This window comes from Phyllobates terribilis, unplaced genomic scaffold (genome assembly GCF_046119375.1).
Source record: "Phyllobates terribilis strain yellow unplaced genomic scaffold, ASM4611937v1 Scaffold_12__6_contigs__length_324123572, whole genome shotgun sequence".
Taxonomy (NCBI): Eukaryota; Metazoa; Chordata; class Amphibia; order Anura; family Dendrobatidae; genus Phyllobates; species Phyllobates terribilis.
This window is the reverse complement of record NW_027362772.1, coordinates 106232570-106304658: the sequence shown is the minus strand read 5'-3', so window position 1 is coordinate 106304658 and position 72089 is coordinate 106232570.

Genomic DNA, 72089 nt, shown 5'->3' with positions numbered 1-72089 from the left:
CACACACACTTGCACACACTCGCACACACACTCGCACATACTCACACACACTCACACACTCAAACACACTCACACACACTCGCACACACTCGCACACGCTCGCACACATTTGAACACACTCGCACTCACTTGCACGCACTCGCACGCACACACCCGTGCACACTCACACACACACTCGCACACACTTTCACACACACTCGCACACACTCACTCATACACAATCGCACACACACTCGCACACACTTGCACACACTCGTACACACTTTGACACACACTCGCACACACTCACTCATACACAATCGCACACACACACTCGCACACACTCGCACACACTCGCACACACACCCGCACGCACTCGCACACACTTGCACACACACGCACACACACTCGTACACACTCGCACTCACTTGCACACAGTCGTATGCACACACTGGCACACACTCGCACACACACTCGTACACACTTGCACACACTCACACACACAGTCGCACACACTCGCACGCACACACTCGCACGCACACACACTCGCACACACTCGCACACACTTGCACACAATCGCACACACTCATACACACTCGCACACACTCACACATACAGCCCTACACACAATCGCACACATTCACACAAACTCGCACACACTCGCACACACTCGTACACACTCACTCACACACAATCGAGCAAACTCGCACACACACACTCGCACACACACTCACACACACACTCGCACACACTTATACACAATCGCACACACACACTCGTACACACACTCGCACACACTCGCACACACTCGCACACACTCGCACACACTCACACACACTCCCACACACACACTCGCACACACTCGCACACACTCGCACACATTCACACGCACACACACTCGCACATACACTCACACACACTCGCACACACTCAAACGCACACACTCACACACACACTCACACACACACACACCCACTCACTCGTACACACTCGCGCACATTTGCACACACTCGCACACACTCACACACTCTCGCACACACACTCGAACACACTCGCACACACTCGTACACACTTTGACACACACTCGCACACACTCACTCATACACAATCGCACACACACTCGCACACACTCGCACACACACCCGCACGCACTCGCACACACTTGCACACACACGCACACACACTCGTACACACTCGCACTCACTTGCACACACTCGTATGCACACACTGGCACACACTCGCACACACACTCGTACACACTTGCACACACTCACACACACAGTCGCACACACTCGCACGCACACACTCGCACGCACACACACTCGCACACACTCGCACACACTTGCACACACTCGCACACACACTCATACACACTCGCACACACTCGCACATACAGCCCTACACACAATCGCACACATTCACACAAACTCGCACACACTCGCACAAACTCGTACACACTCACTCACACACAATCGAGCAAACTCGCACACACACACTCGCACACACACTCACACACACACTCGCACACACTTATACACAATCGCACACACACACTCGTACACACACTCGCACACACTCGCACACACTCGCACACACTCGCACACACTCACACACACTCGCACACACACACTCGCACACACTCGCACACACTCGCACACATTCACACGCACACACACTCGCACATACACTCACACACACTCGCACACACTCAAACGCACACACTCACACACACTCACACACACACACACCCACTCACTCGTGCACACTCGCGCACATTTGCACACACTCGCACACACTCACACACTCTTGCACACACACTCGCACACACTCGCACACACTCGTACACACTTTGACACACACTCGCACACACTCACCCATACACAATCGCACACACACACTCGCACACACTCGCACACACACCCGCACGCACTCGCACACACTTGCACACACACGCACACACACTCGTAGACACTCGCACTCACTTGCACACACTCGTATGCACACACTGGCACACACTGGCACACACACTCGTACACACTTGCACACACTCACACACACAGTCGCACACACTCGCACGCACACACTCGCACGCACACACACTCGCACACACTCGCACACACTTGCACACACTCGCACACACTCATACACACTCGCACACACTCGCACATACAGCCCTACACACAATCGCACACATTCACACACACACTCGCACACACTCACTCACACACACTCACACACACTCACACACAATCGAGCAAACTCGCACACACACACTCGCACACACACACACGCACACACTCGCACACACACTCACACACACTCACACCCACTCACTCGTGCACACTCGCGCACATTTGCACACACTCGCACACACTCGCACACTCTCGCACACACACTCGCACACACTCGCACACACACTCGCACACACTCACACACACTCGAACATACTCGCACACACTCGCAAACACTCGCACATACAGTCCTACAAGCTCACTCACACTCGCACACAATCACACACACTCGCACACACACGCACACACACTCGCACACACTCATACGCACTCGCACACACACTCGCACACACTTGCACACACTCAAACACACTGGCACACACACTGGCACACACACTCGCACACACTCGCACACACACTCGCACACACTCACACACACTCGCACACGCTCGCACACACTCACACGCACACACTCGCACACACACTCGCACACACTCACACCCACTCACTCGTGCACACTCGCGCACACTCAGGCACATTTGCACACACTCGCACAATCTCGCACACACACTCGCACACACTTGCACACACACTCACACACACTCACACACACTCGCACACACTCGTAAACACTCGCACATACAGTCCTACAAGCTCACTCACACTCGCACACAATCACACACACTCGCACACACACTCGCACACACTCGTACGCACTCGCACATACACTCATACACACTCGCACACACTTATACACAATCGCACACACACACTCGTACACACACTCGTGCACACTCACGCACATTTGCACACACTCGCACACTCTCGCACACGCTCGCACACACTCAAACGCACACACTCGCACACACACTCGCACACACACACACCCACTCACTCGTGCACACTCACGCACATTTGCACACTCGCACACTCTCGCACACACACTCGCTGACACTCGCACACACACTCGCACACACTCACACACACTTGCACACACTCGCACACACTCACAAACACTCGCACATACAGTCCTAAAAGCTCACTCACACTCGCACACAATCACACACACTCGCACACACATGCACACACACTCGCACACACTCATACGCACTCGCACACACACTCGCACACACTTGCACACACTCAAACACACTTGCACACACTTGCGCACACACTCGCACACACTCGCACACACACTCGCACACACTCACACACACCCGCACACGCTCGCACACACTGACATGCACACACTCGCACACACACTCGCACACACTCACACCCACTCACTCGTGCACACTCGCGCACATTTGCACACACTCGCACACACTCGCACACTCTCGCACACACACTCGCACACACTCGCACACACACTCGCACACACTCACACACACACACACACTCGAACATACTCGCACACACTCGCATACACTCGCACATACAGTCCTACAAGCTCACACTCACACACAATCACACACACTCGCACACACACGCACACACACTCGCACACACTCATACGCACTCGCACACACACTCGCACACACTTGCACACACTCAAACACACTCGCACACACACTCGCACACACTCGCACACACTCGCACACACACTCGCACATGCTCGCACACACTCACACGCACACACTTTCACACACTCACACACACTCACACCCACTCACTCGTGCACACTCGCGCACATTTGCACACACTCGCACACACTCGCACACTATCGCACACACACTCGCACACACTCGCACACACACGCACACACACTCGCACACACTCGTACGCACTCACACACATACTCGCACACACTTGCACACACTCAAACACACTCGCACACACACTCGCACACACACTCGCACATACACTCATATACACTCGCACACACACGCACACACTCGCACACAGAGTCGTACACACTCACACACACACTCGCACACACTCACACACACACTCACTTACTCACACGCACACACTCGCGCACACTCACACACACTCACACACTCACGCACACTAGCACACACTCGCAAGCACACACTCACACAGACTCACACACACTCACTCACACTCGTGCACACTCACACACACTCGCACACACTCGCACACGCTCGCACACATTTGCACACACTCACACTCACTCGCACGCACTCGCACACACTTGCACACACACGCACACACACTCATACACACTCGTACACACTCGCACACACACTCGCACAAACACGCACGCACACACTCGCACACACTCACACCCACTCACTCGTGCACACTCACGCACATTTGCACACACTCGCACACACTCGCACACTCTCGCACACACACTCGCACACACTCAAACATACTCGCACACACTCGCAAACACTCGCACATACAGTCCTACAAGCTCACTCACACTCGCACACAATCACACACACTCGCACACACACGCACACACACTCGCACACACTCATACGCACTCGCACACACACTCGCACACACTTGCACACACTCAAACATACTCGCACACACACTCGCACACACACTCATGCACCCTCGCACACACTCGCACATACAGCCCTACACACAATCGCACACATTCACACACACTCGCACACACACTCACACACACACTCGCACACACTTATATACAATCGCACACACACACTCGTACACACACTCGCACACACTCACACACACTCGCACACACACTTGCACACACACTTGCACCCACTCGCACACATTCACACACATACACACTTGCACACACACTCACACACGCTCGCGCACACACTCGCACACACACTCGCACACACTCACACCCACTCACTCGTGCACACTCGCGCACATTTGCACACACTCGCACACACTCGCACACTCTCGCACACACACTCGCACACACTCACACACACACTCGCACACACTCACACACACTCGAACATACTCGCACACACTCGCAAACACTCGCACATACAGTCCTACAAGCTCACTCACACTCGCACACAATCACACACACTCGCATACACACGCACACACACTCGCACACACTCATACGCACTCGCACACACACTCGCACACACTTGCACACACTCAAACACACTCGCACACACTCGCACACACTCGCACACACTCGCACACATTCACACGCACACACACTCGCACATACACTCACACACACTTGCACACACTCAAACGCACACACTCGCACACACACTCACACACACACACACACACTCACTCGTGCACACTCGCGCACATTTGCACACACTCGCACACACTCACACACTCTCGCACACACACTCGCACACACTCGCACACACACTCGCACACACTCACACACACTCACACACTCGAACACACTCGCACACACTCACAAACAATCGCACATACAGTCCTACAAGCTCACTCACACTCACACACAATCACACACACTCGCACACACGCACACACACTCGCACACACTCGTACTCACTCACACACATACTCGCACACACTTGCACACACTCAAACACACTCGCACACACACTCGCACACACACTCGCACACACACTCGCACACACTTATACACAATCGCACACACACACTCGTACACACACTCGCACACACTCGCAAACACTCACACACACTCGCGCACACACACTCGCACACACTCACACACACTTGCACACACTCGCACACACTGACACGCACACACTCGCACTCACTTGCACACACTCGTACGCACACACTGGCACACACTAGCACACACACTCGCACACACTTGCACACACTCGCACACACACTCATACACACTCGCACATACAGCCCTACACACAATTGCACGCATTCACACACACTCGTACCCACTCACTCACACACACTCACACACAATCGAGCAAACTCGCACACACACACTCACACACATACTCACACACACACTCGCACACACTTATACACAATCGCACACACACACTCGTACACACACTCGCACACACTCGCACACACTCGCACACACTCACACACACTCGCACACACACTCGCACACACTCACACACACTTGCACACACTCGCACACACTCACAAACACTCGCACATACAGTCCTACAAGCTCACTCACACTCGCACACAATCACACACACTCGCACACACATACACACACACTCGCACACACTCATACGCACTCGCACACACACTCGCACACACTTGCACACACTCAAACACACTTGCACACACACTTGCGCACACACTCGCACACACTCGCACACACACTCGCACACACTCACACACACCCGCACACGCTCGCACACACTCACACGCACACACTCGCACACACTCACACCCACTCACTCGTGCACACTCACTCACACTCGGGCACATTTGCACACACTCGCACACTCTCGCACACACACTCGCACACACTCGCACACACACTCGCACATACTCACACACACTCACACACTCAAACACACTCACACACACTCGCACACACTCGCACACACACTCGCACATACTCACACACACTCACACACTCGAACACACTCACACACACTCGCACACACTCGCACACGCTCGCACACATTTGCACACACTCGCACTCACTTGCACGCACTCGCACGCACACACCCGTGCACACTCACACACACACTCGCACACACTTTCACACACACTCGCACACACTCACTCATACACAATTGCACACACACTCGCACACACTCGTACACACTTTGACACACACTCGCACACACTCACTCATACACAATCGCACACACTCGCACACACTCGCACACACACCCGCACGCACTCGCACACACTTGCACACACACGCACACACACTCGTACACACTCGCAGTCACTTGCACACACTCGTATGCACACACTGGCACACACTCGCACACACACTCGTACACACTTGCACACACTCACACACACAGTCGCACACACTCGCACGCATGCACACACTCGCACACACACACACTCGCACACACTCGCACACACTTGCACACACTCGCACACACACTCATACACACTCGCACACACTCGCACATACAGCCCTACACACAATCGCACACATTCACACAAACTTGCACACACTCGCACACACTCGTACACACTCACTCACACACAATCGAGCAAACTCGCACACACACTCGCACACACACTCACACACACACTCGCACACACTTATACACAATCGCACACACACACTCGTACACACACTCGCACACACTCGCACACACTCGCACACACACACACACTCGCACACACACACTCGCACTCACTTGCACACACTCGTACGCACACACTGGCACACACTAGCACACACACTCGCACACACTTGCACACACTCGCACACACACTCATACACACTCGCACATACAGCCCTACACACAATTGCACGCATTCACACACACTCGTACCCAGTCACTCACACACACTCACACACAATCGAGCAAACTCGCACACACACACTCACACACATACTCACACACACACTCGCACTCACTTATACACAATCGCACACACACACTCGTACACACACTCGCACACACTCGCACACACTCGCACACACTCACACACACTCGCGCACACACACTCGCACACACTCACACACACTTGCACACACTCGCACACACTCACAAACACTCGCACATAAAGTCCTACAAGCTCACTCACACTCGCACACAATCACACACACTCGCACACACATGCACACACACTCACACACACTCATACGCACTCGCACACACACTCGCACACACTTGCACACACTCAAACACACTTGCACACACACTTGCACACACATTCGCACACACTCGCACACACACTCGCACACACTCACACACACTCGCACACGCTCACACACACTCACACGCACACACTCGCACACACACTCGCACACACTCACACCCACTCACTCGTGCACACTCGCGCACACTCAGGCACATTTGCACACACTCGCACAATCTCGCACACACACTCGCACACACTCGCACACACACTCACACACTCAAACACACTCGCACACACTCGCAAACACTCGCACATACAGTCCTACAAGCTCACTCACACTCGTACACAATCACACACACTCGCACACACACTCGCACACACTCCTACGCACTCGCACACACACTCGCACATACACTCATACACACTCGCACACACGCACACACAGTCGTACACACTCACACACACTCGCACACCATAACACACACTCGCACACACACGCACACACACTCGCACACACACTCGCACACACACTCGCACACACTCACACACACCCGCACACGCTCGCACACACTCACACGCACACACTCGCACACACTCACACCCACTCACTCGTGCACACTCACTCACACTCGGGCACATTTGCACACACTCGCACACTCTCGCACACACACTCGCACACACTCGCACACAATCGAGCACATACTCACACACACTCACACACTCAAACACACTCACACACACTTGCACACACTCGCACACACACTCGCACATACTCACACACACTCACACACTCAAACACACTCACACACACTCGCACACACTCGCACACGCTCGCACACATTTGCACACACTCGCACTCACTTGCACACACTCGCACGCACACACCCGTGCACACTCACACACACACTCGCACACACTTTCACACACACTCGCACACACTCACTCATACACAATCGCACACACACTCGCACACACTCGCACACACTCGTACACACTTTGACACACACTCGCACACACTCACTCATACACAATCGCACACACACACTCGCACACACTCGCACACACTCGCACACACACCCGCACGCACTCGCACACACTTGCACACACACGCACACACACTCGTACACACTCGCACTCACTTGCACACAGTCGTATGCACACACTGGCACACACTCGCACACACACTCGTACACACTTGCACACACTCACACACACAGTCGCACACACTCGCACGCACACACTCGCACGCACACACACTCGCACACACTCGCACACACTTGCACACACTCGCACACACTCATACACACTCGCACACACTCACACATACAGCCCTACACACAATCGCACACATTCACACAAACTCGCACACACTCGCACACACTCGTACACACTCACTCACACACAATCGAGCAAACTCGCACACACACACTCGCACACACACTCACACACACACTCGCACACACTTATACACAATCGCACACACACACTCGTACACACACTCGCACACACTCGCACACACTCGCACACACTCGCACACACTCACACACACTCGCACACACACACTCGCACACACTCGCACACACTCGCACACATTCACACGCACACACACTCGCACATACACTCACACACACTCGCACACACTCAAACGCACACACTCACACACACACTCACACACACACACACCCACTCACTCGTACACACTCGCGCACATTTGCACACACTCGCACACACACTCGCACATACTCACACACACTCACACACTCAAACACACTCACACACACTCGCACACACTCGCACACGCTCGCACACATTTGCACACACTCGCACTCACTTGCACACACTCGCACGCACACACCCGTGCACACTCACACACACACTCGCACACACTTTCACACACACTCGCACACACTCACTCATACACAATCGCACACACACTCGCACACACTCGCACACACTCGTACACACTTTGACACACACTCGCACACACTCACTCATACACAATCGCACACACACACTCGCACACACTCGCACACACTCGCACACACACCCGCACGCACTCGCACACACTTGCACACACACGCACACACACTCGTACACACTCGCACTCACTTGCACACAGTCGTATGCACACACTGGCACACACTCGCACACACACTCGTACACACTTGCACACACTCACACACACAGTCGCACACACTCGCACGCACACACTCGCACGCACACACACTCGCACACACTCGCACACACTTGCACACACTCGCACACACTCATACACACTCGCACACACTCACACATACAGCCCTACACACAATCGCACACATTCACACAAACTCGCACACACTCGCACACACTCGTACACACTCACTCACACACAATCGAGCAAACTCGCACACACACACTCGCACACACACTCACACACACACTCGCACACACTTATACACAATCGCACACACACACTCGTACACACACTCGCACACACTCGCACACACTCGCACACACTCGCACACACTCACACACACTCGCACACACACACTCGCACACACTCGCACACACTCGCACACATTCACACGCACACACACTCGCACATACACTCACACACACTCGCACACACTCAAACGCACACACTCACACACACACTCACACACACACACACCCACTCACTCGTACACACTCGCGCACATTTGCACACACTCGCACACACTCACACACTCTCGCACACACACTCGAACACACTCGCACACAATCGTACACACTTTGACACACACTCGCACACACTCACTCATACACAATCGCACACACACTCGCACACACTCGCACACACACCCGCACGCACTCGCACACACTTGCACACACACGCACACACACTCGTACACACTCGCACTCACTTGCACACACTCGTATGCACACACTGGCACACACTCGCACACACACTCGTACACACTTGCACACACTCACACACACAGTCGCACACACTCGCACGCACACACTCGCACGCACACACACTCGCACACACTCGCACACACTTGCACACACTCGCACACACTCATACACACTCGCACACACTCGCACATACAGCCCTACACACAATCGCACACATTCACACACACACTCGCACACACTCACTCACACACACTCACACACAATTGAGCAAACTCGCACACACACACTCGCACACACACTCACACACACACTCGCACACACTTATACACAATCGCACACACACACTCGTACACACACTCGCACACACTCGCACACACTCGCACACACTCGCACACGCTCACACACACTCGCACACACACACTCGCACACACTCGCACACACTCGCACACATTCACACGCACACACACTCGCACATACACTCACACACACTCGCACACACTCAAACGCACACACTCGCACACACACTCACACACACACACACCCACTCACTCGTGCACACTCGCGCACATTTGCACACACTCGCACACACTCACACACTCTCGCACACACACTCGCACACACTCGCACACACACTCGCACACACTCACACACACTCACACACTCGAACACACTCGCACACACTCACAAACAATCGCACATACAGTCCTACAAGCTCACTCACACTCGCACACAATCACACACACTCACACACACACGCACACACACTCGCACACACTCGTACGCACTCACACACATACTCGCACACACTTGCACACACTCAAACACACTCACACACACAATCGCACACACTTATACACAATCGCACACACACACTCGTACACACACTCGCACACACTCGCACACACTTGCACACACTCACACACACTCGCACACACACACTCGCACACACTCACACACATTCACACGCACACACACTCGCACATACACTCACACACACTCGCACACGCTCGCACACACTCAAACGCACACACTCGCACACACACTCGCACACACACACACCCACTCACTCGTGCACACTCGCGCACATTTGCACACACTCGCACACGCTCGCACATGCTCGCACACACTCAAACGCACACACTCGCACACACACTCGCACACACACACACCCACTCACTCGTGCACACTCGCGCACATTTGCACACACTCGCACACTCTCGCACACACACTCGCACACACTCGCACACACACTCGCACACACTCACACACACTCACACACTCGAACACACTCGCACACACTCACAAACAATCGCACATACAGTCCTACAAGCTCACTCACACTTGCACACAATCACACACACTCGCACACACACGCACACACACTCGCACACACTCGTACGCACTCACACACATACTCGCACACACTTGCACACACTCAAACACACTCGCACACACACTCGCACACACACTCGCACACACTCGCACACACACTCGCACACACTCACACACACTCGCACACGCTCGCACACACTCACACGCACACACTCGCACACACACTCGCACACACTCACACCCACTCACTCGTGCACACTCGCGCACACTCAGGCACATTTGCACACACTCGCACAATCTCGCACACACACTCGCACACACTCGCACACACACACACTCACACACACTCACACACTCAAACACACTCGCACACACTCGCAAACACTCGCACATACAGTCCTACAAGCTCACTCACACTCGCACACAATCACACACACTCGCACACACACTCGCACACACTCGTACGCACTCGCACACACACTCGCACATACACTCATACACACTCGCACACACGCACACACAGTCGTACACACTCACACACACTCGCACACACACGCACACACACTCGCACACACACGCACACACACTCGCACACACTCATACGCACTCGCACACACACTCGCACACACTTGCACACAATCAAACACACTCGCACACACACTCGCACACACACTCGCACACACTCGCACACACACTCGCACACACTCACACACACTCGCACACGCTCGCACACACTCACACGCACACACTCGCACACACACTCGCACACACTCACACCCACTCACTCGTGCACACTCGCGCACACTCAGGCACATTTGCACACACTCGAACAATCTCGCACACACACTCGCACACACTCGCACACACACTCACACACACTCACACACTCAAACACACTCGCACACATTCGCAAACACTCGCACATACAGTCCTACAAGCTCACTCACACTCGCACACAATCACACACACTCGCACACACACTCGCACACACTCGTACGCACTCGCACACACACTCGCACATACACTCATACACACTCGCACACACAGTCGTACACACTCACACACACACACTCGCACACACTCACACACACACTCACTTACTCACACGCACACACTTGCGCACACTCGCACACACTCACACACTCGCGCACACTAGCACACACTCGCAAGCACACACTCACACAGACTCACACACACTCACTTACACACACACACTCGTGCACACTCACACACTCGCACACACTCGCACACGCTCGCACACATTTGCACACACTCGCACTCACTTGCACACACTCGCACGCACACACCCGTGCACACTCACACACACACTCGCACACACTTTCACACACACTCGCACACACTCACTCATACACAATCGCACACACACTCGCACACACTCGCACACACTCGTACACACTTTGACACACACTCGCACACACTCACTCATACACAATCGCACACACACACTCGCACACACTCGCACACACACCCGCACGCACTCGCACACACTTGCACACACACGCACACACACTCGTACACACTCGCACTCACTTGCACACACTCGTATGCACACACTGGCACACACTCGCACACACACTCGTACACACTTGCACACACGCACACACACAGTCGCACACACTCGCACGCACACACTCGCACGCACACACACTCGCACACACTCGCACACACTTGCACACACTCGCACACACACTCATACACACTCGCACATACAGCCCTACACACAATCGCACACATTCACACACACTCGCACACATTCACACACACACTCGCACACACTCGTACACACTCACTCACACACACTCACACACACTCACACACAATCGAGCAAACTAGCACACACACACTCGCACACACACTCACACACACACTCGCACACACTCGCACACACTCACACACACTCGCACACACACACTCGCACACACTCGCACACATTCACACGCACACACACTCGCACATACACTCACACACTCAAACGCACACACTCGCACACACACTCACACACACACACACCCACTCACTCGTGCACACTCGCGCACATTTGCACACACTCGCACACACTCGCACACACTCGCACACACACTCGCACACACTCACACACACTCACACACTCGAACACACTCGCACATACTCACAAACAATCGCACATACAGTCCTACAAGCTCACTCACACTCGCACACAATCACACACACTCGCACACACACGCACACACACTCGCACACACTCGTACGCACTCACACACATACTCGCACACACTTGCACACACTCAAACACACTCACACACACAATCGCACACACTTATACACAATCGCACACACACTCGTACACACGCTCGCAAACACTCGCACACACTCGCACACACTCACACACACTCGTACACACTCGCACACACTCGCACACATTCACACGCACACACACTCGCACATACACTCACACACACTCGCACACGCTCGCACACACTCAAACACACACACTCGCACACACACTCGCACACACACTCGCACACACTCGCACACACTCGCACACACTCGCACACGCTCACACACACTCGCACACACACACTCGCACACACTCGCACACACTCGCACACATTCACACGCACACACACTCGCACATACACTCACACACACTCGCACACACTCAAACGCACACACTCGCACACACACTCACACACACACACACCCACTCACTCGTGCACACTCGCGCACATTTGCACACACTCGCACACACTCGCACACACTTGCACACACTCACACACACTCGCACACACACACTCGCACACACTCACACACATTCACACGCACACACACTCGCACATACACTCACACACACTCGCACACGCTCGCACACACTCAAATGCACACACTCGCACACACACTCGCACACACACACACCCACTCACTCGTGCACACTCGCGCACATTTGCACACACTCGCACACGCTCGCACATGCTCGCACACACTCAAACGCACACACTCGCACACACACTCGCACACACACACACCCACTCACTCGTGCACACTCGCGCACATTTGCACACACTCGCACACTCTCGCACACACACTCGCACACACTCGCACACACACTCGCACACACTCACACACACTCACACACTCGAACACACTCGCACACACTCACAAACAATCGCACATACAGTCCTACAAGCTCACTCACACTTGCACACAATCACACACACTCGCACACACACGCACACACACTCGCACACACTCGTACGCACTCACTCACACACATACTCGCACACACTTGCACACACTCAAACACACTCGCACACACACTCGCACACACACTCGCACACACTCGCAGACACACTCGCACACACTCACACACACTCGCACATGCTCGCACACACTCACACGCACACACTCGCACACACACTCGCACACACTCACACCCACTCACTCGTGCACACTCGCGCACACTCAGGCACATTTGCACACACTCGCACAATCTCGCACACACACTCGCACACACTCGCACACACACACACTCACACACACTCACACACTCAAACACACTCGCACACACTCGCAAACACTCGCACATACAGTCCTACAAGCTCACTCACACTCGCACACAATCACACACACTCGCACACACACTCGCACACACTCGTATGCACTCGCACACACACTCGCACATACACTCATACACACTCGCACACACGCACACACAGTCGTACACACTCACACACACTCGCACACAATCACACACACTCGCACACACACGCACACACACTCGCACACACTCATACGCACTCGCACACACACTCGCACACACTTGCACACAATCAAACACACTCGCACACACACTCGCACACACACTCGCACACACTCGCACACACACTCGCACACACTCGTACGCACTCGCACACACACTCGCACATACACTCATACACACTCGCACACACGCACACACAGTCGTACACACTCACACACACACACTCGCACAAACTCACACACACACTCACTTACTCACACGCACACACTCGCGCACACTCGCACACTCACACACACTCGCACACGCTCGCACACATTTGCACACACTCGCACTCACTTGCACGCACTCGCACGCACACACCCGTGCACACTCACACACACACTCGCACACACTTTCACACACACTCGCACACACTCACTCATACACAATCGCACACACACACTCGCACACACTCGCACACACACCCGCACGCACTCGCACACACTTGCACACACACGCACACACACTCGTACACACTCGCACTCACTTGCACACACTCGTATGCACACACTGGCACACACTCGCACACACACTCGTACACACTTGCACACACGCACACACACAGTCGCACACACTCGCACGCACACACTCGCACGCACACACACTCGCACACACTCGCACACACTTGCACACACTCGCACACACACTCATACACACTCGCACATACAGCCCTACACACAATCGCACACATTCACACACACTCGCACACATTCACACACACACTCGCACACACTCGTACACACTCACTCACACACACTCACACACACTCACACACAATCGAGCAAACTCTCACACACACACTCGCACACACACTCACACACACACTCGCACACACTTATACACAATCGAACACACACACTCGTACACACACTCGCACACACTCGCACACACTCGCACACACTCGCACACACTCACACACACTCGCACACACACACTCGCACACACTCGCACACATTCACACGCACACACACTCGCACATACACTCACACACTCAAACGCACACACTCGCACGCACACTCACACACACACACACCCACTCACTCGTGCACACTCGCGCACATTTGCACACACTCGCACACACTCGCACACTCTCGCACACACACTCGCACACACTCGCACACACTCGCACACACTCACATACACTCACACACTCGAACACACTCGCACACACTCACAAACAATCGCACATACAGTCCTACAAGCTCACTCACACTCGCACACAATCACACACACTCGCACACACACGCACACACACTCGCACACACTCGTACGCACTCACACACATACTCACACACACTTGCACACACTCAAACACACTCACACACACAATCGCACACACTTATACACAATCGCACACACACTCGTACACACGCTCGCAAACACTCGCACACACTCGCACACACTCACACACACTCGCAAACACACACTCGCACACACTCGCACACACTCGCACACATTCACACGCACACACACTCGCACATACACTCACACACACTCGCACACGCTCGCACACACTCAAACGCACACACTCGCACACACACTCGCACACACACACAGACACTCACTCGTGCACACTCGCGCACATTTGCACACACTCGCACACACTCGCACACGCTCGCACACACTCAAACGCACACACTCGCACACACACTCGCACACACACACACCCACTCACTCGTGCACACTCGTGCACATTTGCACACACTCGCACACTCTCGCACACACACTCGCACACACTCGCATACACACTCGCACACACTCACACACACTCACACACTCGAACACACTCGCACACACTCACAAACAATCGCACATACAGTCCTACAAGCTCACTCACACTCGCACACAATCACACACACTCGCACACACACGCACACACACTAGCACACACTCGTACGCACTCACACACATACTCGCACACACTTGCACACATTCAAACACACTCGCACACACACTCGCACACACACTCGCACACACACTCGCACACACTTATACAAAATTGCACACACACACTCATACACACACTCGCACACACTCGCACACACTCACACACTCGCGCACACACACTCGCACACACTCACACACACTCGCACACACTCACATGCACACACACTCGCACACACTCACACACACTTGCACACACTCGCACACACTCGCACGCACACACTCGCACACACTCACACGCACACACTCGCACACACACTCGTACACACTTGCACACACTCACACAAACAGTCGCACACAATCGCACGCACACAATCGCACACACACTCGCACACACTCGCACACACTTGCACACACTCGCACACACACTCATACACACTCGCACACACTCGCACATACAGCCCTACACACAATCGCACACATTCACACACACTCGCACACACTCACACACACACTCGCACACACTCACACACACACTCGCACACACTCGCACACACTCGTACACACTCACTCACACACACTCACACACAATCGAGCAAACTCGCACACAAACACTCGCACACACACTAACACACACACTCGCACACACTTATACACAATCGCACACACACACTCGTACACACACTCGCACACACTCGCACACACTCACACACACTCGCACACACACACTCGCAAACATTCACACGCACAGACACTCGCACACACACTCACACACACTCGCACATGCTCGCACACACTCACACGCACACACTCGCACACACACTCACACACACTCACACCCACTCACTCGTGCACACTCGCACACATTTGCACACACTCGCACACACTCGCACACTCTCTCACACACACTCGCACACACTCACACACACTCACCCACGCTCGCACACACACACACGCACACACTCGCACACACACTCACACACACTCACACCCACTCACTCGTGCACACTCGCGCACATTTGCACACACTCGCACACACTCGCACACTCTCGCACACACACTCGCACACACTCGCACACACACTCACACACACTCGAACATACTCGCACACACTCGCAAACACTCGCACATACAGTCCTACAAGCTCACTCACACTCGCACACAATCACACACACTCGCACACACACGCACACACACTCGCACACACTCAAACGCACACACTCGCACACACACTCACACACACACACACCCACTCACTCGTGCACACTCGCGCACATTTGCACACACTCGCACACACTCACACACACTTGCACACACTCACACACACTCGCACACACACACTCGCACACACTCACACACATTCACACGCACACACACTCGCACATACACTCACACACACTCGCACACGCTCGCACACACTCAAATGCACACACTCGCACACACACTCGCACACACACACACCCACTCACTCGTGCACACTCGCGCACATTTGCACACACTCGCACACGCTCGCACATGCTCGCACACACTCAAACGCACACACTCGCACACACACACACCCACTCACTCGTGCACACTCGCGCACATTTGCACACACTCGCACACTCTCGCACACACACTCGCACACACTCGCACACACACTCGCACACACTCACACACACTCACACACTCGAACACACTCGCACACACTCACAAACAATCGCACATACAGTCCTACAAGCTCACTCACACTTGCACACAATCACACACACTCGCACACACACGCACACACACTCGCACACACTCGTACGCACTCACACACATACTCGCACACACTTGCACACACTCAAACACACTCGCACACACACTCGCACACACACTCGCACACACTCGCACACACACTCGCACACACTCACACACACTCGCACACGCTCGCACACACTCACACGCACACACTCGCACACACACTCGCACACACTCACACCCACTCACTCGTGCACACTCGCGCACACTCAGGCACATTTGCACACACTCGCACAATCTCGCACACACACTCGCACACACTCGCACACACACACACTCACACACACTCACACACTCAAACACACTCGCACACACTCGCAAACACTCGCACATACAGTCCTACAAGCTCACTCACACTCGCACACAATCACACACACTCGCACACACACTCGCACACACTCGTACGCACTCGCACACACACTCGCACATACACTCATACACACTCGCACACACGCACACACAGTCGTACACACTCACACACACTCGCACACAATCACACACACTCGCACACACACGCACACACACTCGCACACACTCATACGCACTCGCACACACACTCGCACACACTTGCACACAATCAAACACACTCGCACACACACTCGCACACACACTCGCACACACTCGCACACACACTCGCACACACTCGTACGCACTCGCACACACACTCGCACATACACTCATACACACTCGCACACACGCACACACAGTCGTACACACTCACACACACACACTCGCACAAACTCACACACACACTCACTTACTCACACGCACACACTCGCGCACACTCGCACACACTCACACACTCGCGCACACTAGCACACACTCGCAAGCACACACTCACACAGACTCACACACACTCACTTACACACACACACTCGTGCACACTCACACACACTCGCACACACTCGCACACGCTCGCACACATTTGCACACACTCGCACTCACTTGCACGCACTCGCACGCACACACCCGTGCACACTCACACACACACTCGCACACACTTTCACACACACTCGCACACACTCACTCATACACAATCGCACACACACTCGCACACACTCGCACACACACCCGCACGCACTCGCACACACTTGCACACACGCACACACACTCGTACACACTCGCACTCACTTGCACACACTCGTATGCACACACTGGCACACACTCGCACACACACTCGTACACACTTGCACACACGCACACACACAGTCGCACACACTCGCACGCACACACTCGCACGCACACACACTCGCACACACTTGCACACACTCGCACACACACTCATACACACTCGCACATACAGCCCTACACACAATCGCACACATTCACACACACTCGCACACATTCACACACACACTCGCACACACTCGTACACACTCACTCACACACACTCACACACACTCACACACAATCGAGCAAACTCGCACACACACACTCGCACACACACTCACACACACACTCGCACACACTTATACACAATCGAACACACACACTCGTACACACACTCGCACACACTCGCACACACTCGCACACACTCGCACACACTCACACACACTCGCACACACACACTCGCACACACTCGCACACATTCACACGCACACACACTCGCACATACACTCACACACTCAAACGCACACACTCGCACACACACTCACACACACACACACCCACTCACTCGTGCACACTCGCGCACATTTGCACACACTCGCACACACTCGCACACTCTCGCACACACACTCGCACACACTCGCACACACACTCGCACACACTCACACACACTCACACACTCGAACACACTCGCACACACTCACAAACAATCGCACATACAGTCCTACAAGCTCACTCACACTCGCACACAATCACACACACTCGCACACACACGCACACACACTCGCACACACTCGTACGCACTCACACACATACTCACACACACTTGCACACACTCAAACACACTCACACACACAATCGCACACACTTATACACAATCGCACACACACTCGTACACACGCTCGCAAACACTCGCACACACTCGCACACACTCACACACACTCGCAAACACACACTCGCACACACTCGCACACACTCGCACACATTCACACGCACACACACTCGCACATACACTCACACACACTCGCACACGCTCGCACACACTCAAACGCACACACTCGCACACACACTCGCACACACACACACACACTCACTCGTGCACACTCGCGCACATTTGCACACACTCGCACACACTCGCACACGCTCGCACACACTCAAACGCACACACTCGCACACACACTCGCACACACACACACCCACTCACTCGTGCACACTCGTGCACATTTGCACACACTCGCACACTCTCGCACACACACTCGCACACACTCGCATACACACTCGCACACACTCACACACACTCACACACTCGAACACACTCGCACACACTCACAAACAATCGCACATACAGTCCTACAAGCTCACTCACACTCGCACACAATCACACACACTCGCACACACACGCACACACACTAGCACACACTCGTACGCACTCACACACATACTCGCACACACTTGCACACATTCAAACACACTCGCACACACACTCGCACACACACTGGCACACACACTCGCACACACTTATACAAAATTGCACACACACACTCATACACACACTCGCACACACTCGCACACACTCGCACACACTCGCACACACTCACACACACTCGCACACACACACTCGCACACACTCGCACACATTCACACGCACACACACTCGCACATACACTCACACACTCAAACGCACACACTCGCACACACACTCACACACAGACACACCCACTCACTCTTGCACACTCGCGCACATTTGCACACACTCGCACACACTCGCACACTCTCGCACACACACTCGCACACACTCGCACACACACTCGCACACACTCACACACACTCACACACTCGAACACACTCGCACACACTCACAAACAATCGCACATACAGTCCTACAAGCTCACTCACACTCGCACACAATCACACACACTCGCACACACACGCACACACACTCGCACACACTCGTACGCACTCACACACATACTCACACACACTTGCACACACTCAAACACACTCACACACACAATCGCACACACTTATACACAATCGCACACACACTCGTACACACGCTCGCAAACACTCGCACACACTCGCACACACTCACACACACTCGCAAACACACACTCGCACACACTCGCACACACTCGCACACATTCACACGCACACACACTCGCACATACACTCACACACACTCGCACACGCTCGCACACACTCAAACGCACACACTCGCACACACACTCGCACACACACACACACACTCACTCGTGCACACTCGCGCACATTTGCACACACTCGCACACACTCGCACACGCTCGCACACACTCAAACGCACACACTCGCACACACACTCGCACACACACACACCCACTCACTCGTGCACACTCGTGCACATTTGCACACACTCGCACACTCTCGCACACACACTCGCACACACTCGCATACACACTCGCACACACTCACACACACTCACACACTCGAACACACTCGCACACACTCACAAACAATCGCACATACAGTCCTACAAGCTCACTCACACTCGCACACAATCACACACACTCGCACACACACGCACACACACTAGCACACACTCGTACGCACTCACACACATACTCGCACACACTTGCACACATTCAAACACACTCGCACACACACTCGCACACACACTCGCACACACACTCGCACACACTTATACAAAATTGCACACACACACTCATACACACACTCGCACACACTCGCACACACTCACACACTCGCGCACACACACTCGCACACACTCACACACACTCGCACACACTCACATGCACACACACTCGCACACACTCACACACACTTGCACACACTCGCACACACTCGCACGCACACACTCGCACACACTCACACGCACACACTCGCACACACACTCGTACACACTTGCACACACTCACACAAACAGTCGCACACAATCGCACGCACACAATCGCACGCACACACACTCGCACACACTCGCACACACTTGCACACACTCGCACACACACTCATACACACTCGCACACACTCGCACATACAGCCCTACACACAATCGCACACATTCACACACACTCGCACACACTCACACACACACTCGCACACACTCACACACACACTCGCACACACTCGCACACACTCGTACACACTCACTCACACACACTCACACACAATCGAGCAAACTCGCACACAAACACTCGCACACACACTAACACACACACTCGCACACACTTATACACAATCGCACACACACACTCGTACACACACTCGCACACACTCGCACACACTCACACACACTCGCACACACACACTCGCAAACATTCACACGCACAGACACTCGCACACACACTCACACACACTCGCACATGCTCGCACACACTCACACGCACACACTCGCACACACACTCACACACACTCACACCCACTCACTCGTGCACACTCGCACACATTTGCACACACTCGCACACACTCGCACACTCTCTCACACACACTCGCACACACTCACACACACTCGCCCACGCTCGCACACACACACACGCACACACTCGCACACACACTCACACACACTCACACCCACTCACTCGTGCACACTCGCGCACATTTGCACACACTCGCACACACTCGCACACTCTCGCACACACACTCGCACACACTCGCACACACACTCACACACACTCGAACATACTCGCACACACTCGCAAACACTCGCACATACAGTCCTACAAGCTCACTCACACTCGCACACAATCACACACACTCGCACACACACGCACACACACTCGCACACACTCATACGCACTCGCACACACACTCGCACACACTTGCACACACTCAAACACACTGGCACACACACTGGCACACACACTCGCACACACTCGCACACACACTCGCACACACTCACACACACTCGCACACGCTCGCACACACTCACACGCACACACTCGCACACACACTCGCACACACTCACACCCACTCACTCGTGCACACTCGCGCACACTCAGGCACATTTGCACACACTCGCACAATCTCGCACACACACTCGCACACACTCGCACACACACTCACACACACTCACACACTCAAACACACTCGTAAACACTCGCACATACAGTCCTACAAGCTCACTCACACTCGCACACAATCACACACACTCGCACACACACTCGCACACACTCGTACGCACTCGCACATACACTCATACACACTCGAACACACTTATACACAATCGCACACACACACTCGTACACACACTCGTGCACACTCGCGCACATTTGCACACACTCGCACACACTCGCACACGCTCGCACACACTCAAACGCACACACTCGCACACACACTCGCACACACACACACCCACTCACTCGTGCACACTCACGCACATTTGCACACTCGCACACTCTCGCACACACACTCGCTCACACTCGCACACACACTCGCACACACTCACACACACTCACACACTCGAACACACTCGCACACACTCACAAACAATCGCACATACAGTCCTACAAGCTCACTCACACTCGCACACAATCACACACACTCGCACACACACGCACACACACTCGCACACACTCGTACGCACTCACACACATACTCGCACACACTTGCACACACTCAAACACACTCGCACACACACTCGCACACACACTCGCACACACACTCGCACACACTTATACACAATCGCACACACAAACTCGTACACACACTTGCACACACTCGCACACACACTCATACACACTCGCACATACAGCCCTACACACAATTTGCACGCATTCACACACACTCGTACACACTCACTCACACACACTCACACACAATCGAGTAAACTCGCACACACACACTCACACACATACTCACACACACACTCGCACACACTTATACACAATCGCACACACACACTCGTACACACACTCGCACACACTCGCACACACTCGCACACACTCACACACACACGCGCACACACACTCGCACACACTCACACCCACTTGCACACACTCGCACACACTCACAAACACTCGCACATACAGTCCTACAAGCTCACTCACACTCGCACACAATCACACACACTCGCACACACACGCACACACACTCGCACACACTCGTACGCACTCACACACATACTCACACACACTTGCACACACTCAAACACACTCACACACACAATCGCACACACTTATACACAATCGCACACACACTCTCGCACACACACTCGCACACACTCGGACACACACTCGCAAACACTCGCAGATACAGTCCTACAAGCTCACTCACACTCGCACACAATCACACACACTCGCACACACATGCACACACACTCGCACACACTCATACGCACTCCCACACACACTCGCACACACTTGCACACACTCAAACACACTTGCACACACTTGCGCACACACTCGCACACACTCACACACACACTCGCACACACTCACACACACTCGCACACACTCACATGCACACACTCGCACACACACTTGCACACACTCACACCCACTCACTCGTGCACACTCGCGCACATTTGCACACACTCGCACACACTCGCACACTCTCGCACACACACTCGCACACACTCACACACACACTCGCACACACTCACACACACTCGCTCGTGCACACTCGCGCACACTCAGGCACATTTGCACACACTCGCACAATCTCGCACACACACTCGCACACACACTCACACACACTCACACACTCAAACACACTCGTAAACACTCGCACATACAGTCCTACAAGCTCACTCACACTCGCACACAATCACACACACTCGCACACACACTCGCACACACTCGTACGCACTCGCACATACACTCATACACACTCGCACACACTTATACACAATCGCACACACACACTCGTACACACACTCGTGCACACTCGCGCACATTTGCACACACTCGCACACACTCGCACACGCTCGCACACACTCAAACGCACACACTCGCACACACACTCGCACACACACACACCCACTCACTCGTGCACACTCACGCACATTTGCACACTCGCACACTCTTGCACACACACTCGCTCACACTCGCACACACACTCGCACACACTCACACACACTCACACACTCGAACACACTCGCACACACTCACAAACAATCGCACATACAGTCCTACAAGCTCACTCACACTCGCACACAATCACACACACTCGCACACACATGCACACACACTCGCACACACTCGTACGCACTCACACACATACTCGCACACACTTGCACACACTCAAACACACTCGCACACACACTCGCACACACACTCGCACACACACTCGCACACACTTATACACAATCGCACACACACACTCGTACACACACTCGCACACACTCGCACACACTCACACACACTCACGCACACACACTCGCACACACTCACACACACTTGCACACACTCGCACACACTCACACGCACACACTCGCACTCACTTGCACACACTCGTACGCACACACTGGCACACACTAGCACACACACTTGCACACACTTGCACACACTCGCACACACACTCATACACACTCGCACATACAGCCCTACACACAATTTGCACGCATTCACACACACTCGTACACACTCACTCACACACACTCACACACAATCGAGTAAACTCGCACACACACACTCACACACATACTCACACACACACTCGCACACACTTATACACAATCGCACACACACACTCGTACACACACTCGCACACACTCGCACACACTCGCACACACTCACACACACTCGCGCACACACACTCGCACACACTCACACCCACTTGCACACACTCGCACACACTCACAAACACTCGCACATACAGTCCTACAAGCTCACTCACACTCGCACACAATCACACACACTCGCACACAAATGCACACACACTCGCACACACTCATACGCACTCCCACACACACTCGCACACACTTGCACACACTCAAACACACTTGCACACACTTGCGCACACACTCGCACACACTCGCACACACACTCGCACACACTCACACACACTCGCACACACTCACATGCACACACTCGCACACACACTCGCACACACTCACACCCACTCACTCGTGCACACTCGCGCACATTTGCACACACTCGCACACACTCGCACACTCTCGCACACACACTCGCACACACTCGCACACACACTCGCACACACTCACACACACTCACACACTCGAACATACTCGCACACACTCGCATACACTCGCACATACAGTCCTACAAGCTCACTCACACTCACACACAATCACACACACTCGCACACACACGCACACACACTCGCACACACACACTCGCACACACTCACACACACTCGCACACACTTGCACACACTTAAACACACTCGCACACACACTCGCACACACTCGCACACACTCGCACACACACTCGCACATGCTCGCACACACTCACACGCACACACTCGCACACACTCACACACACTCACACCCACTCACTCGTGCACACTCGCGCACATTTGCACACATTTGCACACACTCGCACACTCTCGCACACACACTCGCACACACTCGCACACACACGCACACACACTCACACACACTCGTACGCACTCACACACATACTCGCACACACTTGCACACACTCAAACACACTCGCACACACACTCGCACACACACTCGCACATACACTCATATACACTCGCACACACACGCACACACTCGCACACAGAGTCGTACACTCTCACACACACACTCGCACACACTCACACACACACTCACTTACTCACACGCACACACTCGTGCACACTCACACACACTCACACACTCACGCACACTAGCACACACTCGCAAGCACACACTCACACAGACTCACACACACTCACTCACACTCGTGCACACTCACACACACTCGCACACACTCGCACACGCTCGCACACATTTGCACACACTCACACTCACTCGCACGCACTCGCACACACTTGCACACACACGCACACACACTCATACACACTCATACACACTCGTACACACTCGCACACACACTCGCACAAACACGCACGCACACACTCGCACACACTCACACCCACTCACTCGTGCACACTCGCGCACATTTGCACACACTCGCACACACTCGCACACTCTCGCACACACACTCGCACACACTCACACACACTCAAACATACTCGCACACACTCGCAAACACTCGCACATACAGTCCTACAAGCTCACTCACACTCGCACACAATCACACACACTCGCACACACACGCACACACACTCGCACACACTCATACGCACTCGCACACACACTCGCACACACTTGCACACACTCAAACACACTCGCACACACACTCGCACACACTCGCACACACTCGCACACACTCGCACACATTCACACGCACACACACTCGCACATACACTCACACACACTCGCACACACTCAAACGCACACACTCGCACACACACTCACACACACGCACACCCACTCACTCGTGCACACTCGCGCACATTTGCACACACTCGCACACACTCACACACTCTCGCACACACACTCGCACACACTCGCACACACACTCGCACACACTCACACACACTCACACACTCGAACACACTCGCACACACTCACAAACAATCGCACATACAGTCCTACAAGCTCACTCACACTCGCACACAATCACACACACTCGCACACAAGCACACACACTCGCACACACTCGTACGCACTCACACACATAATCGCACACACTTGCACACACTCAAACACACTCACACACACACTCGCACACACACTCGCACACACACTCATGCACCCTCGCACACACTCGCACATACAGCCCTACACACAATCGCACACATTCACACACACTCAAACACACTCACACACACAATCGCACACACTTATACACAATCGCACACACACACTCGTACACACACTCGCACACATTCGAACACACTCACACGCACACACTCGCACACACACTCACACACACTCACACCCACTCACTCGTGCACACTTGCGCACATTTGCACACACTCACACACACTCGCACACTCTCGCACACACACTCGCACACACACACACACTCGCACACACTCAAACACACTCGCACACACACTCGCAAACACACTCGCACACACTTGCACACACTCGCACACACTCGCACACTCTCGCACACACACTCGCACACACTCACACCCACTCACTCGTGCACACTCGCGCACATTTGCACACACTCGCACACACTCGCACACTCTCGCACACACACTCGCACACACTCACACACACACTCACACACACTCACACACACTCACACACTCGAACATACTTGCACACACTCGCATACACTCGCACATACAGTCCTACAAGCTCACTCACACTCACACACAATCACACACACTCGCACACACACTCGCACACACTCATACGCACTCGCACACACACTCACACACACTCGCACACACACTCGCACACACTCACACACACTCGCACATGCTCGCACACACTCACACGCACACACTAGCACACACTCACACCCACTCACTCGTGCACACTCGCGCACATTTGCACACACTCGCACACACTCGCACACTCTCGCACACACACTCGCACACACTCGCACACACACTCACACACACTCACACATACTCAAACATACTCGCACACACTCGCAAACACTCGCACATACAGTCCTACAAGCTCACTCACACTCGCACACAATCACACACACTCGCACACACACGCACACACACTCGCACACACTCATACGCACTCGCACACACACTCGCACACACACTCGCACACACACTCGCACACACACTCATGCACCCTCGCACACACTCGCACATACAGCCCTACACACAATCGCACACACTCACACACACTCGCACACACACACTCGCACACACACTTGCACACACTCGCACACATTCACACGCACACACACTTGCACACACACTCACACACGCTCGCACACACTCACACGCACACACTCGCACACACACTCGCACACACTCACACCCACTCACTCGTGCACACTCGCGCACATTTGCACACACTCGCACACACTCGCACACTCTCGCACACACACTCGCACACACTCGCACACACACTCGCACACACTCACACACTCGAACATACTCGCACACACTCACAAACACTCGCACATACAGTCCTACAAGCTCACTCACACTCGCACACAATCACACACACTCGCACACACACGCACACACACTCGCACACACTCATACGCACTCGTACACACACTCGCACACACTTGCACACACTCAAACACACTCGCGCACACACTCGCACACACTCGCACACACTCGCACACATTCACACGCACACACACTCGCACATACACTCACACACACTCGCACACACTCAAACGCACACACTCGCACACACACTCACACACACACACACCCACTCACTCGTGCACACTCGCGCACATTTGCAGACACTCGCACACACTCACACACTCTCGCACACACACTCGCACACACTCGCACACACACTCGCACACACTCACACACACTCACACACTCGAACACACTCGCACACACTCACAAACAATCGCACATACAGTCCTACAAGCTCACTCACACTCGCACACAATCACACAAACTCGCACACATGCACACACACTCGCACACACTCGTACGCACTCACACACATACTCGCACACACTTGCACACACTCAAACACACTCACACACACAATCGCACACACTTATACACAATCGCACACACACACTCGTACACACACTCGCACACACTCTAACACACTCGCACACACTCACACACACTCGCACACACACACTCGCACACACTCGCACACACTCGCACACATTCACACGCACACACACTCGCACACACACGCACACACACTCGCACACACTCGTACGCACTCACACACATACTCGCACACACTTGCACACACTCAAACACACTCGCACACACACTCGCACACACACTCGCACACACACTCGCACACACTTATACACAATCGCACACACACACTCGTACACACACTCGCACACACTCGCACACACTCACACACACTCGCGCACACACACTCGCACACACTCGCACACACTCGTACACACTCACTCACACACACTCACACACAATCGAGCAAACTCGCACACAAACACTCGCACACACACTAACACACACACTCGCACACACTTATACACAATCGCACACACACACTCGTAAACACACTCGCACACACTCGCACACACTCGCACACACTCGCACACACTCACACACACTCGCACACACACACTCGCAAACATTCACACGCACAGACACTCGCACACACACTCACACACACTCGCACATGCTCGCACACACTCACACGCACACACACTCACACACACTCACACCCACTCACTCGTGCACACTCGCGCACATTTGCACACACTCGCACACACTCGCACACTCTCTCACACACACTCGCACACACTCGTACACACTCACACACACTCGCACACGCTCGCACACACTCACACGCACACACTCGCACACACACTCACACACACTCACACCCACTCACTCTTGCACACTCGCGCACATTTGCACACACTCGCACACACACTCGCACACACTCGCACACACACTCGCACACACTCACACACACTCGAACATACTCGCACACACTCGCAAACACTCGCACATACAGTCCTACAAGCTCACTCACACTCGCACACACACGCACACACACTCGCACACACACGCACACACACTCGCACACACTCATACGCACTCGCACACACACTCGCACACACTTGCACACACTCAAACACACTCGCACACACACTGGCACACACACTCACACACACTCACACCCACTCACTCGTGCACACTTGCACACATTTGCACACACTCGCACACACTCGCACACACACTCGCACATACACGCACACACACTCGCACACACTCAAACACACTCGCACACACACTCGCACACACTCGCACACACACTCGCACACACTCACACACACTCGCACATGCTCGCGCACACTCACACGCACACACTCGCACACACACTCACACCCACTCACACCCACTCACTCGTGCACACTCGTGCACATTTGCACACACTCGCACACACTCGCACACTCTCGCACACACACTCGCACACACTCGCACACACACGCACACACACTCGCACACACTCGTACGCACACACTGGCACACACTAGCACACACACTTGCACACACTTGCACACACTCGCACACACACTCATACACACTCGCACATACAGCCCTACACACAATTTGCACGCATTCACACACACTCGTACACACTCACTCACACACACTCACACACAATCGAGCAAACTCGCACACACACACTCACACACATACTCACACACACACTCGCACACACTTATACACAATTGCACACACACACTCGTACACACACTCGCACACACTCGCACACACTCACACACACTCGCGCACACACACTCGCACACACTCACACACACTTGCACACACTCGCACACACTCACAAACACTCGCACATACAGTCCTACAAGCTCACTCACACTCGCACACAATCACACGCACTCGCACACACTTGCACACACACGCACACACACTCATACACACTCGTACACACTCGCACACACACTCGCACAAACACGCACGCACACACTCGCACACACTCACACCCACTCACTCGTGCACACTCGCGCACATTTGCACACACTCGCACACACTCGCACACTCTCGCACACACACTCGCACACACTCGCACACACACTCACACACACTCACACACACTCAAACATACTCGCACACACTCGCAAACACTCGCACATAAAGTCCTACAAGCTCACACACACTCGCACACAATCACACACACTCGCACACACACGCACACACACTCGCACACACTCATACGCACTCGCACACACACTCGCACACACTTGCACACACTCAAACACACTCGCACACACACTCGCACACACTCGCACACACGCGCACACATTCACACGCACACACACTCACACACACTCGCACACACTCAAACGCACACACTCGCACACACACTCACACACACACACACCCACTCACTCGTGCACACTCGCGCACATTTGCACACACTCGCACACACTCACACACTCTCGCACACACACTCGCACACACTCGCACACACACTCGCACACACTCACACACTCTCACACACTCGAACACACTCGCACACACTCACAAACAATCGCACATACAGTCCTACAAGCTCACTCACACTCGCACACAATCACACACACTCGCACACATGCACACACACTCGCACACACTCGTACGCACTCACACACATACTCGCACACACTTGCACACACTCAAACACACTCACACACACAATCGCACACACTTATACACAATCGCACACACACACTCGTACACACACTCGCACACACTCGAACACACTCGCACACACTCACACACACTCGCACACACACACTCGCACACACTCGCACACACACGCACACACACTCGCACACACTCGTACGCACTCACACACATACTCGCACACACTTGCACACACTCAAACACACTCGCACACACACTCGCACACACACTCGCACACACACTCGCACACACTTATACACAATCGCACACACACACTCGTACACACACTCGCACACACTCGCACACACTCGTACACACTCACTCACACACACTCACACACAATCGAGCAAACTCGCACACAAACACTCGCACACACACTAACACACACACTCACACACACTTATACACAATCGCACACACACACTCGTACACACACTCGCACACACTCGCACACACTCGCACACACTCGCACACACTCACACACACTCGCACACACACACTCGCAAACATTCACACGCACAGACACTCGCACACACACTCACACACACTCGCACATGCTCGCACACACACTCGCACACACACTCGCACACACTCACACACACTCGAACATACTCGCACACACTCGCAAACACTCGCACATACAGTCCTACAAGCTCACTCACACTCGCACACAATCACACACACTCGCACACACACGCACACACACTCGCACACACTCACACACACTCGAACATACTCGCACACACTCGCAAACACTCGCACATACAGTCCTACAAGCTCTCTCACACTCGCACACACACGCACACACACTCGCACACACACGCACATGCACTCGCACACACTTATACACAATCGCACACACACACTCGTACACACACTCGCACACACTCGCACACACTCGCACACACTCGCACACACTCACACACACTCGCACACACACACTCGCAAACATTCACACGCACAGACACTCGCACACACACTCACACACACGCACACACACTCGCACACACACGCACACACACTCGCACACACTCATACGCACTTGCACACACACTCGCACACACTTGCACACACTCAAACACACTCGCACACACACTGGCACACACACTCGCACACACTCGCACACACACTGGCACACACTCACACGCACACACTCGCACACACACTCTCACACCCACTCACTCGTGCACACTCGCGCACATTTGCACACACTAGTACACACTCGCACACACACTCGCACACACACTCGCACACACTCACACACACTCGAACATACTCGCACACACTCGCAAACACTCGCACATACAGTCCTACAAGCTCTCTCACACTCGCACACACACGCACACACACTCGCACACACACGCACATGCACTCGCACACACTCATACGCACTCGCACACACACTCGCACACACTTGCACACACTCAAACACACTCGCACACACACTGGCACACACACTCGCACACACTCGCACACACACTCGCACACACTCACACACACTCGCACACGCTCGCACACACTCACACGCACACACTCGCACACACACTCGCACACACTCACACCCACTCACTCGTGCACACTCGCGCACACTCAGGCACATTTGCACACACTCGCACAATCTCGCACACACACTCGCACACACTCGCACACACACTCACACACACTCACACACTCAAACACACTCGCACACACTCGTAAACACTCACACATACAGTCCTACAAGCTCACACACACTCGCACACACACTCGCACACACTCGTACGCACTCGCACATACACTCGCACATACACTCATACACATTCGCACACACTTATACACAATCGCACACACACACTCGTACACACACTCGTGCACACTCGCGCACATTTGCACACACTCGCACACACTCGCACACGCTCGCACACACTCAAACGCACACACTCGCACACACACTCGCACACACACACACCCACTCACTCGTGCACACTCACGCACATTTGCACACACTCGCACACTCTCGCACACACACTCGCTCACACTCGCACACACACTCGCACACACTCACACACACTCACACACTCGAACACACTCGCACACACTCACAAACAATCGCACATACAGTCCTACAAGCTCACTCACACTCGCACACAATCACACACACTCACACACACACGCACACACACTCGCACACACTCGTACGCACTCACACACATACTCGCACACACTTGCACACACTCAAACACACTCGCACACACACTCGCACACACACTCGCACACACTTATACACAATCGCACACACACACTCGTACACACACTCGCACACACTCGCACACACTCACACACACTCGCACACACTCACACGCACACACTCGCACTCACTTGCACACACTCGTACGCACACACTGGCACACACTAGCACACACACTTGCACACACTTGCACACACTCGCACACACACTCATACACACTCGCACATACAGCCCTACACACAATTTGCACGCATTCACACACACTCGTACACACTCACTCACACACACTCACACACAATCGAGCAAACTCACACACACACACTCACACACATACTCACACACACACTCGCACACACTTATACACAATTGCACACACACACTCGTACACACACTCGCACACACTCGCACACACTCGCACACACTCACACACACTCGCGCACACACACTCGCACACACTCACACACACTTGCACACACTCGCACACACTCACAAACACTCGCACATACAGTCCTACAAGCTCACTCACACTCGCACACAATCACACACACTCGCACACACACTCGCACACACTCATACGCACTCGCACACACACTCGCACACACTCAAACACACTCAAACACACTTGCACACACACTTGCGCACACACTCGCACACACACTCGCACACACTCACACACACCCGCACACGCTCGCACACACTCACATGCACACACTCGCACACACACTCGCACACACTCACACCCACTCACTCGTGCACACTCACGCACACTCAGGCACATTTGCACACACTCGCACACTCTCGCACACACACTCGCACACACTCGCACACAGACTCGCACACACTCACACACACTCACACACTCAAACACACTCACACACACTCGCAAACACTCGCACATACAGTCCTACAAGCTCACTCACACTCGCACACAATCACACACACTCGCACACACACGCACACACACTTGCACACACTGGTATGCACTCGCACACACACTCGCACACACTTGCACACACTCAAACACACTCGCACACACACTCGCAAACACACTCGCAAACACTTGCACACACTCGCACACACTCACACACTCTCGCACACACACTCGCACACACTTACACCCACTCACTCGTGCACACTCGCGCACATTTGCACACACTCGCACACACTCGCACACTCTCGCACACACACTCGCACACACTCGCACACACACTCGCACACACTCACACACACTCGAACATACTCGCACACACTCGCAAACACTCGCACATACAGTCCTACAAGCTCACTAACACTCGCACACAATCACACACACTCGCACACACACGCACACACACTCGCACACACTCATACGCACTCGCACACACACTCGCACACACTTGCACACACTCAAACACACTCGCACACACACTCGCACACACTCGCACACACTCGCACACACTCGCACACATTCACACGCACACACACTCGCACATACACTCACACACACTCAAACGCACACACTCGCACACACACTCACACACGCACACCCACTCACTCGTGCACACTCGCGCACATTTGCACACACTCGCACACACTCACACACTCTCGCACACACACTCGCACACACTCGCACACACACTCGCACACACTCACACACACTCACACACTCGAACACACTCGCACACACTCGTAAACACTCACACATACAGTCCTACAAGCTCACACACACTCGCACACACACTCGCACACACTCGTACGCACTCGCACATACACTCGCACATACACTCATACACATTCGCACACACTTATACACAATCGCACACACACACTCGTACACACACTCGTGCACACTCGCGCACATTTGCACACACTCGCACACACTCGCACACGCTCGCACACACTCAAACGCACACACTCGCACACACACTCGCACACACACACACCCACTCACTCGTGCACACTCACGCACATTTGCACACACTCGCACACTCTCGCACACACACTCGCTCACACTCGCACACACACTCGCACACACTCACACACACTCACACACTCGAACACACTCGCACACACTCACAAACAATCGCACATACAGTCCTACAAGCTCACTCACACTCGCACACAATCACACACACTCACACACACACGCACACACACTCGCACACACTCGTACGCACTCACACACATACTCGCACACACTTGCACACACTCAAACACACTCGCACACACACTCGCACACACACTCGCACACACTTATACACAATCGCACACACACACTCGTACACACACTCGCACACACTCGCACACACTCACACACACTCGCACACACTCACACGCACACACTCGCACTCACTTGCACACACTCGTACGCACACACTGGCACACACTAGCACATACACTTGCACACACTTGCACACACTCGCACACACACTCATACACACTCGCACATACAGCCCTACACACAATTTGCACGCATTCACACACACTCGTACACACTCACTCACACACACTCACACACAATCGAGCAAACTCACACACACACACTCACACACATACTCACACACACACTCGCACACACTTATACACAATTGCACACACACACTCGTACACACACTCGCACACACTCGCACACACTCGCACACACTCACACACACTCGCGCACACACACTCGCACACACTCACACACACTTGCACACACTCGCACACACTCACAAACACTCGCACATACAGTCCTACAAGCTCACTCACACTCGCACACAATCACACACACTCGCACACACACTCGCACACACTCATACGCACTCGCACACACACTCGCACACACTCAAACACACTCAAACACACTTGCACACACACTTGCGCACACACTCGCACACACACTCGCACACACTCACACACACCCGCACACGCTCGCACACACTCACATGCACACACTCGCACACACACTCGCACACACTCACACCCACTCACTCGTGCACACTCACGCACACTCAGGCACATTTGCACACACTCGCACACTCTCGCACACACACTCGCACACACTCGCACACAGACTCGCACACACTCACACACACTCACACACTCAAACACACTCACACACACTCGCAAACACTCGCACATACAGTCCTACAAGCTCACTCACACTCGCACACAATCACACACACTCGCACACACACGCACACACACTTGCACACACTGGTATGCACTCGCACACACACTCGCACACACTTGCACACACTCAAACACACTCGCACACACACTCGCAAACACACTCGCAAACACTTGCACACACTCGCACACACTCACACACTCTCGCACACACACTCGCACACACTTACACCCACTCACTCGTGCACACTCGCGCACATTTGCACACACTCGCACACACTCGCACACTCTCGCACACACACTCGCACACACTCGCACACACACTCGCACACACTCACACACACTCGAACATACTCGCACACACTCGCAAACACTCGCACATACAGTCCTACAAGCTCACTAACACTCGCACACAATCACACACACTCGCACACACACGCACACACACTCGCACACACTCATACGCACTCGCACACACACTCGCACACACTTGCACACACTCAAACACACTCGCACACACACTCGCACACACTCGCACACACTCGCACACACTCGCACACATTCACACGCACACACACTCGCACATACACTCACACACACTCAAACGCACACACTCGCACACACACTCACACACGCACACCCACTCACTCGTGCACACTCGCGCACATTTGCACACACTCGCACACACTCACACACTCTCGCACACACACTCGCACACACTCGCACACACACTCGCACACACTCACACACACTCACACACTCGAACACACTCGCACACACTCACAAACAATCGCACATACAGTCCTACAAGCTCACTCACACTCGCACTCAATCACACACACTCGCACACACGCACACACACTCGCACACACTCGTACGCACTCACACACATACTCGCACACACTTGCACACACTCAAACACACTCACACACACAATCGCACACACTTATACACAATCGCACACACACACTCGTACACACACTCGCACACATTCTAACACACTCACACGCACACACTCGCACACACACTCACACACACTCACACCCACTCACTCGTGCACACTTGCGCACATTTGCACACACTCGCACACACTCGCACACTCTCGCACACACACTCGCACAGACACGCACACACACTCGCACACACTCAAACACACTCGCACACACACTCGCAAACACACTCGCACACACTTGCACACACTCGCACACACTCGCACACTCTCGCACACACACTCGCACACACTCACACCCACTCACTCGTGCACACTCGCGCACATTTGCACACACTCGCACACACTCGCACACTCTCGCACACACACTCGCACACACTCACACACACACTCGCACACACTCACACACACTCACACACTCGAACATACTCGCACACACTCGCATACACTCGCACATACAGTCCTACAAGCTCACTCACACTCACACACAATCACACACACTCGCACACACACGCACACACACTCGCACACACTCATACCCACTCACTCGTGCACACTTGCGCACATTTGCACACACTCGCACACACACGCACACACACTCGCACACACTCAAACACACTCGCACACACACTCGCACACACTCGCACACACACTCGCACACATTCGAACACACTCACACGCACACACTCGCACACACACTCACACACACTCACACCCACTCACTCGTGCACACTTGCGCACATTTGCACACACTCGCACACACTCGCACACTCTCGCACACACACTCGCACACACACGCACACACACTCGCACACACTCAAACACACTCGCACACACACTCGCACACTCTCGCACACACACTCGCACACACTCACACACACTCGCACATGCTCGCGCACATGCACACGCACACACTCGCACACACACTCACACACACTCACACCCACTCACTCGTGCACACTCGTGCACATTTGCACACACTCGCACACACTTGCACACTCTCGCACACTCACTCGCACACACTCGCACACACACGCACACACACTCGCACACACTCGTACGCACTCACACACATACTCGCACACACTTGCACACACTCAAACACACTCGCACACACACTCGCACACACACTCGCACATACACTCATATACACTCGCACACACACGCACACACTCGCACACAGAGTCGTACACACTCACACACACACTCGCACACACTCACACACACACTCACTTACTCACACGCACACACTCGCGCACACTCACACACACTCACACACTCACGCACACTAGCACACACTCGCAAGCACACACTCACACAGACTCACACACACTCACTCACACTCGTGCACACTCACACACACTCGCACACACTCGCACACACTCGCACACATTTGCACACACTCACACTCACTCGCACGCACTCGCACACACTTGCACACACACGCACACACACTCATACACACTCGTACACACTCACACACACACTCGCACAAACACGCACGCACACACTCGCACACACTCACACCCACTCACTCGTGCACACTCGCGCACATTTGCACACACTCGCACACACTCGCACACTCTCGCACACACACTCGCACACACTCGCACACACACTCACACACACTCACACACACTCAAACATACTCGCACACACTCGCAAACACTCGCATATAAAGTCCTACAAGCTCACTCACAATCGCACACAATCACACACACTCGCACACACACGCACACACACTCGCACACACTCATACTCACTCGCACACACACTCGCACACACTTGCACACACTCAAACACACTCGCACACACACTCGCACACACAGTCGCACACACACTCATGCTCCCTCGCACACACTCGCACATACAGCCCTACACACAATCGCACACATTCACACACACTCGCACACACACTCACACACACACTCGCACACACTTATACACAATCGCACACACACACTCGTACACACACTCGCACACACTCGCACACACTCACACACGCTCGCACACACTCACACGCACACACTTGCACACACACTCACACACACTCACACCCACTCACTCGTGCACACTCGTGCACATTTGCACACACTCGCACACACTCGCACACACACTCGCACACACACTCGCACACACTCACACACACTCGAACATACTCGCACACACTCGCAAACACTCGCACATACAGTCCTACAAGCTCACTCACACTCGCACACACACGCACACACACTCGCACACACACGCACTCGCACTCGCACACACACGCACTCGCACACATTCATACGCACTCGCACACACACTCGCACACACTTGCACACACTCAAACACACTCGCACACACACTGGCACACACACTCGCACACACTCGCACACACACTCGCACACACTCACACACACTCGCACACGCTCGCACACAATCACACGCACACACTCGCACACACACTCGCACACACTCACACCCACTCACTCGTGCACACTCGCGCACACTCAGGCACATTTGCACACACTCGCACAATCTCGCACACACACTCGCACACACTCGCACACACACTCACACACACTCACACACTCAAACACACTCGCACACACTCGTAAACACTCGCACATACAGTCCTACAAGCTCACTCACACTCGCACACAATCACACACACTCGCACACACACTCGCACACACTCCTACGCACTCGCACATACACTCGCACATACACTCATACACACTCGCACACACTTATACACAATCGCACACACACACTCGTACACACACTCGTGCACACTCGCGCACATTTGCACACACTCACACACACTCGCACACGCTCGCACACACTCAAACGCACACACTCGCACACACACTCGCACACACACACCCACTCACTCGTGCACACTCACGCACATTTGCACACACTCGCACACTCTCGCACACACACTCGCTCACACTCGCACACACACTCGCACACACTCACACACACTCACACACTCGAACACACTCGCACACACTCACAAACAATCGCACATACAGTCCTACAAGCTCACTCACACTCGCACACAATCACACACACTCGCACACACACGCACACACACTCGCACACACTCGTACGCACTCACACACATACTCGCACACACTTGCACACACTCAAACACACTCGCACACACACTCGCACACACACTCGCACAGACACTCGCACACACTTATACACAATCGCACACACACACTCGTACACACACTCGCACACACTCGCACACACTCACACACACTCGCGCACACACACTCGCACACACTCACACACACTTGCACACACTCGCACACACTCACACGCACACACTCGCACTCACTTGCACACACTCGTACGCACACACTGGCACACACTAGCACACACACTTGCACACACTTGCACACACTCGCACACACACTCATACACACTCGCACATACAGCCCTTCACACAATTTGCACGCATTCACACACACTCGTACACACTCACTCACACACACTCACACACAATCGAGCAAACTCGCACACACACACTCACACACATACTCACACACACACTCGCACACACTTATACACAATTGCACACACACACTCGTACACACACTCGCACACACTCGCACACACTCACACACACTCGCGCACACACACTCGCACACACTCACACACACTTGCACACACTCGCACACACTCACAAACACTCGCACATACAGTCCTACAAGCTCACTCACACTCGCACACAATCACACGCACTCGCACACACTTGCACACACACGCACACACACTCATACACACTCGTACACACTCGCACACACACTCGCACAAACACGCACGCACACACTCGCACACACTCACACCCACTCACTCGTGCACACTCGCGCACATTTGCACACACTCGCACACACTCGCACACTCTCGCACACACACTCGCACACACTCGCACACACACTCACACACACTCACACACACTCAAACATACTCGCACACACTCGCAAACACTCGCACATAAAGTCCTACAAGCTCACACACACTCGCACACACACGCACACACACTCGCACACACTCATACTCACTCGCACACACACTCGCACACACTTGCACACACTCAAACACACTCGCACACACACTCGCACACACACTCGCACACACACTCATGCTCCCTCGCACACACTCGCACATACAGCCCTACACACAATCGCACACATTCACACACACTCGCACACACACTCACACACACACTCGAACACACTTATACACAATCGCACACACACACTCGTACACACACTCGCACACACTCACACACACTCGCACACACACACTCGCACACACTCACACACACTTGCACACACTCGCACACATTCACACGCACACACACTTGCACACACACTCACACACGCTCGCACACACTCACACACACTTGCACACACTCGCACACATTCACACGCACACACACTTGCACACACACTCACACACGCTCGCACACACTCACACGCACACACTCGCACACACACTCGCACACACTCACACCCACTCACTCGTGCACACTCGCGCACATTTGAAAAACACTCGCACACACTCGCACACTCTCGCACACACACTCGCACACACTCGCACACACACTCGCACACACTCACACACACTCGAACATACTCGCACACACTCGCAAACACTCGCACATACAGTCCTACAAGCTCACTCACACTCGCACACAATCACACACACTCGCACACACACGCACACACACTCGCACACACTCATACGCACTCGCACACACACTCGCACACACTTGCACACACTCAAACACACTCGCACACACACTCGCACACACTCGCACACACTCGCACACATTCACACGCACACACACTCACACACACTCACACACACTCAAACGCACACACTCGCACACACACTCACACACACACCCTCTCACTCGTGCACACTCGCGCACATTTGCACACACTCGCACACACTCACACACTCTCGCACACACACTCGCACACACTCGCACACACACTCGCACACACTCACACACTCGCACACACTCGTACGCACTCACACACATACTCGCACACACTTGCACACACTCAAACACACTCACACACACAATCGCACACACTTATACACAATCGCACACACACACTCGTACACACACTCGCACACACTCGAACACACTCGCACACACTCACACACACTCGCACACACACACTCGCACACACTCGCACACACTCGCACACATTCACACGCACACACACTCACACACACACGCACACACACTCGCACACACTCGTACGCACTCACACACATACTCGCACACACTTGCACACACTCAAACACACTCGCACACACACTCGCACACACACTCGCACACACACTCGCACACACTTATACACAATCGCACACACACACTCGTACACACACTCGCACACACTCGCACACACTCGTACACACTCACTCACACACACTCACACACAATCGAGCAAACTCGCACACAAACACTCACACACACACTAACACACACACTCGCACACACTTATACACAATCGCACACACACACTCATACACACACTCGCACACACTCGCACACACTCGCACACACTCGCACACACTCACACACACTCGCACACACACACTCGCAAACATTCACACGCACAGACACTCGCACACACACTCACACACACTCGCACATGCTCGCACACACACTCGCACACACACTCGCACACACTCACACACACTCGAACATACTCGCACACACTCGCAAACACTCGCACATACAGTCCTACAAGCTCACTCACACTCGCACACACACGAACACACACTCGCACACACACGCACACACACTCGCACACACTCATACGCACTCGCACACACACTCGCACACACTTGCACACACTCAAACACACTCGCACACACACTGGCACACACACTCGCACACACTCGCACACACACTCACACCTACTCACACCCACTCACTCATGCACACTCGCGCACATTTGCACACACTCGCACACACTCGCACACTCTCTCACACACACTCGCACACACTCGTACACACACTTGCACACACACTCGCACACACTCACACACACTCACACACGCTCGCACACACTCACACGCACACACTCGCACACACACTCTCACACCCACTCACTCGTGCACACTCGCGCACATTTGCACACACTCGAACACACTCGCACACACACTCGCACACACACTCGCACACACTCACACACACTCGAACATACTCGCACACACTCGCAAACACTCGCACATACAGTCCTACAAGCTCACTCACACTCGCACACACACGCACACACACTCGCACACACACGCACACGCACTCGCACACACTCATACGCACTCGCACACACACTCGCACACACTTGCACACACTCAAACACACTCGCACACACACTGGCACACACACTCGCACACACTCGCACACACACTCGCACACACTCACATACACTCACACACGCTCGCACACACTCACACGCACACACTCGCACACACACTCGCACACACTCACACCCACTCACTCGTGCACACTCGCGCACACTCAGGCACATTTGCACACACTCGCACAATCTCGCACACACACTCGCACACACACTCACACACACTCACACACTCAAACACACTCGCAAACACTCGCACATACAGTCCTACAAGCTCACTCACACTCGCAGACAATCACACACACTCGCACACACACTCGCACACACTCGTACGCACTCGCACATACACTCGCACATACACTCATACACACTCGCACACACTTATACACAATCGCACACACACACTCGTACACACACTCGTGCACACTCGCGCACATTTGCACACACTCGCACACACTCGCACACGCTCGCACACACTCAAACGCACACACTCGCACACACACTCGCACACACACACACCCACTCACTCGTGCACACTCACGCACATTTGCACACACTCGCACACTCTCGCACACACACTCGCTCACACTCGCACACACACTCGCACACACTCACACACACTCACACACTCGAACACACTCGCACACACTCACAAACAATCGCACATACAGTCCTACAAGCTCACTCACACTCGCACACAATCACACACACTCGCACACACGCACACACACTCGCACACACTCATACGCACTCACACACATACTCGCACACACTTGCACACACTCAAACACACTCGCACACACACTCGCACACACTCGCACACACTCGCACACACTCGCACACATTCACACGCAAACACACTCGCACATACACTCACACACACTCAAACGCACACACTCGCACACACACTCACACACACGCACACCCACTCACTCGTGCACACTCGCGCACATTTGCACACACTCGCACACACTCACACACTCTCGCACACACACTCGCACACACTCGCACACACACTCGCACACACTCACACACACTCACACACTCGAACACACTCGCACACACTCACAAACAATCGCACATACAGTCCTACAAGCTCACTCACACTCGCACTCAATCACACACACTCGCACACACGCACACACACTCGCACACACTCGTACGCACTCACACACATACTCGCACACACTTGCACACACTCAAACACACTCACACACACAATCGCACACACTTATACACAATCGCACACACACACTCGTACACACACTCGCACACATTCTAACACACTCACACGCACACACTCGCACACACACTCACACACACTCACACCCACTCACTCGTGCACACTTGCGCACATTTGCACACACTCGCACACACTCGCACACTCTCGCACACCCACTCGCACAGACACGCACACACACTCGCACACACTCAAACACACTCGCACACACACTCGCAAACACACTCGCACACACTTGCACACACTCGAACACACTCGCACACTCTCGCACACACACTCGCACACACTCACACCCACTCACTCGTGCACACTCGCGCACATTTGCACACACTCGCACACACTCGCACACTCTCGCACACACACTCGCACACACTCACACACACACTCGCACACACTCACACACACTCACACACTCGAACATACTCGCACACACTCGCATACACTCGCACATACAGTCCTACAAGCTCACTCACACTCACACACAATCACACACACTCGCACACACACGCACACACACTCGCACACACTCATACCCACTCACTCGTGCACACTTGCGCACATTTGCACACACTCGCACACACTCGCACACTCTCGCACACACACTCGCACACACACGCACACACACTCGCACACACTCAAACACACTCGCACACACTCGCACACACACTCGCACACATTCGAACACACTCACACGCACACACTCGCACACACACTCACACACACTCACACCCACTCACTCGTGCACACTTGCGCACATTTGCACACACTCGCACACACTCGCACACTCTCGCACACACACTCGCACACACACGCACACACACTCGCACACACTCAAACACACTTGCACACAAACTCGCACACTCTCGCACACACACTCGCACACACTCACACACACTCGCACATGCTCGCGCACACGCACACGCACACACTCGCACACACACTCACACACACTCACACCCACTCACTCGTGCACACTCGTGCACATTTGCACACACTCGCACACACTTGCACACTCTCGCACACTCACTCGCACACACTCGCACACACACGCACACACACTCGCACACACTCGTACGCACTCACACACATACTCGCACACACTTGCACACACTCAAACACACTCGCACACACACTCGCACACACACTCGCACATACACTCATATACACTCGCACACACACGCACACACTCGCACACAGAGTCGTACACACTCACACACACACTCGCACACACTCACACACACACTCACTTACTCACACGCACACACTCGCGCACACTCACACACACTCACACACTCACGCACACTAGCACACACTCGCAAGCACACACTCACACAGACTCACACACACTCACTCACACTCGTGCACACTCACACACACTCGCACACACTCGCACACACTCGCACACATTTGCACACACTCACACTCACTCGCACGCACTCGCACACACTTGCACACACACGCACACACACTCATACACACTCGTACACACTCGCACACACACTCGCACAAACACGCACGCACACACTCGCACACACTCACACCCACTCACTCATGCACACTCGCTCACATTTGCACAAACTCGCACAAACTCGCACACTCTCGCACACACACTCGCACACACTCGCACACACACTCACACACACTCACACACACTCAAACATACTCGCACACACTCGCAAACACTCGCACATAAAGTCCTACAAGCTCACTCACAATCGCACACACGCACACACACTCGCACACACTCATACTCACTCGCACACACACTCGCACACACTTGCACACACTCAAACACACTCGCACACACACTCGCACACACACTCGCACACACACTCATGCTCCCTCGCACACACTCGCACATACAGCCCTACACACAATCGCACACATTCACACACACTCGCACACACACTCACACACACACTCGCACACACTTATACACAATCGCACACACACACTCGTACACACACTCGCACACACTCACACACACTCGCACACACACACTCGCACACACTCACACACACTTGCACACACTCGCACACATTCACACGCACACACACTTGCACACACACTCACACACGCTCGCACACACTCACTCACACTTGCACACACTCGCACACATTCACACGCACACACACTTGCACACACACTCACACACGCTCGCACACACTCACACGCACACACTCACACACACTCACACCCACTCACTCGTGCACACTCGCGCACATTTGAAAAACACTCGCACACACTCGCACACTCTCGCACACACACTCGCACACACTCGCACACACACTCGCACACACTCACACACACTCGAACATACTCGCACACACTCGCAAACACTCGCACATACAGTCCTACAAGCTCACTCACACTCACACACAATCACACACACTCGCACACACACGCACACACACTCGCACACACTCATACGCACTCGCACACACACTCGCACACACTTGCACACACTCAAACACACTCGCACACACACTCACACACACTCGCACACACTCGCACACATTCACACGCACACACACTCACACACACTCGCACACACTCAAACGCACACACTCGCACACACACTCACACACACACACACCCACTCACTCGTGCACACTCGCGCACATTTGCACACACTCGCACACACTCACACACTCTCGCACACACACTCGCACACACTCGCACACACACTCGCACACACTCACACACACTCACACACTCGAACACACTCGCACACACTCACAAACAATCGCACGTACAGTCCTACAAGCTCACTCACACTCGCACACAATCACACACACTCGCACACATGCACACACACTCGCACACACTCGTACGCACTCACACACATACTCGCACACACTCAAACACACTCACACACACAATCGCACACACTTATACACAATCGCACACACACACTCGTACACACACTCGCACACACTCGAACACACTCGCACACACTCACACACACTCGCACACACACACTCGCACACACTCGCACACATTCACACGCACACACACTCGCACACACACGCACACACACTCGCAAACACTTGTACGCACTCACACACATACTCGCACACACTTGCACACACTCAAACACACTCGCACACACACTCGCACACACACTCGCAAACACTTATACACAATCGCACACACACACTCGTACACACACTCGCACACACTCGCACACACTCACACACACTCGCGCACACACACTCGCACACACTCGTACACACTCACTCACACACACTCACACACAATCGAGCAAACTCGCACACAAACACTCGCACACACACTAACACACACACTCGCACACACTTATACACAATCGCACACACACACTCGTACACACACTCGCACACACTCGCACACACTCGCACACACTCGCACACACTCACACACACTCGCACACACACACTCGCAAACATTCACACGCACAGACACTCGCACACACACTCACACACACTCGCACATGCTCGCACACACACTCGCACACACACTCGCACACACTCGCACACACACTCACACACACTCACACCCACTCACTCGTGCACACTCGCGCACATTTGCACACACTCGCACACACTCGCACACTCTCTCACACACACTCGCACACACTCGTAAACACACTCGCACACACACTCGCACACACTCACACACACTCACACACGCTCGCACACACTCACACGCACACACTCGCACACACACTCACACACACTCACACCCACTCACTCGTGCACCCTCGCGCACATTTGCACACACTCGCACACACTCGCACACACACTCGCACACACTCGCACACACACTCGCACACACTCACACACACTCGAACATACTCGCACACAATCGCAAACACTCGCACATACAGTCCTACAAGCTCACTCACACTCGCACACACACGCACACACACTCGCACACACACGCACACACACTCGCACACACTCATACGCACTCGCACACACACTCGCACACACTTGCACACACTCAAACACACTCGCACACACACTGGCACACACACTCGCACACACTCGCACACACACTCGCACACACTCACACACACTCGCACACGCTCGCACACACTCACACGCACACACTCGCACACACACTCGCACACACTCACACCCACTCACTCGTGCACACTCGCGCACACTCAGGCACATTTGCACACACTCGCACAATCTCGCACACACACTCGCACACACTCGCACACACACTCACACACACTCACACACTCAAACACACTCGCACACACTCGTAAACACTCGCACATACAGTCCTACAAGCTCACTCACACTCGCACACAATCACACACACTCGCACACACACTCGCACACACTCGTACGCACTCGCACATACACTCGCACATACACTCATACACACTCGCACACACTTATACACAATCGCACACACACACTCGTACACACACTCGTGCACACTCGCGCACATTTGCACACACTCGCACACACTCGCACACGCTCGCACACACTCAAACGCACACACTCGCACACACACTCGCACACACACACACCCACTCACTCGTGCACACTCACGCACATTTGCACACACTCGCACACTCTCGCACACACACTCGCTCACACTCGCACACACACTCGCACACACTCACACACACTCACACACTCGAACACACTCGCACACACTCACAAACAATCGCACATACAGTCCTACAAGCTCACTCACACTCGCACACAATCACACACACTCGCACACACACGCACACACACTCGCACACACTCGTACGCACTCACACACATACTCGCACACACTTGCACACACTCAAACACACTCGCACACACACTCGCACACACTTATACACAATCGCACACACACACTCGTACACACACTCGCACACACTCGCACACACTCACACACACTCGCGCACACACACTCGCACACACTCACACACACTTGCACACACTCGCACACACTCACACGCACACACTCGCACTCACTTGCACACACTCGTACGCACACACTGGCACACACTAGCACACACACTTGCACACACTTGCACACACTCGCACACACACTCATACACACTCGCACATACAGCCCTACACACAATTTGCACGCATTCACACACACACGTACACACTCACTCACACACACTCACACACAATCGAGCAAACTCGCACACACACACTCACACACATACTCACACACACACTCGCACACACTTATACACAATTGCACACACACACTCGTACACACACTCGCACACACTCGCACACACTCACACACACTCGCGCACACACACTCGCACACACTCACACACACTTGCACACACTCGTACACACTCACAAACACTCGCACATACAGTCCTACAAGCTCACTCACACTAGCACACAATCACACACACTCGCACACACATGCACACACACTTGCACACACTCATACGCACTCGCACACACACTCGCACACACTTGCACACACTCAAACACACTTGCACACACACTTGCGCACACACTCGCACACACTCGCACACACACTCGCACACACTCACACACACCCGCACACGCTCGCACACACTCACATGCACACACTCGCACACACACTCGCACACACTCACACCCACTCACTCGTGCACACTCACGCACACTCAGGCACATTTGCACACACTCGCACACTCTCGCACACACACTCGCACACACTCGCACACAGACTCGCACACACTCACACACACTCACACACTCAAACACACTCACACACACTCGCAAACACTCGCACATACAGTCCTACAAGCTCACTCACACTCGCACACAATCACACACACTCGCACACACTCGCACACACACTTGCACACACTGGTATGCACTCGCACACACACTCGCACACACTTGCACACACTCAAACACACTCGCACACACACTCGCAAACACACTCGCACACACTTGCACACACTCGCAGACACTCGCACACTCTCGCACACACACTCGCACACACTTACACCCACTCACTCGTGCACACTCGCACACATTTGCACACACTCGCACACACTCGCACACTCTCGCACACACACTCGCACACACTCGCACACACACTCGCACACACTCACACACACTCACACACTCGAACATACTCGCACACACTCGCATACACTCACACATACAGTCCTACAAGCTCACTCACACTCACACACAATCACACACACTCGCAAACACACGCACACACACTCGCACACACTCATACGCACTCGCACACACACTCGCACACACTTGCACACACTCAAACACACTCGCACACACACTCGCACACACTCGCACACACTCGCACACACTCGTACACATTCACACGCACACACACTCGCACATACACTCACACACACTCGCACACACTCAAACGCACACACACTCACACACACACACACCCACTCACTCGTGCACACTCGCGCACATTTGCACACACTCGCACACACTCGCACACTCTCGCACACACAATCACACACACTCGCACACACACGCACACACACTCGCACACACTCGTACGCACTCACACACATACTCGCACACACTTGCACACACTCAAACACACTCGCACACACACTCGCACACACACTCGCACATACACTCATATACACTCGCACACACACGCACACACTCGCACACAGAGTCGTACACACTCACACACACACTCGCACACACTCACACACACACTCACTTACTCACATGCACACACTCGTGCACACTCACACACACTCACAAACTCACACACACTAGCACACACTTGCAAGCACACACTCACACAGACTCACACACACTCACTCACACTCGTGCACACTCACACACACTCGCACACACTCGCACACGCTCGCACACACACGCACACACACTCGCACACACTCATACGCACTCGCACACACACTCGCACACACTTGCACACACTCAAACACACTCGCACACACACTCGCACACACACTCGCACACACACTCATACACCCTCGCAAACACTCGCACATACAGCCCTACACACAATCGCACACATTCACACACACTCGCACACACACTCACACACACACTCGCACACACTTATACACAATCGCACACACACACTCGTACACACACTCGCACACACTCACACACACTCGCACACACACACTCGCACACACTCACACACACTTGCACACACTCGCACACATTCACACGCACACACACTCGCACACACACTCACACACGCTCGCACACACTCACACGCACACACTCGCACACACACTCGCACACACTCACACCCACTCACTCGTGCACTCTCGCGCACATTTGCACACACTCGCACACACTCGCACACTCTCGCACACACACTCGCACACACTCGCACAAACACTCGCACACACTCACACACACTCGAACATACTCGCACACACTCGCAAACACTCGCACATACAGTCCTACAAGCTCACTCACACTCGCACACAATCACACACACTCGCACACACACGCACACACACTCGCACACACTCATACGCACTCGCACACACACTCGCACACACTTGCACACACTCAAACACACTCACACACGCACTCGCACACACTTGCACACACTCGCACACATTCACACGCACACACACTCGCACATACACTCACACACACTCGCACACACTCAAACTCACACACTCGCACACACACTCACACACACACACCCACTCACTCGTGCACACTCGCGCACATTTGCTCACACTCGCACACACTCTCGCACACACACTCGCACACACTCGCACACACTCGTACACACTTTGACACACACTCGCACACACTCACTCATACACAATCGCACACACACACTCGCACACACTCACACACACTCGCACATGCTCGCACACACTCACACGCACACACTCGCACACACACTCACACACACTCACACACACTCACTCGTGCACACTCGCGCACATTTGCACACACTCGCACACACTCGCACACTCTCGCACACACACTCGCACACACTCGCACACACACGCACACACACTCGCACACACTCGTACGCACTCACACACATACTCGCACACACTTGCACACACTCAAACACACTCGCACACACACTCGCACACACACTCGCACATACACTCATATACACTCGCACACACACGCACACACTCGCACACAGAGTCGTACACACTCACACACACTCGCACACACTCACACACACACTCACTTACTCACACGCACACACTCGCGCACACTCACACACACTCACACACTCACGCACACTAGCACACACTCGCAAGCACACACTCACACAGACTCACACACACTCACTCACACTCGTGCACACTCACACACACTCGCACACACTCGCACACGCTCGCACACATTTGCACACACTCACACTCACTCGCACGCACTCGCACACACACGCACACACACTCATACACACTCGTACACACTCGCACACACACTCGCACAAACACGCACGCACACACTCGCACACACTCACACCCACTCACTCATGCACACTCGCGCACATTTGCACACACTCGCACACACTCGCACACTCTCGCACACACACTCGCACACACTCACACACACTCAAACATACGAGCACACACTCGCAAACACTCGCACATACAGTCCTACAAGCTCACTCACACTCGCACACAATCACACACACTCGCACACACACTCGCACACACTCATACGCACTCGCACACACACTCGCACACACTTGCACACACTCAAACACACTCGCACACACACTCGCACACACACTCATACACCCTCGCACACACTCGCACATACAGCCCTACACACAATCGCACACATTCACACACACTCGCACACACACTCACACACACACTCGCACACACTTATACACAATCGCACACACACACTCGTACACACACTCGCACACACTCACACACACTCGCAAACACACACTCGCACACACTCACACACACTTGCACACACTCGCACACATTCACACGCACACACACTCGCACACACACTCACACACGCTCGCACACACCCACACGCACACACTCGCACACACACTCGCACACACTCACACCCACTCACTCGTGCACACTCGCGCACATTTGCACACACTCGCACACACTCGCACACTCTCGCACACACTCGCACACACTCGCACACAAACTCGCACACACTCACACACACTCGAACATACTCGCACACACTCGCAAACACTCGCACATACAGTCCTACAAGCTCACTCACACTCGCACACAATCACACACACTCGCACACACACGCACATACACTCGCACACACTCATACGCACTCGCACACACACTCGCACACACTTGCACACACTCAAACACACTCGCACACACACTCGCACACATTCGCACACATTCACACGCACACACACTCGCACATACACTCACACACACTCGCACACACTCAAACGCACACACTCACACACTCACACACACACACACCCACTCACTCGTGCACACTCGCGCACATTTGCACACACTCGCACACACTCACACACTCTCGCACACACACTCGCACACACTCGTACACACTTTGACACACACTCGCACACACTCACTCATACACAATCGCACACACACACTCGCACACACTCGCACACACTCGCACACACACCCGCACGCACTCGCACACACTAGCACACACACGCACACACACTCGTACACACTCGCACTCACTTGCACACACTCGTATGCACACACTGGCACACACTCGCACACACACTCGTACACACTTGCACACACTCACACACACAGTCGCACACACTCGCACGCACACACTCGCACGCACACACACTCGCACACACTCGCACACACTTGCACACACTCGCACACACACTCATACACACTCGCACACACTCGCACATACAGCCCTACACACAATCACACACATTCACACACACACTCGCACACACTCGCACACACTCGTACACACTCACTCACACACAATCGAGCAAACTCGCACACACACACTCACACACACACTCACACACACACTCGCACACACTTATACACAATCGCACACACACACTCGTACACACACTCGCACACACTCGCACACACTCGCACACACTCGCACACACTCACACACACTCGCACACACACACTCGCACACACTCGCACACACTCGCACACATTCACACGCACACACACTCGCACATACACTCACACACACTCGCACACACTCAAACGCACACACTCGCACACACACTCACACACACACACACCCACTCACTCGTTCACACTCGCGCACATTTGCACACACTCGCACACACGCACACACTCTCGCACACACACACGCACACACTCGCACACACACTCGCACACACTCACACACACTCACACACTCGAACACACTCGCACACACTCACAAACAATCGCACATACAGTCCTACAAGCTCACTCACACTCGCACACAATCACACACACTCGCAAACACACGCACACACACTCGCACACACTCGTACGCACTCACACACACACTCGCACACACTCACACACACACTCACTTACTCACACGCACACACTCGCGCACACTCACACACACTCACACACTCACGCACACTAGCACACACTCGCAAGCACACACTCACACAGACTCACACACACTCACTCACACTCGTGCACACTCACACACACTCGCACACACTCGCACACGCTCGCACACATTTGCACACACTCACACTCACTCGCACGCACTCGCACACACTTGCACACACACGCACACACACTCATACACACTCGTACACACTCGCACACACACTCGCACAAACACGCACGCACACACTCGCACACACTCACACCCACTCACTCATGCACACTCGCGCACATTTGCACACACTCGCACACACTCGCACACTCTCGCACACACACTCGCACACACTCACACACACTCAAACATACGAGCACACACTCGCAAACACTCGCACATACAGTCCTACAAGCTCACTCACACTCGCACACAATCACACACACTCGCACACACACGCCCACACACTCGCACACACTCATACGCACTCGCACACACACTCGCACACACTTGCACACACTCAAACACACTCGCACACACACTCGCACACACACTCATACACCCTCGCACACACTCGCACATACAGCCCTACACACAATCGCACACATTCACACACACTCGCACACACACTCACACACACACTCGCACACACTTATACACAATCGCACACACACACTCGTACACACACTCGCACACACTCACACACACTCACACACACACACTCGCACACACTCACACACACTTGCACACATTCACACGCACACACACTCGCACACACACTCACACACGCTCGCACACACTCACACGCACACACTCGCACACACACTCGCACACACTCACACCCACTCACTCGTGCACACTCGCGCACATTTGCACACACTCGCACACACTCGCACACTCTCGCACACACACTCGCACACACTCGCACACACACTCGCACACACTCACACACACTCGAACATACTCGCACACACTCGCAAACACTCGCACATACAGTCCTACAAGCTCACTCACACTCGAACATACTCGCACACACTCGCAAACACTCGCACATACAGTCCTACAAGCTCACTCACACTCGCACACAATCACACACACTCGCACACACACGCACACACACTCATACGCACTCGCACACACACTCGCACACACTTGCACACACTCAAACACACTCGCACACACACTCGCACACATTCGCACACATTCACACGCACACACACTCGCACATACACTCACACACACTCGCACACACTCAAACGCACACACTCACACACTCACACAAACACCCACTCACTCGTGCACACTCGCGCACATTTGCACACACTCGCACACACTCACACACTCTCGCACACACACTCGCACACACTCGCACACACACTCGCACACACTCACACACACTCGAACATACTCGCACACACTCGCAAACACTCGCACATACAGTCCTACAAGCTCACTCACACTCGCACACAATCACACACACTCGCACACACTCAGACACACTCACACACACACACTCGTACACACACTCGCACACACTCACACACACTCACACACACACACTCGCACACACTCACACACACTTGCACACATTCACACGCACACACACTCGCACACACACTCACACACGCTCGCACACACTCACACGCACACACTCGCACACACACTCGCACACACTCACACCCACTCACTCGTGCACACTCGCGCACATTTGCACACACTCGCACACACTCGCACACTCTCGCACACACACTCGCACACACTCGAACATACTCGCACACACTCGCAAACACTCGCACATACAGTCCTACAAGCTCACTCACACTCGCACACAATCACACACACTCGCACACACACGCACACACACTCATACGCACTCGCACACACACTCGCACACACTTGCACACACTCAAACACACTCGCACACACACTCGCACACATTCGCACACATTCACACGCACACACACTCGCACATACACTCACACACACTCGCACACACTCAAACGCACACACTCACACACTCACACAAACACCCACTCACTCGTGCACACTCGCGCACATTTGCACACACTCGCACACACTCACACACTCTCGCACACACACTCGCACACACTCGCACACACTCGTACACACTTTGACACACACTCGCACACACTCACTCATACACAATCGCACACACACACTCGCACACACTCGCACACACACCCGCACGCACTCGCACACACTTGCACACACACGCACACACACTCGTACACACTCACACTCACTTGCACACACTCGTATGCACACACTGGCACACACTCGCACACACACTCGTACACACTTGCACACACTCACACACACAGTCGCACACACTCGCACGCACACACTCGCACGCACACACACTCGCACACACTCGCACACACTTGCACACACTCGCACACACACTCATACACACTCGCACACACTCGCACATACAGCCCTACACACAATCACACACATTCACACACACACTCGAACACACTCGCACACACTCGTACACACTCACTCACACACACTCACACACAATCGAGCAAACTCGCACACACACACTCACACACACACTCACACACACACTCGCACACACTTATACACAATTGCACACACACACTCGTACACACACTCGCACACACTCGCACACACTCGCACACACTCGCACACACTCACACACACTCGCACACACACACTCGCACACACTCGCACACATTCACACGCACACACACTCGCACATACACTCACACACACTCGCACACACTCAAACGCACACACTCGCACACACACTCACACACACACACCCACTCACTTGTGCACACTCGCGCACATTTGCACACACTCGCACACACGCACACACTCTCGCACACACACTCGCACACACTCGCACGCACACTCGCACACACTCACACACACTCACACTCGAACACACTCGCACACACTCACAAACAATCGCACATACAGTCCTACAAGCTCACTCACACTCGCACACAATCACACACACTCGCACACATGCACACACACTCGCACACACTCGTACGCACTCACACACATACTCGCACACACTTGCACACACTCAAACACACTCACACAATCGCACACACTTATACACAATCGCACACACACACTCGTACACACACTCGCACACACTCGAACACACTCGCACACACTCACACACACTCGCACACACAAACTCGCACACACTCGCACACACTCGCACACATTCACACGCACACACACTCGCACACACACGCACACACACTCGCACACACTCGTACGCACTCACACACATACTCGCACACACTTGCACACACTCAAACACACTCGCACACACACTCGCACACACACTCGCACACACACTCGCACACACTTATACACAATCGCACACACACACTCGTACACACACTCGCACACACTCGCACACACTCGTACACACTCACTCACACACACTCACACACAATCGAGCAAACTCGCACACAAACACTCGCACACACACTAACACACACACTCGCACACACTTATACACAATCGCACACACACACTCGTACACACACTCGCACACACTCGCACACACTCGCACACACTCGCACACACTCACACACACTCGCACACACACAATCACAAACATTCACACGCACAGACACTCGCACACACACTCACACACACTCGCACATGCTCGCACACACACTCGCACACACACTCGCACACACACTCGCACACACTCACACACACTCGAACATACTCGCACACACTCGCAAACACTCGCACATACAGTCCTACAAGCTCACTCACACTCGCACACACACGCTCACACACTCGCACACACACGCACACACACTCGCACACACTCATACGCACTCGCACACACACTCGCACACACTTGCACACACTCAAACACACTCACACACACAATCGCACACACTTATACACAATCGCACACACACACTCGTACACACACTCGCACACATTCGAACACACTCACACGCACACACTCGCACACACGCACACACACTCGCACACACTCGTACGCACTCACACACATACTCGCACACACTTGCACACACTCAAACACACTCACACACACAATCGCACACACTTATACACAATCGCACACACACACTCGTACACACACTCGCACACATTCGAACACACTCACACGCACACACTCGCACACACACTCACACACACTCACACCCACTCACTCGTGCACACTTGCGCACATTTGCACACACTCGCACACACTCGCACACTCTCGCACACACACTCGCACACACACGCACACACACTCGCACACACTCAAACACACTCGCACACACACTCGCAAACACACTCGCACACACTTGCACACACTCGCACACACTCGCACACTCTCGCACACACACTCGCACACACTCACACCCACTCACTCGTGCACACTCGCGCACATTTGCACACACTCGCACACACTCGCACACTCTCGCACACACACTCGCACACACTCACACCACACTCGCACACACTCACACACACTCACACACTCGAACATACTCGCACACACTCGCATACACTCGCACATACAGTCCTACAAGCTCACTCACACTCACACACAATCACACACACTCGCACACACACGCACACACACTCGCACACACTCATACCCACTCACTCGTGCACACTTGCGCACATTTGCACACACTCGCACACACTCGCACACTCTCGCACACACACTCGCACACACACGCACACACACTCGCACACACTCAAACACACTCGCACACACACTCGCACACACTCGCACACACACTCGCACACATTCGAACACACTCACACGCAAACATTCGCACACACACTCACACACACTCACACCCACTCACTCGTGCACACTTGCGCACATTTGCACACACTCGCACACACTCGCACACTCTCGCACACACACTCGCACACACACGCACACACACTCGCACACACTCAAACACACTCGCACACACACTCGCACACACTCGCACACACACTCGCACACACTCACACACACTCGCACATGCTCGCGCACACTCACACGCACACACTCGCACACACACTCACACACACTCACACCCACTCACTCGTGCACACTCGTGCACATTTGCACACACTCGCACACACTCGCACACTCTCGCACACACACTCGCACACACTCGCACACACACGCACACACACTCGTACGCACTCACACACATACTCGCACACACTTGCACACACTCAAACACACTCGCACACACACTCGCACACACACTCGCACATACACTCATATACACTCGCACACACACGCACACACTCGCACACAGAGTCGTACACACTCACACACACACTCGCACACACTCACACACACACTCACTTACTCACACGCACACACTCGCGCACACTCACACACACTCACACACTCACACACATTAGCACACACTCGCAAGCACACACTCACACAGACTCACACACACTCACTCACACTCGTGCACACTCACACACACTCGCACACACTCGCACACACTCGCACACATTTGCACACACTCACACTCACTCGCACGCACTCGCACACACTTGCACACACACGCACACACACTCATACACACTCGTACACACTCGCACACACACTCGCACAAACACGCACGCACACACTCGCACACACTCACACCCACTCACTCGTGCACACTCGCGCACATTTGCACACACTCGCACACACTCGCACACTCTCGCACACACACTCGCACACACTCGCACACACACTCACACACACTCACACACACTCAAACATACTCGCACACACTCGCAAACACTCGCACATAAAGTCCTACAAGCTCACTCACAATCGCACACAATCACAAACACTCGCACACACACGCACACACACTCGCACACACTCATACTCACTCGCACACACACTCGAACACACTTGCACACACTCAAACACACTCGCACACACACTCGCACACACACTCGCACACACACTCATGCTCCCTCGCACACACTCGCACATACAGCCCTACACACAATCGCACACATTCACACACACTCGCACACACACTCACACACACACTCGCACACACTTATACACAATTGCACACACACACTCGTACACACACTCGCACACACTCACACACACTCGCACACACACACTCGCACACACTCACACACACTTGCACACACTCGCACACATTCACACGCACACACACTTGCACACACACTCACACACGCTCGCACACACTCACACGCACACACTCGCACACACACTCGCACACACTCACACCCACTCACTCGTGCACACTCGCGCACATTTGAAAAACACTCGCACACACTCGCACACTCTCGCACACACACTCGCACACACTCGCACACACACTCGCACACACTCACACACACTCGAACATACTCGCACACACTCGCAAACACTCGCACATACAGTCCTACAAGCTCACTCACACTCGCACACAATCACACACACTCGCACACACACGCACACACACTCGCACACACTCATACGCACTCGCACACACACTCGCACACACTTGCACACACTCAAACACACTCGCACACACACTCGCACACACTCGCACACACTCGCACACATTCACACGCACACACACTCACACACACTCGCACACACTCAAACGCACACACTCGCACACACACTCACACACACACACACCCACTCACTCGTGCACACTCGCGCACATTTGCACACACTCGCACACACTCACACACTCTCACACACACACTCGCACACACTCGCACACACACTCGCACACACTCACACACACTCACACACTCGAACACACTCGCACACACTCACAATCGCACATACAGTCCTACAAGCTCACTCACACTCGCACACAATCACACACACTCGCACACATGCACACACACTCGCACACACTCGTACGCACTCACACACATACTCGCACACACTTGCACACACTCAAACACACTCACACACACAATCGCACACACTTATACACAATCGCACACACACACTCGCACACACACTCGCACACACTCGAACACACTCGCACACACTCACACACACTCGCACACACACACTCGCACACACTCGCACACACTCGCACACATTCACACGCACACACACTCGCACACACACGCACACACACTCGCACACACTCGTACGCACTCACACACATACTCGCACACACTTGCACACACTCAAACACACTCGCACACACACTCGCACACACACTCGCACACACACTCGCACACACTTATACACAATCGCACACACACACTCGTACACACACTCGCACACACTCGCACACACTCACACACACTCGCGCACACACACTCGCACACACTCGCACACACTCGTACACACTCACTCACACACACTCACACACAATCGAGCAAACTCGCACACAAACACTCGCACACACACTAACACACACACTCGCACACATTTATACACAATCGCACACACACACTCGTACACACACTCGCACACACTCGCACACACTCGCACACACTCGCACACACTCACACACACTCGCACACACACACTCGCAAACATTCACACGCACAGACACTCGCACACACACTCACACACACTCGCACATGCTCGCACACACACTCGCACACACACTCGCACACACTCACACACACTCAAACATACTCGCACACACTCGCAAACACTCGCACATACAGTCCTACAAGCTCACTCACACTCGCACACACACGCACACACACTCGCACACACACGCACACACACTCGCACACACTCATACGCACTCGCACACACACTCGCACACACTTGCACACACTCAAACACACTCGCACACACACTGGCACACACACTCGCACACACTCGCACACACACTCACACACACTCACACCCACTCACTCGTGCACACTCGCGCACATTTGCACACACTCGCACACACTCGCACACTCTCTCACACACACTCGCACACACTCGTACACACACTCGCACACACACTCGCACACACTCACACACACTCACACACGCTCGCACACACTCACACGCACACACTCGCACACACACTCACACACACACTCGCACACACACTCGCACACACTTATACACAATCGCACACACACACTCGTACACACACTCGCACACACTCGCACACACTCACACACACTCGCGCACACACACTCGCACACACTCGCACACACTCATACACACTCACTCACACACACTCACACACAATCGAGCAAACTCGCACACAAACACTCGCACACACACTAACACACACACTCGCACACACTTATACACAATCACACACACACACTCGTACACACACTCGCACACACTCGCACACACTCGCACACACTCGCACACACTCACACACACTCGCACACACACACTCGCAAACATTCACACGCACAGACACTCGCACACACACTCACACACACTCGCACATGCTCGCACACACACTCGCACACACACTCGCACACACTCACACACACTCGAACATACTCGCACACACTCGCAAACACTCGCACATACAGTCCTACAAGCTCACTCACACTCGCACACACACGCACACACACTCGCACACACACGCACACACACTCGCACACACTCATACGCACTCGCACACACACTCGCACACACTTGCACACACTCAAACACACTCGCACACACACTGGCACACACACTCGCACACACTCGCACACACACTCACACACACTCACACCCACTCACTCGTGCACACTCGCGCACATTTGCACACACTCGCACACACTCACACACTCTCTCACACACACTTGCACACACTCGTACACACACTTGCACACACACTCGCACACACTCACACACACTCACACACGCTCGCACACACTCACACGCACACACTCGCACACACACTCACACACACTCACACCCACTCACTCGTGCACACTCGCGCACATTTGCACACACTCGCACACACTCGCACACACACTCGCACACACTCGCACACACACTCGCACACACTCACACACACTCGAACATACTCGCACACACTCGCAAACACTCGCACATACAGTCCTACAAGCTCACTCACACTCGCACACACACGCACACACACTCGCACACACACGCACACACACTTGCACACACTCATACGCACTCGCACACACACTCGCACACACTTGCACACACTCAAACACACTCGCACACACAATGGCACACACACTCGCACACACTCGCACACACACTCGCACACACTCACACACACTCGCACACGCTCGCACACACTCACACGCACACACTCGCACACACACTCGCACACACTCACACCCACTCACTCATGCACACTCGCGCACACTCAGGCACATTTGCACACACTCGCACAATCTCGCACACACACTCGCACACACTCGCAAACACACTCACACACACTCACACACTCAAACACACTCGCACACACTCGTAAACACTCGCACATACAGTCCTACAAGCTCACTCACACTCGCACACAATCACACACACTCGCACACACACTCGCACACACTCGTACGCACTCGCACATACACTCGCACATACACTCATACACACTCACACACACTTATACACAATCGCACACACACACTCGTACACACACTCGTGCACACTCGCACACATTTGCACACACTCGCACACACTCGCACACGCTCGCACACACTCAAACGCACACACTCACACACACACTCGCACACACACACACCCACTCACTCGTGCACACTCACGCACATTTGCACACACTCGCACACTCTCGCACACACACTCGCTCACACTCGCACACACACTCGCACACACTCACACACACTCACACACTCGAACACACTCGCACACACTCACAAACAATCGCACATACAGTCCTACAAGCTCACTCACACTCGCACACAATCACACACACTCATACACACTCACTCACACACACTCACACACAATCGAGCAAACTCGCACACAAACACTCGCACACACACTAACACACACACTCGCACACACTTATACACAATCGCACACACACACTCGTACACACACTCGCACACACTCGCACACACTCGCACACACTCGCACACACTCACACACACTCGCACACACACACTCGCAAACATTCACACGCACAGACACTCGCACACACACTCACACACACTCGCACATGCTCGCACACACACTCGCACACACACTCGCACACACTCACACACACTCGAACATACTCGCACACACTCGCAAACACTCGCACATACAGTCCTACAAGCTCACTCACACTCGCACACACACGCACACACACTCGCACACACACGCACACACACTCGCACACACTCATACGCACTCGCACACACACTCGCACACACTTGCACACACTCAAACACACTCGCACACACACTGGCACACACACTCGCACACACTCGCACACACACTCACACACACTCACACCCACTCACTCGTGCACACTCGCGCACATTTGCACACACTCGCACACACTCGCACACTCTCTCACACACACTCGCACACACTCGTACACACACTCGCACACACACTCGCACACACTCACACACACTCACACACGCTCGCACACACTCACACGCACACACTCGCACACACAATCACACACACTCACACCCACTCACTCGTGCACACTCGCGCACATTTGCACACACTCGCACACACTCGCACACACACTCGCACACACTCGCACACACACTCGCACACACTCACACACACTCGAACATACTCGCACACACTCGCAAACACTCGCACATACAGTCCTACAAGCTCACTCACACTCGCACACACACGCACACACACTTGCACACACACGCACACACACTTGCACACACTCATACGCACTCGCACACACACTCGCACACAGTTGCACACACTCAAACACACTCGCACACACAATGGCACACACACTCGCACACACTCGCACACACACTCGCACACACTCACACACACTCGCACACGCTCGCACACACTCACACGCACACACTCGCACACACACTCGCACACACTCACACCCACTCACTCGTGCACACTCGCGCACACTCAGGCACATTTGCACACACTCGCACAATCTCGCACACACACTCGCACACACTCGCAAACACACTCACACACACTCACACACTCAAACACACTCGCACACACTCGTAAACACTCGCACATACAGTCCTACAAGCTCACTCACACTCGCACACAATCACACACACTCGCACACACACTCGCACACACTCGTACGCACTCGCACATACACTCGCACATACACTCATACACACTCGCACACACTTATACACAATCGCACACACACACTCGTACACACACTCGTGCACACTCGCACACATTTGCACACACTCGCACACACTCGCACACGCTCGCACACACTCAAACGCACACACTCACACACACACTCGCACACACACACACCCACTCACTCGTGCACACTCACGCACATTTGCACACACTCGCACACTCTCGCACACACACTCGCTCACACTCGCACACACACTCGCACACACTCACACACACTCACACACTCGAACACACTCGCACACACTCACTAACAATCGCACATACAGTCCTACAAGCTCACTCACACTCGCACACAATCACACACACTCGCACACACACGCACACACACTCGCACACACTCGTACGCACTCACACACATACTCGCACACACTTGCACACACTCAAACACACTCGCACACACACTCGCACACACACTCGCACACACACTCGCACACACTTATACACAATCGCACACACACACTCGTACACACACTCGCACACACTCGCACACACTCACACACACTCGCGCACACACACTCGCACACACTCACACACACTTGCACACACTCGCACACACTCACACGCACACACTCGCACTCACTTGCACACACTCGTACGCACACACTGGCACACACTAGCACACACACTTGCACACACATGCACACACTCGCACACACACTCATACACACTCGCAAATACACACAATTTGCACGCATTCACACACACTCGTACACACTCACTCACACACACTCACACACAATCGAGCAAACTCGCACACACACACTCACACACATACTCACACACACACTCGCACACACTTATACACAATTGCACACACACACTCGTACACACACTCGCACACACTCGCACACACTCGCACACACTCACACACACTCGCGCACACACACTCGCACACACTCACACACACTTGCACACACTCGCACACACTCACAAACACTCGCACATACAGTCCTACAAGCTCACTCACACTCGCACACAATCACACACACTCGCACACACATGCACACACACTCGCACACACTCATAAGCACTCGCACACACACTCGCACACACTTGCACACACTCAAACACACTTGCACACACACTTGCGCACACACTCGCACACACACTCGCACACACTCACACACACCCGCACACGCTCGCACACACTCACATGCACACACTCGCACACACACTCGCACACACTCACACCCACTCACTCGTGCACACTCACGCACACTCAGGCACATTTGCACACACTCGCACACTCTCGCACACACACTCGCACACACTCGCACACAGACTCGCACACACTCACACACACTCACACACTCAAACACACTCACACACACTCGCAAACACTCGCACATACAGTCCTACAAGCTCACTGACACTCGCACACAATCACACACACTCGCACACACACGCACACACACTTGCACACACTGGTATGCACTCGCACACACACTCGCACACACTTGCACACACTCAAACACACTCGCACACACACTCGCAAACACACTCGCACACACTTGCACACACTCGCACACACTCGCACACTCTCGCACACACACTCGCACACACTTACACCCACTCACTCGTGCACACTCGCGCACATTTGCACACACTCGCACACACTCGCACACTCTCGCACACACACTCGCACACACTCGCACACACACTCGCACACACTCACACACACTCACACACTCGAACATACTCGCACACACTCGCATACACTCACACATACAGTCCTACAAGCTCACTCACACTCACACACAATCACACACACTCGCACACACACGCACACACACTCGCACACACTCATACGCACTCGCACACACACTCGCACACACTCGCACACACTCGCACACACACTCGCACATGCTCGCACACACTCACACGCACATACTCGCACACACACTCACACACACTCACACCCACTCACTCGTGCACACTCGCGCACATTTGCACACACTCGCACACACTCGCACACTCTCGCACACACACTCGCACACACTCGCACACACACGCACACACACTCGCACACACTCGTACGCACTCACACACATACTCGCACACACTTGCACACACTCAAACACACTCGCACACACACTCGCACACACACTCGCACATAAACTCATATACACTCGCACACACATGCACACACTCGCACACAGAGTCGTACACACTCACACACACACTCGCACACACTCACACACACACTCACTTACTCACACGCACACACTCGCGCACACTCACACACACTCACACACTCACGCACACTAGCACACACTTGCAAGCACACACACACACAGACTCACACACACTCACTCACACTCGTGCACACTCACACACACTCGCACACACTCGCACACGCTCGCACACACACGCACACCCACTCGCACACACTCATACGCACTCGCACACACACTCGCACACACTTGCACACACTCAAACACACTCGCACACACACTC